This window comes from Mauremys mutica, chromosome 9, assembly GCF_020497125.1.
Source record: "Mauremys mutica isolate MM-2020 ecotype Southern chromosome 9, ASM2049712v1, whole genome shotgun sequence".
Classification (NCBI taxonomy): domain Eukaryota; kingdom Metazoa; phylum Chordata; order Testudines; family Geoemydidae; genus Mauremys; species Mauremys mutica.
The window spans coordinates 40,376,268-40,447,402 of NC_059080.1; the positions used below are offsets into that span (position 1 = coordinate 40,376,268).

General features: G+C 49.1%; 1 protein-coding gene and 1 long non-coding RNA gene across 4 annotated transcripts; one reads left to right on the forward strand and one right to left on the reverse strand.

Moving 5' to 3' along the window:
* The first annotated feature begins 7,366 nt into the window (after window positions 1-7,366).
* On the forward strand, window positions 7,367-31,181 carry LOC123377001 (V-set and immunoglobulin domain-containing protein 1-like). 2 transcript variants are annotated; one of them, XM_045029338.1, is made up of 6 exons: window positions 7,367-7,459; window positions 15,372-15,471; window positions 19,749-20,081; window positions 22,923-23,207; window positions 25,869-25,994; window positions 27,332-31,181. In XM_045029338.1, exons 2-6 carry the CDS (start codon window positions 15,405-15,407, stop codon window positions 27,418-27,420), a joined length of 900 nt encoding a protein of 299 aa, XP_044885273.1. In that variant the 5' UTR covers window positions 7,367-7,459; window positions 15,372-15,404; the 3' UTR covers window positions 27,421-31,181. The 2 variants fall into 2 exon arrangements, with proteins under 2 accessions (XP_044885273.1, XP_044885272.1); XM_045029337.1 differs by lacking the exon at window positions 7,367-7,459 and adding an exon at window positions 7,629-7,699.
* Window positions 16,613-21,821, reverse strand: LOC123377003. Of its 2 annotated transcripts, none has more exons than XR_006582033.1 (3): window positions 21,628-21,821; window positions 19,139-19,309; window positions 16,613-16,802 (listed from the first exon to the last, which is right to left on the reverse strand). It is a non-coding gene; the product is annotated as an uncharacterized LOC123377003 (long non-coding RNA). The 2 variants fall into 2 exon arrangements; XR_006582032.1 differs by lacking the exon at window positions 16,613-16,802 and adding an exon at window positions 17,371-18,079.
* Window positions 31,182-71,135: the final 39,954 nt, after the last annotated feature.

Genomic DNA, 71,135 nt, shown 5'->3' on the forward strand with positions numbered 1-71,135 from the left:
GACCGATGGCCTCGTTGAACGCTTTAACAAGACGTTGAAAAACATGTTGCGGAAGGTGATCAGCTGCGATGGAAAAGACTGGGATACCCTGCTACCATACGTGCTGTTTGCCGTCCGGGAAGTTCCTCAGGCCTCCACGGGATTCTCCCCCTTCGAGCTGTTATATGGTCGGCACCCCAGGGGCATACTGGACCTGGCTAAAGAAGACTGGGAAGAGCAGCCAAACCCGGGGAGAAACATTGTGGAACATGTGCTACAAATGAGAGACCGAATCGCCAGGGTCACCCCCCTAGTACGCGAACACATGGAGTAGGCCCAAGGGGCCCAACGGACCTACTACAACCGTCAAGCAAAGGCCCGGAAGTTCCAGGTGGGGGACCGGGTGATGGTGCTCATACCCACGGCAGAGAGCAAGCTCCTGGCCAGATGGCAGGGACCCTATGAGGTAATTGAGGCAGTAGGGGAAGTTAACTACAAGGTCCGGCAGCCAGGTCGCCGGAAGCTGGAGCAGATCTATCACACAAATCTGCTGAAACCCTGGCAGGATAGAGAAACCCTGGTAACGGGGTTGGGGGCGCCACCCCCTAAAGACGATCAGCCCAACCAGGTGGGAATATCCCTGGAGCTGACCCCAGAACAACGATCCGAGGCGGTCAGCCTGATCGAACGCAACCAAGACGTGTTCTCGGAGAAGCCTGGTAGAACTACGGAAGTTCACCATCACATCTTCACAGAGCCCGGGGTGAAGGTGCACGTCAAGCCATACCGGATCCCGGAGGCCAAAAGAGAGGAAATTCGGAAAGAGGTCAGGAAGATGCTGGCCCTAGGGGTTATTGAAGAGTCTCATAGCCAGTGGTCCAGTCCCGTGGTTCTGGTGCCAAAGCCAGACGGCAGTATGAGGTTCTGCAACGACTTCCGCAAGCTGAACGAGGTATCCCGATTTGACGCCTACCCCTTACCCAGGATCGACGAACTGATCGACAGATTGGGAAAGGCCCAGTTCATGTCTACCCTGGACCTTACCAAGGGCTATTGGCAGATCCCCCTGGCGAAGACCGACAAGGAGAAGACGGCCTTTGCAACCCCGGAAGGACTATATCAATACACCGTTCTTCCCTTTGGATTACATGGGGCCCCCGCTACCTTCCAGCGGCTAATGGATAAGCTGTTACGGACCCATAGGGAGTACCCATAGGGAGTACGCTGCTGCCTATCTTGATGATGTCATCATATATAGCCCCGACTGGGAGACGCATCTCGGCAAGGTAGAGGCAGTCCTAGGTACCCTGAGAAAGGCCGGACTGACCGCGAATCCCTCCAAGTGTTCGATCGGGTTAGCTGAAGCCAAATACCTGGGGTATGTAGTGGGGAGGGGCGTGGGGAGGCCCCAACTCAACAAGCTAGACGCCACACTGAAGTGGCCCCGGCCACTGCGGAAAAAGCAGGTCCGAGCATTCCTGGGACTCGTGGGGTACTATAGGCGGTTCATTCCCCACTTTGCCACCAGGGCATGCCCCTTAACGGACCTGACCAGGGCTCGGGGCCCGGACATAGTGAAATGGTCTGCTGCGGCCGAAGCCGCTTTTGTGGATCTACGAACGGCCCTCTGCACGGACCCTGTCCTAGTAGCCCCAGACTGGGGGCAAGAGTTCGTCCTACAGACGGACGCCTCGGAAGTAGGCCTGGGGGCGGTGCTTTCCCAAATGGTCGGGGATGACGAACACCCCGTCCTCTACCTCAGTAGAAAGCTCCTGCCTAGAGAACGGAAGTACGCCATCGTGGAGAAGGAATGTCTGGCGGTAAAATGGGCCGTAGAAAGCCTCCGCTATTATTTACTGGGACGGAGATTTGCCCTGGTCACGGACCATGCCCCGTTGCAATGGATGCACCAGAACAAGGACAAGAACGCGCGAGTGACGAGATGGTTCCTGTCGCTTCAGCCCTTCCACTTCACGGTTCGGCACCGGTCCGGGACTCAACATGGCAATGCGGATGGCCTGTCAAGGGTACATTGTTTTCCGACCCAAGTGGCCCAACCCCGTAGTGTTGAGCAGGGGGGGGGGATATGTGGCAAATTCAGGCCAATTGGCTACCTGAAGAGGGGTAACAATTAGCCCGGAAGGCTTAGCCAGCAAAATAAGGTTCAGCTGGGGCAGGGGTTAGGAAGAAACTAATCAGGTTCAGCTGGCCCCAGTTGCTAGAGACCTTTTTAAACCCTCCCTGACAAGGAAGAGGGGGGGGAAGGCGGATGAGAGAAGCAGGGCAGCTGCCAGCAAGGAGGGACAGCTGAACTCTGAGACTCGCTGCAGGACGGAGGGCATTCTCCCCAGGGGGGGAAAAGAAACTAGAGCTAGGGGGCTGGCTGAGAAGGAATCAGCCCGGCCTTGTGAGATTGAGAAGGGTTTTTTTTCCCTTGTGCCCTAGCCTGTGCCTCTGAGGCTGGGAAGGACTGAGCTAACAAACAGAGGGGCAGGTATTTTGCCACAGTTATATACTTGCAACAAATATTGTACAAAGTATGACAAGTAAAGTGACTACGGAAAGGTTACGATGTGCTGACTATGATTATGCTATTTGTATGCATGTATCACTTTTATATTTGAAGTTATAAATATTAAATATATGCCTGTATTTCAAATGTTTGGTCATGTGATAACACCAACAAGGCATTTAGTCAGCACATTCTGAAGGAACTATTCAAGTTGAGTGGCCCTTCAAAGAACACTTAACTCCCAACGGACATAGGAGATGCCTATCTACACTTAATGGACTTTCCTGTGATGGCCTCTGCTACGACTAAGCAAAATCATGCATGGACATTTGACTTGCCCATGAGACTTCAAATACCATCTTGTCACCTGTAATTTTCCATAGTGAGAACAATGGGATTCCCTTCACTTGGCAGAAGCTATAAAAGACACTGGAAACACCTTAATTTTGCCACTTTCCTGCTCAAACCTCTGGACAAGAGGTCGGCAACCTTTCAGAAGGGGTGTGCCAAGTCTTCATTTATTCACTCGAATTTATGGTTTTGCGTGCCAGTAATACACTTTAATGATTTTAGAAGGTCTCTCTCTATAATATATAGCTAAACTATTATTGTATGTAAAGTAAAGAAGGTTTTTTAAATGTTTAAGAAGCTTCATTTAAAATTAAATTAAAATGTAGATCGTATCAGTTTAGTGTGATCCTTGCCCTTGGTTTTCCTTGCTGAGTTTTCCAATGTCTGGCATGTATTTGGATACTTTCCAATCTCATCAACACTGACAGTGCAACATGTCGATAGCTCTTTTATGTGTTGGAAGTAGCAGAAAGTAGAAGTTCAAATAGCCTGAGAAAAAATGGCTAGTTTTACAACAAATGCCTTCCAGATTTCATAAAGATCCAGAACCGTTTGCCCTGCACCCTGGAAACAGAGGTTGAGTTTGTTTAGGTGAGCGGTGATGTCAGTTGCAAACAGGAGCTTACACAGCCATTTGTCATCATCCAGTTCGGGGTCGTTTTGTCCTTTTTCCGACAAAAAGGCCTTGATTGCCTCAAAACAGTTTACAAAGCACACCAAAACCTTGCCACAACTTAGCCGCCAAATGTTGCGGTGAAGTGAAATGAATGGACGTCTAACTTTGCTTTCTTAGGAGCTGACATTTTGTCAAAAGTACCCCTGAACTTACAGTGGGGAAAAAAATCGCAACAGACGGCATGCACAATGTCAAACGCAATGCGCTGTTCCACATGATGTGAGTGACGTAGGCAGCAAATCAGGACCATGTACAGTGGTGCTGGAACAATTTTTGAGGTGGGGGTGCTGAGCTGCACTCCCTCTTGCCCCTGTCTGCACCCCTCACTGTCCCACACTGGGGCCAGTGGGCCACACCTTGGAGTGGCTGCAGAGCCCCGGGCCAGTGGCCAGGACCCCAGGATGGCAGCAGAGCGCCTGGGACCGGTGGCTGGAACCCGGGCAGTGTGAGTGCCACTCAAAATCATCTTGTGCCATAGGTTGTTGACCCCTGGCATACACTGTGCTTGTCTTTAATTACAGCCAAATCATTGCCTTGTCTATTGTGAACAATGCTGCCTCTGTTAAAAGTTGTGTTTTGGCTTTACAGATGCAAGCTTGAGATCCCAGCTGTCCTAGTTATCAATGGCCAAAAGACTGCAAAGAATCAGGAAGCGTCCGCGAAGAACCAAAGAGGACCTGCTCCCTTACTGAAAATCAAAAAGTACAGGAGTGTCAGGAGACTGAGAGGAGGCTCCGCCAGCAGAATGCAGATTGCTGGCACCAAAGCACGGAGCGGCTCATCAGGGCCGCCCAGAGGATTCCGGGGGCCTGGGGTCTTCGGCAGCGGGGGGCCCTTCCGTTCTGGGACCCGCCGCCGAAGTGCCCCAAAGACCCGCGGCGGGCCCCCCCCCCCGCCGAATTACCGCCAAAGCGGGACCCACCGCCGAAGTGCAGCCGGGTCTTCGGCGGTAATTCGGCGGCGGAGGGCCCCCACTGCGGGTCTTCGGGGCACTTTGGCGGCGGGTCCCGGAACAGAAGGACACCCCCCTGCTGCCGAATTACCGTCGAAGACCAAGCTGAACTTCAGCCAGGGCCGGCTCCAGACCCCAGCGCGGCAAGCACGCGCGTGGGGCGGCCCTTTCCCGGGGGGGCGGCAGGCTGGGCCGGCGGACCTGCCGCAGGCATGACTGCGGAGGGGGCGCTCGTCCCGCGGCTCCAGTGGACCTCCCGCAGGCATGACTGCGGACGGTTCGCTGGTCCCGCGGCTCGGCTGGACCTCCCGCAGGCATACCTGCGGCAGCTCAAGCGGAGCCGCCGGACCTGCGAACTGTCCGCAGCTGCGGGAGGTCCAGCCGAGCCGCGCGACCAGCGGATCCTCCGCAGTCATGCCCGCGGGAGGTCCGCTGCTCCCGCGGCTCCGGGGCGCCTCCCGCGCATGACTGCTTGGGGCGGCCAAAAAGGTAGAGCCGCCCCTGACTTCAGCGGCGGGTCCCGCTTCGGCAGTAATTCGCCAGTGGGGGGTCCTTCCGCCCCGGAGCAGAAGGACCCCCCGCCAGCGAAGACCGGGAGCAGAAGAAGCTCCTGGGCCTGGCCCCGCAAGAGTTTTCCGGCCCCCCCGGAGCGAGTGAAGAACTCTGCTCCAGAGGCCCCAAAAAACTCTCGTGGGGGCCCCTGTGTGGCCCGGGGCAAATTGCCCCTCTTGCACCCCCCTGGGCAGCCCTGCGGCTCATAAGCATTATGGAGCACCAAGCGGACTCGATACAGGTGCTCATAGCACTGGAGACAGAGTAGATCTGTGCCCGACTCCCGCCTTCAGCCCTCGTCCCAAAGTCTTTCCCTTGTGCACTCATGTCACCGCCAGCCCACTTCCTCCAACATTCGGTTTCTTATCGCCACCAGCTGCCTCCAACACCTGTAGCTTCACCACCCAGCCCTGCAAATTACGACCCTTACCCACTGCACTCAACCCCCATCACCCTGCATTTTAGCCAGCCTGAAGTGCAGCACTCATTGCCTGGCACTCCAGACAGGAAGGCTGAATATGAAAACAGGACAAACACAAATCTGTTATTGTCTCATTCCCCACCCCACCCCCTTCCCTCCTCCCACACGGCACAGATGTGTCATACCCTTTCTGTTTCCCCAGCAGTTGTGTTTCTTTTCAATAAATGATTTTTTTGGCTTTGAAAACATTCTTTATTGCATTAAGTAAAAGATACCGTAGCCCAGGAAAGCAACAGGCACTGCAAGTCAGTGCACCATATATAGCAAACATAGATGCCTACTAGCATTGGAGCCACTGTACTTCACTCCCATGCAGGGCACCAAACATTACTGGTGGCTTTCCCGAGCCCAAAGAAGTGATGTTCCACTATGGTGAGCATGTCTGTGAATGCCACAAACAATCTCATATCGTATGTGTTATGCAAATCGACATCATCGTTGGACTCCTCACTGTCACTTTGTAGCTTAAGGAGTAACTCGACTGCAATTTGTGACGTGCTGGCGAGACCCATCAACATATTCCTCACAAGTTCAGGATCCATTCCCGCAGACCGAAAGGGAAGACAGAGTGTGCAGTACAAAAAACATTGAAAGATAGTGCCAAATGTGGATAGAAGCACAGGGATTGCTGGGATGCGAAGCGATGCATCACAGGGCATTGGGACGGGACCCAGAATGCCCTGCATCCCCCCACCTCCTTCCCACAAGCCACAGTGCAAGAGCATTATGGAATAGCTGCCCATAATCAGGGCCGCCCAGAGGATTCCAGGGGCCTGGGGTCTTCAGCGGTGGGGGGCCCCCGCTTCGGCGGTAATTCGGCGGTAGGGGGCCCTTCCGTTCCGGGACCCGCCGCCGAAGTGCCCCGAAGACCTGCGGCGGGGGCCCCCTGCCGCTGAAGCGGGACCCGCCACCAAAGTGCAGCTGGGTCTTCGGCGGTAATTCAGCGGCAGGGGGGGCCCCCGCCACAGGTCTTTGGGGCACTTCGGCAGCGGGTCCCAGAATGGAAGGGTCCCCCGCTGCCGAATTACCGCCGAAGACCTGGCTGCATTTCGGCGGTGGGTCCCACTTTGGTGGTAATTCGCCGGGGTTGGGGGGGGCGGAATCCCCCACTGGCGAAGACCGGGAGCGGAAGGACCCCCCACTGGCGAAGACCGGGAGCGGAAGAAGCTCTGGGGGCCCGGCCCCGCAAGAGTTTTCCGGGCCTCCCAGAGCGAGTGAAGGACCCCGCTCCAGGGGCCCCAAAAAACTCTCGTGGGGGCCCCGGCGGGACCCGGGGCCTGGGGCAAATTGCCCCTCTTGCCCCCCCCCCGGGCGGTCCTGCCCATAATGCATCGCTCCCAATGCCGCTGCAAGTGCCGCAAATGTGACCATGCCACTGTACTTGCAGCTTACAGTGTGAACACATGGCAGCACTTTCCCTGCTGCAGTCTCCGAAGGCTGGTTTAACTCACAGCGTTCTACATCTGCAAGTGTAGCCATGCCCTCAGTCACAGAGATTTTAGTTGTGTCCAGGTTCTTTTTATATCTTCAGTGTTCTCTGTATATGAGGTGCCCTGATGCCTTTGGTTATGTTCACAGCCGACACTTAGAGAAGTTAGGTAAAACACAATACCCTAGCTGGAAGGCTTCAGTGCAAGACAACTTTATTTCTTATACTCCAGAATGATGCCACACAAGAACCAAAACCAGAGAGAGAGAAAGCAGGCTGCTCCCTAAAAATAGAGAGGCACACCTCACGCCATCCCATTTGAGGCAGGTTGGCTGCAGACTGAAAATCCAGATTTCACACTTCCCTACAGAGCCCTCTGCCTGAAAGCAGAACCAGGAAACCCCATGAGAATTAAAGTGACAGTTTAGAATTCTAAATAATCTACACTGCTATTTTTACCCATGATAGCTTGATTAAAGCCAGCATGGATTTGCCAGCCCAAGCTGCAATCACTCCTCTGATAGCAGGTAAAACATACCTTTTGATTTCACTAATCAGCATTTTCTCTGCATTTTTCCATGGACAATGGTGCTTCTCATATATTGCTGTGGGGGCTTTTGTTTCTATTGCATCATGGCTCATACTGAGAGACACCTTCAGAGGCAGGAAGTAGTCTTGTCATTTCCCCTCTGGCCACATACGCCCCTTATCACTCTCCTCTGTCACCCAGCACAGAGGCCACGCAGACCTGAGTAGGAGGAAGGAAGGTTAGTATTTGTAAACATTTATTTCTTCTTCACTCAGAATATGGACAGAATGAGAAAAGCTATGCTAAGTGATGAGTGTGTCCATCCTCCCAGCACATTGGATCTAAGTCCACTGGAAGGCTCTGCTACTGCACTGTGATTAGAGAATAATCTCTTAGGATGCTTATTTCTTTTCTTTTAGGAGGAGGGATTTGGTAGGTTTGTAAGCTCTAGCAGGGCTCTACTAATTCAAAGCAGACCTCTCGCTGGCTTCAGTAGGAGTTTTGCTTGCAGGCTAATAGGAGGGGAGGGTTCTGCGTTGTACTCCCTATGGTACCCAATTCTGGTTTATCTCAACCTTTTGCCATGTACTCAGGTTCATTTTAGTATTTTTACTCTTACCTATTGTTTCCCTTATTCCCACTCTCTACCTCACATCATATTATCTTCTTCCAGTCCTGCCTGTCTTCAGCACTGCATTATTGTTAAACTGCTTTTGAAATATATCTGCTTATCAGGCTGACATTTCACTTTGCCTCCAAGGCTCAATGATCCTTTTCTTATGCCTCCTGCATGCAGCTCATTTCTAATGAAGGCTCCCATCCTGTATTGAGAAGCATTTGTGTGGACCCTGGCATCTCTACTTCCTAGTGAAGTAAACTGGACTCTGTCCAGTTGCAAGGGTCCATGTTAATCGAGCCCAATGCAGGATCAGGGCCAAAAGTAGGGTTCTATCCTACGACACTTAGTTTATTAATTCCAAAGTGAATTAAGCCAGGGCCGCCCAGAGGATTCAGGGGGCCTGAGGCAAAGCAATTTCGGGAGCCCCTTCCATTAAAAAAAATTGCAATACTATAGAATACTATATTCTCGTGGGGTCCCCTGCAGGGCCCAGGGCAAATTGCTCCACTTGCTTTCCCCTTGCCCCACGGGTGGCCCTGGGAAAAATAAACCTTCTGCATCTCGGCACAAACCCAGTTTTGAGAAAAATTCTTTACAAGGTATCACTGGTTCTCAGCATCAGCTAGTGCTAAAAGGCACTAAAGCTCATTAAAAGGGTTGGACAAATATTTTCCATCAAAACTTTTTTTGGATCAAAAACTAGGAGTTTCTAAAAAGCAGAAAAAAAATCACGGACAATGTCTGCTTCCCTTAAAAATGTGTTGTGGTTTTTTTAATTGAAAAGCTGAAATTCATCTGCCAAAACCTGAATGTGGTTTGGGGTTTCACAAGTGTGTGGCAAAATATTTGCTGCTTGCTGTGTTTGATTGTTTAAAGAAACAATAAAAAAATTCTGCTTAAAAAAAATCCAAAACTTTTGAACCACCTCAGCTTGTGACCAAACGCCTGAGCCCATCCAGTCAGAGATTTTTCCAGGTTTCTGATACTCTGCTGGCTTCCTTGACTCATATCTGTCTCCATAACTTTGGGTTCATTTAGGTTAGAACATAAGAACAGCCATACTGGGTCAAACCAAAGGTCCATCCAGCCCAGTATCCTGTCTACCGACAATGGCCAATGCCAAGTGCCCCAGAGGGAGTGAACCTAACAGGTAATGATCAAGTGATCTCTCTCCTGTCATCCATCTCCACCCTCTGACAAACAGAGGCTAGGGACACCATTCCTTACTCATCCTGGCTAATAGCCATTAATGGACTTAACCTCCATGCATTTATCTGTTTCCTAGAGACTGGCTCCATGGGGTCCCTCACAAACTGGAGACGGTTACTGTGGGTTTGTCTTTAGTGAGCTTATGTACATACGCCACGAACTGGAGCATTTCTTGTTCCAGAATCTGGGATGAGCCTATATTGTGAAAACTGACATGCTCAAAATAGCAGATGCATGTGAATGGACACAGGGTGCTAAAATTAAATTAACCCAGGGGGTCTCAAATTGGGGGTCAGGACCCCTCAGGGGGTCACAAGGTTATTACTGGGGGTCGTGAGCTGTCAGCTTCCACCTCAAACCCTGCTTTGCCTCCAGCATTTATAATAGTGTTAAATATATTAAAAAGTGTTTTCAATTTATAAGGGGGGGTCACACTCAGAGGTTTGCTATGTGAAAGGGGTCACCAGTACAAAAGTTTGAGAACCACTGAATTAACCCCTCTGAAGCCTCAGGGAATGCAGGGGAGAGGGGTCTCCCTTGGTAGGATTGGGAAGGATATTGCTGTTCTCATGTGATCCCTCCCCCAGTGGCTAATTTTAAATGAAGCTACCCTCCCCTGACATGAATCTCCCTATGGCACTGAAATTAAATATAGACTATAATTTGGCATTTGAGAAGTGAAAGGGACAGTAGCCCTAATGGAAAAGCTAACAGCTTGGCTCTTCTGCAAGCCTCAAACTGCTGAATGAGCTTTAGGGTAGGGAAGGCTGTGCCTCCCAAACAGCCTGGCTCTGCCCCCTATCCGACCCCCACCGACTTCATGTCCCCCGACTGCCCGCCCCCCTCAGAATCCCTGACCCATCCCCTCACTGTCCCCCAGAGATTTTCCCCAAGCACCACCCTGGGACCCCACCCCTGCTCCCTGACTGCCCCGCCCCCTATCCACGCCCCCCTGCTGAGTCCTGACAGACCCCTGGAATGCCCACGATCCAACCCCCCCATTTCCTGCCCCCTGACCGCCCTCCCAACCTCTGCCCCCGGGATTCCCTGCCCCTTATCCAACCCCCCTCCCCGGGCCTCTTACAGAATATCAGGGTTGGAAGGGACCTCAGGAGGTGATCTAGTCCAACCCCCTGCTCAAAGCAGGACCAATCCCCAGATAGATTTTTGCCCCAGATCCCTAAGTGGCCCCCTCAAGCATTGAACTCACAACCCTGGGTTTAGCAGACCGGCGGGGCTCCTGAGCTCCTCCCCGCTCCTCCCCGCATGGTAAGGGGGCAGGGCTCTGAGCTCCAGTGGGGTGTGAGCTCCCTCCGCTCGGTGTGGAGCTCGCAGCCCCACCCCCTTATCACACGGCTTTGAGTGGGGAGGAGCTCAGGAGCCCCGCCGGAGCCACGCTGCAGCTGTTCAGGGATGCTCCTGGATGCGCTGAGGCTCCGGAAGAGGGGTGGAGGCGGGGTCAGTCCGGGGCCGGAGCCTCAGCCATTCTCTGGGGGCCCCTGCACGGCCCGGGGCCTGGGGCAAATTGCCCCACTTGCCGCCCCCCCCCCCCCCAGGCAGCCCTGAATTAAGCTAAACAAATTTAAGGTCACTTTAATTCTGAATAAGAGCAATCACACAGTGGTTTCACTAATCCATGCTAAATTCACACCTTTAGCTAATTCAAATTAATTTTCCTGAATGTCCCTATATAGACAAGCCCTTAGAACAGGAATCGGCAACCTTTCAGAAATGGTATGCCAAGTCTTCATTTATTCACTCGAATTTAAGGTTTCGCGTGCCAGATTTTAGAAGGTCTGTCTCAATAATATATAACTAAACTATTGTTGTATGTAAAGTAAAGAAGGTTTTTAAAATGTTTAAGAAGCTTCATTTAAAATTAAACTAAAATGTAGATCTTGTCAGTTTAGTGTGATCCTTGCCCTTGCTTTTCCTTGCTGAGTTTTCCAATGTCTGGCACGTATTTGGATAGTTTAAGCTGCACACCGGCTTCTGGGTGATCAGTTGTTAACCGGCTCCAAGAGGGACAGAGGACATATTTCATGTATGAAAATACCTGTTCACACAGGTATGTGGATCCAAATGCTGATAGCATTGCAAACGCAAGTTTCTTCAAAACAGTTACATTTCACTGGCAGGGACATCCAGCAGATCAGAATAGAGGGCCCATGATCTCTCTCGGTAGCTTTAAGTGAACGCCACAGAACTCCAAACTTTGATGCCCACAATTCTGAGCTTTTTAATGAAATAAGCTGCATTTCAAAATCTTCAACACCCATCTACTGAAATACAGACAAATCCAAGTTGCTTTTGTTGAACTTTTCAGGTTTAATTAGAAAAGAAAGCATTGGGCCAAATCGCTGGAAATCTTGAAATCTGTCAGAAAATTCTGATTCCAGTTCTTGCATGTACATTCCAATCTCATCGACACTGACAGTGCAACGTGTCGATAGCTCTTTTATGTGTTGGAAGTAGCAGAAAGTCGAAGTTAGAATAGCCTGAGAAAAAACTGCTAATTTTACACCAAATGCCTTCCAGATTTCATAAAGATCCAGAACCGTTTGCCCTGCACCCTGGAGACAGAGGTTGAGTTTGTTTAGGTGAGCAGTGATGTCAGTTAGAAACATGAGCTTACACAGCCATTTGTCATCATCCAGTTTGGGGTCGTTTTGTCCTTTTTCCGACAAAAAGGCCTTGATTGCCTCAAAACAGTTTACAAAGCGCACCAAAACCTTGCCACAACTTAGCCGCCAAATGTTGCTGTGAAGTGAAATGAACTGACATCTAACTTTGCTTCCTTAGGAGCTTTTTGTCAAATGTACCCCTCAACTTACAGTGGGGAAAAAATCGCAACAGACAGCATGCACAACGTCAAACGCAATGCGCTGTTCCACATGATGTGAGTGACGTAGGCAGCAAATCAGGACTTAAAAATATCCCAGTACAGTGGTGCTGGAACAATTTTTAAGGTGGGGGTGCTGAACTGCAGTGGGCCACAGTGGGGGATGGCTGCAGAGCCCCAGGCCAGCGGCCAGGACCCCAGGATGGCACCAGAGCGCCCGGGACTGGTGGCCAGGACCCGGGCAGTATGAGTGCCACTCAAAATCATCTCGCATGCCGTCTTTGGCACATGTGCCATAGGTTGCTGACCCCTTCCTTAGACACGACTGCTCGGGTGAGTAAAGATTACTCACATGGGTAACATTTTTAGGCTCAGCCTTTATTGAAGAATTTCTCTGTCTGAATTATTGTGTTCCATGCTACAGTATGTGCCATATGTTATCGTGATCTCTTTCTTCATGGAGACAGGTGTATACTGATTATAAAGAAAGGGGAACACCCATGTCTCTAAAGGTTATCGTTCTGCAAGACTGTTAACCATTCTCTGCACCTCTGTTTCTCCAACCTGCTTCCCACCCTTTTCACAGAAAATGTGACATTAGACTTAGCTGACACTTTGTTACTGATTCTTTTCAAGATGAAATGGATGAGTTCATTGGGGCTTGTTTTTCCTTCTGATTTGTTAACCCTTTCTGGGCCCAGCCCTGTCTGAAGGAGGACTGTAGGATCAGGCCATGAAAGTCTGCAGTGTGCTGCCTTGATCTCTAGTGGCTGTAACGACCAGGAAGCTGAAATCTGGGAAGCTGGTTTCTGGCACTTTTGTTCTAGATCATGTGTGTTCTAAAATGAAGAACTGAAAGGCAGAAGTGGAGCTGCCCCAACCCTTTGCAACCCCAGCTTCCCCTCCACACACTAATTAGAGCTGATACAAACCATCAGGCTGCTCAGGGTGGCTCACAGGCATGAGTACCAACCTCTAGGCAGACTGTCAAGAAGCAGGGCACAAAACCCAAACTGGGTGGGAGTTCTATAATTAGATTTCATTAACCACGTATCAAGTGTGAACTCCTAAAGCACAACAGCAGCCTTGCCAGAGAGTCACAGACAGTGCCCTTGGGCACTCCAATCTATCTGGCCACAAGCCTGCCTGTGTGATAGCTGATATTGTACACCAGCGGTTCTCAAACTGTAGGTCACAACCCCATTTTAATGGGGTCACAAGGGCTGGCTTAGACTTGCTGGGGGCCAGGGCTGAAGTCAAAGCCTGAGCCCCACTGCCTGAGGCTGAAGCCAAAGCCTGAGGGTTTCAGCCCTGTATGTTACAGGCCTCCTGCCTGAGGCTGAAGCCCTGTGGGGCTAAAGCAGGCTTAGGTCCCCTCTCCTGGGGTTGTGTAGTAACTTTTAGTGTCAGAAGGGGGTTGCAGTGCAATGAGCCAGAGGGTGATGCCTGCAGCTTCCTGGGAGTTGCTGCCAACTGGATTTTTAATGGCCCAGTCAACGGTGCTGACCGGAGCCACCAGGATCCCTTTTCAACCAGGCATTCCGGTTGAAAACCAGATTCCTGGCACCCCTAGTCCCCTCTTCATAGGTCTGGGAGAACAAAGGATGAAGTCTTTTGTCCACTAATGTTCCACAATGGCTTCTCTCGTGTCTGTAGTTGTTTTTGCTGCGCAGGAGATAATACTTCTTGTGGTAAACTAGCATTTCACACTTGATAATGTGTCTCTGACTGTGGGGTATTACAGTTTAAGCAAATCCATCTATAGTTACAGAGCAAACACTTATATCTATACTTTAAGGTAATATGTAAGTAAGACTAATACATGCAACATCCTACAAGCATTTCATAAAGTCTAAACATTAAACACAGTCTTATAACAACTCTAATATCTATTTTAACAATGCTAACACAGAGGCGAGGCAGACTGGTTTCCAGCTATGCATATGGCAGTGTTCAGTGAGGCCCAGAGGTCCTGACATGAGCTGACACCTGGTCTGCCAGAGTCCCACATACTACAGGCAAAACCCCTTTTCCTGCATCTGGAGGTGTGTTAGGAGGAGAAAGCCAGCAAGGGATCCAAAGTCAGGGCCCTTTCCTGTTCCCAGCGGAATCCACAACAAACCCCCACTGATTCCAGTGGGAACAGGGTCAGGCTTATATGCAGCATTACAGTAAAGGGAGGCACGGTGGCTTAGTGGACTGGACTGGGATGCTGAAGACTGGATGTGTCTCGCCTGTGCACTCTATGTTCCATTGCTGGTTCCAAGGCAGCATGGAGGAGGAAGAGAAAGCATCCTGACTGGGACGCAGAGGGGTGAGGAATGGAGAAGGGCAGAGGGGGAGAGATGAAGGGCTGGGGGCAGGACGGGATAGAAGATGGGAGGGGGATATGAACAAGAGGGATTGAGAGAGGCAGGAGCTGGGGATGGGGAGGATAGGAGCAGAGGAGGTGGGGGACATGGTCAAGGGCTGGGGACACAGGTGGGAGCAGAGGGAATGCAGCAGGAGTTGGGAGGGGGAGGATGGGAGCAGAAGGGGACAGACAGGCGAAGGCGCAGAAGCTTTGCCACCACTAAAGCACACTCCACTCTCCAGAACCTGGGACTTACCCCATTATACCTGAATCTCAGCATGCCTTTGCTGTCAAACAAATATAGCTACGAGACCCACTGGCAAAGTGCGTGGCTCATCGCCCTGTAGTGGCAGGTGTATATAGAAGATGACAACCTCTTACTGCTAGCAGTTACTCTGTTAGCTGAAGTGGTAAAGTATCATGCTGTGGATCTAAAGAGCCCCGCCTGGCTAATGAATCACATGGGAAGTCAACGTGATTAAATGAAGTTTTTTGTTTTTTCAACTTTTAATGTCTTTAAAAAATGTAAGAAATTCCATCCCAAAGCTATATGAAAAGGATGCTAAGGTTGCAAAGTCACACAGTGGAGAGCTAGGAAATACCAGGGCTGAGGTTGGCAGTGTAACCTGAATTCACACACACCCCCTCCCACTCCTGTGCATATGCATTATGATACAGTTTTTAATTAGACGAGCACCTCACAGATTAAGTCATTTGCCCAAGTGTACACAGGGTATCTTAAGTTAAAACCTGGTTCTACCACAAACACTCAGCTGGGACCCAGGAGGCCAGCCTTCCTATCTGATAGATGCAAAGATAGATTTGTCCAAGAAAACTGCTGTAAAATATGTTTATTAAAGCAACACTTCTCATGCCTTTTATCTCAGGCTCTAGATCTTCTGTAACTTTCCAGCAAGAACATGCACCGGGAAACTCTGCATGAAATGCTGTTTGCTCTTCTGCTCTATCTTGCTTGCCTTCTACCTGGTAAGTGAAGTGACATTTGTGTCTGACGTCAAAGCAACTTGTGACAATAACCATCCAGCAAGAATCCCTTTATCAAATGGGCTTAGTTTTAAAGGTTAGCATGATGAAGGGGGGTGTGTGTGTGTGTGTGTGTGTGTGTGTGTACGTACACGTTTTGAGGACAGAATTAGCCTACTGTTGTGTGATAGAGAAAAGTGTCTTTTGTGCTATTATTGTTCAACAAATTCTTGTTTTTGCATATTGCTCCATGTCTGGAGAACGTATTGATGGGCACTCTTATATACCAAAAATTAAATTAATAGAAGCAAGCGTATTCTGCCTGCCATCGCCACCAGTTACTTCTGGGCTATGAAAATCAAGCTGTATTCACTCTGCATCATATACATCATACTTGTCAATAGAGATTGTGGAACAGAACTGGGTGAATACAGGGTGGGGGGAGCCAACCCAATATTAATATTCTTGCACACAAAACCTGCTGCTCTGTTTTACAATTATTCACAAACCCTTTTATCAACTTTCATCCACTTGCAGGATCAGGGCCTATGTGGGTGGACACTCAAGCATGGCTAGAGTCCCACTGAAGCCAATGGAGTGCAGCTGGGGCACAAAATGACAAACCCCCATCCATGTGGGTCTTGATGAGGAAGGGTTTATTCTCAGAATGTTAACAGAAAGAAAAGTATCCCAAATTCTAGTGTGGATGATTCATAAATTCCAAGGCTTCTCTGAATTAATTCCTGTTTGAACTGAGCAGATCTTTTAGAAAAGCAGTTGCTTGGTTATTTGTTGGCATATGTCTGTGTGATCTGTTACGCCACACTCATCACTGTGGTGTTGTGGGATCACATGCTCATCACATGGCTAATTATTTTAATTGTCACCATCGTCATTTTCATACATATTTCTAAGGAACCCCATTGCAGCAGTGTCTGGGCACCAAAGCCTTATTTATTTTTTAAAAATCACATTGCTCCGGGGTCAACCAGAAGGAACAGGAAATGGTTAAACTGGACACCCAAGGTGCAGAGGCCTGATCCAAAGTCCACTCGAGTCAATGGGAGTCTTTCTACTGACTTCAGTTGTCTTTGATTATGGCCCCAACTGCATTGATCCCAAGGAGCTCAGAATGTATCCACAGGTTTAATTCCCCACTTCCATCCTTATCACACAAAGGCAAATGGGAGGCTGCTTCCCCCTCTCCCATCCCCACAACTCTGGGCAGTTGTATTGGGTGGGGAGATTGGACTCAAGAAGCAAGTGAAAAATGGGGAAGCAAGTGGAAATTGCCCATCAAGCCTTCTCCACGAATCTACTGAGGTGTCCATGTCCTGCAGTAATGGCTGGTTTAGTAAGGCTGATTCTGCCATGATCCAGCATCACAGCAGCCCTATAACAGCTTTGAAGAAAGTTTTTACATTAAAAAGAAAGTGGTTTCCCAAAGAAACTCACCATCTGCTGATGGAGGAGATACCAGGAAACATATCCCACCACACACCAGAAATAACTGAACCGCTTTCAGCCAGTCAGATCACACAGGGCTGGACTGTGACCCTAGATGCAGCCCTGAACAAAGGGTAGTGAGAAAGCAATGCCAAGTTAGGAGAAGCCCCGGGATGCACTGTGACTCAGAGACACCCCTCTGAGTCACAGTTCTACCCCTGCTTCCTCCTGGCTTCTGGGGAAGGGGAAGGAAATACAGTAGTTTGCTGCTTGCCTATACCAGCAACAAATTATGATTTCCCCTATGCCAGTGAGTGGATGAGGGTAGTCATATCTCTGGCCTTTGCTAAAAAAAAAAAAAAATTCCCTACAGGGGGGCAGTGGAGTAGCAGCACCCAACTATTGTTGGCATGTTCTGTACCGGGGTGGCCAAACTTACTGACCCTCCGAGCCACATCTGACAATCTTCCAAAGTTTGAGAGCCAGGGCACACCTGCCGGGGCTCAGGGCTTCAGCCCTGCAGGAGGCGCTTGCCAGGGCTCAGGGCTTCAGCACTGCTCCTGCTGAAGGCTCGAGCCCCGGCTGCCACACCCCATGGGGCTGTAACCCCAAAACACCCCTCCCTGCTGGGCAGAAGCCCCTACCCCACCACTCCGCTGCAAGGCAGAGGTCCCGAGCTTCTCCCCCATACCCCGTCCTCTGCAGTCTGATAGGTGAAGAATGGGGGTGGGGTTCTGAGAGCCACACTTTATCTGTAAAAGATCCGCATGCGGTTTTGACCCACGGTTTGGCCACCCTTGTTCTAGACCTTCTCAGATGCTAAGCCTTAGGAAAACTGTGGGCATGATGTGATGTTTGTCTCCCTTCCCATGTCTTTGCATATTGCTCTGGCCCCAGCACGGTGCCAGCTCCACTCCTTGGTGCATGAGGTGCCAACAGCTGCTCGCTTGCCATTTGCCCTTTGCAGAGTCTGAAAGGCTGGCCCTTGTTGTCAGAGCCAGGAAGTGGGATCAGTTCTGAGAAACATGTGCTGCGAAATGGCTGTTGCTTTGGGCAAGCAGAGGAGGAAAGGCAAAAAGAGGTGTTGATGCCAAAGTAGGAAACGGAGGTGTCAAACCACAGTCACTTGAACAGGAGTAAGGTTATGTGCTTCTTGAAACGGCTTCTAGAGTGATCAAGTTACAGGACTTAGTGCTATGCAGGCAAATCCTATACAGGCAAACAGCAGCAATGGCTAGACTGGGAGTGGCCTCTGCACTAGGGTGACCAGACAGCAAACGTGAAAAATTGGGATGGGGGGTGGAGGGTAATAGGAGCCTATATAGGAAAAAGACCCAAAAATCGGGACTGTCCCTATAAAATCGGGACATCTGGTCACCCTACCCTGCACACAGGATGCTCAAGAAGTTTTTCCTCTTGCATGGCTGCTATGGAGCACAGGGGACGCTCTTTCCTGCTTCTAGTGGGGAGTAGAGTGCTGAAAAAGGGGGCAGCGGGGTGGGGTCTAGGACTGTGGGTCTGCACTGATTTCCATCTGTTTAATTCAGAGAATCTGTACATGGTTCTTTCCTCTGCTCCATATTTATAATTACTGCAGCTGCTTTGATTTGGGATCTGATTTGTGTCCAACATTAGGAATGGCAATATACAAAAAACCTGTAGAACACTTCAATCTCCCTGGACACACAATAGCAGATTTAAAGGTAGCCATCCTGCAGCAAAAAAAAACTTCAGGACCAGACTTCAAAGAGAAACTGATGAGCTTCAGTTCATCTGCAAATTTGACACCATCAGCTCAGGATTAAACAAAGACTGTGAATGGCTAGCCAACTACAAAAGCAGTTTCTCCTCCCTTGGTGTTCATGCCTCAACTGCTAGAAGAGGGCCTCATCCTCCCTGATTGAACTAACCGCGTTATCTCTAGACTGATTCTTGCTTGCATATATATACCTGCCTCTGGAAATTTCCACTACTTGCATCCGACGAAGTGGGTATTCACCCACGAAAGCTCATGCTCCAATACGTTTGTTAGTCTATAAGGTGCCACAGAACTCTAAAACATACCTAAATATCTTTATTAGGTGCTTTTAGGAAAGGAGAGGCTCATTCCATGCTCTGCCCCATCTGTCTTATCTATTTCTAAGGAATCTCTCATCATGGTATCTGTCTTTCTGAGCTGGTCGCATGTCTGGTCCTAGATTTGCTACAGCAAAAGAAAACACACCTGAATCAGTATGAGATCTGGACACATTGTGCCTTCAGTATCTTGTCTGAGATCTTGCTGTCAATGGTTAGAATAGCTCAGCAGGTGGATGAAGTGATTTCAGTTCCCCTTCTCTGATACAGTCTTCAGCCCGATGGTGCATCCGTCATTGGATCATAATGATGAGCAAACCTGCTGGGCAAAGAAAGCACGATGGTGGGCTTGGAAGAGCTTCCTCTTAAATCCCCCCAATTTTTTCACTGGAGCAAACATTTCACTGTCATGCTTCACATTTTTTGACTCCCTGCTTTTCTTCTTATGCAACTCAGAATAAACGCCTGGCTGGCTGCTCTTCTAACTTCAGAGTCCCACCCTTCCCATGGTAGTTGTGCACACTCAGCTGGAGTTGTATGCACACAAATAATGAGGTGACTGGGCTCCGGGTTAATGATGGAGTTCCCCACTTCTAAAGGAGGCCCCGGCGAGGATAGTCCTTGCCGATGCACCCCAGAGCACCAATAATATTCCTTCTTCCAGCACAGCTTCTGACTTCTCTGAGCAAAATGTAAGTTAACTTCTGGCCACCTTCCCAGCACTGCTAACGCTGTTCTGCTTAACTTCTTCTCCTCAGAGGTCACGATGGACCAAAAGACTAAGGAAGTCTATCATCGCTTCAACACCACAGTACTGCTGATGGGGACCAGTCTGAATGCTTCTTTGGTCTTTAATGTGGAGTGGCGTGCACAGCTAAATGGGAGAGAAAAGGTCTCCATCCTAACATTCTCACCCCGCTCCAACAACATCTATATTAATGAAAGTTACAAGAAGAGAGTTGTCTTTTCTCATACCAACTTTTCCTTGACTATTCATTATGTGACTTTAAGCGACGAAGGAGTCTATATGCTGACCATCCAGCTGCTTAACAAGCAGCAACAGATCGACAGGACAAGAGTCACAGTGATCAGTAAGTGGCCTTTTGTAAAATCCTTGGCAGCCCAAGTTGCATGAGCCACCTCTTCTGATTAGACAGTGACAAATTTCCAGTGCATACACCTGCGCTCATTTGATTAGAAAAGGCTGAAGTGGGCAAAGGGAGGTATTCAAGAGAACGTACAGAGAGTTGATAAACTAGCTTTAAACAGAACCAGTTTATTGAACATGGAGACTAACAACAGACCAAAGGGTGGCCCTGTGGTTAAGGCAGGGGCTCAGGACAATTCCTGCCTCTCCTACATATAAAATGGGGCTAATATTAATATTTGCTCTTTCCCACCCTTTGTTTATTGTGTCTATTTGGAGTGTAATTCATCAAAGCAAGGAGCATCTTTACTATGTGTTTGCATAATGGCCAGCACAATGAGGCCCTGATCATGGCTAGACCATCTAGCTGCTGCTACTAATACTGTACAAAAATAAAGACCTGAACCCAGCCTGTTACTGAGGTCTACAAGACTATGGTGATTGACAATGCAGTATAAATGGGGTAGGGAGGAGGGAGGATATGGTTTAAAGAAAACACATCCAAATGTAAAAAGATTAGAAGGTTTTCTTCAGGAAGCAAGGAGAAGCCAAATCCTGTTTGGAGAGAATGTGTGTGTGGAGAATGTTCTAAAAGAGTGAATTCTAAAGAAACCCTATGGACCCTTCATGAACAGTGAATTCTGAATTTGTGGTCATAAATATTTGTACCAGAAATCTTAATCTAAGAGTTACGCTCATCCAATCTGGGAACAGGTGCATATCATATAATATATCAGTCCAATCAAAAATGGCTCAAATTTTGAGTGTCAAGTAGTGAGTGCTCACAATGAACTACTTATAGGGAGCTACAGACCAAGAATTATCACTGAAAAAATACAGAAATTCAGTGTTAAGGTAGCCAAAACCCCTGAACCCTGCTCCCACAGCAATACGATGAGACAATCAGAAACCTATACTATCGTATCCATCCATGACAAACGTTATCATTTGATCAGTGACCACAAAAAAACTAGAATGACTTAATCATAGAGTGGTTGGATCACTTTTCAGCCTTCTTCACAGTCAAACCCAGTGCACTCCAAATAATTGTATGATTTCTTGATAGGTAAATGGCAAAATAAAAGCAGTCATACACCACTTCTCATAAAGACCTTTATCCTACAAAGCACCAAGAGCACACAGCACCTTGCAGAAGGTGCTCAGCACCACACAACATTGGGCTCCAATTCCACATGGCAGATAATCACCCATCAGACACAGACACAACATGCCTCCATACACACACCTCACATGCCCAGATCCTGAAACTGCAGCACTTAGTTGAAAAGGGCAAAGATTGATATGTGACAAATCATCATGCTTAATATCAGAGGCATGAGTGTATGTAACAGATTAATTAAGCCAAAGTTGTGTGGTGCACTGTCATAGGGCAGGGCTTCTCCCCAGCTTCCAAGCATGCCCAGTCTCCTTTAAGGTTTATTGTCCAAACACAAGCAAGTAAAACAAACAGAAATAGTCCCTTAGCTCACCTTTTGTCTTTGGGTTTCACAGACACCTGTCCCAGGCGTCTCTGGTGATCCTGCTCTTTGCAGTTCCCCAGTTTCAGCCAGCTCTTTCTAGAGCACCTGGCCTCTTGCTTCAGAGACCCACCACAGGAGTTAGCTCTACTCCACTGTGGCTTCTCTCCCAGGCACTGTCTGTCCCAAGCACTTCTCCCCTTCCTTCCCTCTGGTAGGTCTGTATAGCCCCAGGTGTTGCCCCACCCCCTTTTAATTTGCTCAGCTGGACCCACCTGTTCTGACATAGGGACACTGGGTCTGCTCTACTTAAAGGGACCAACTACCCTGCGATGTGTACATTTTTGATACTTTGCATGCAAAGGGAATATATAGACAGCTGGTATCTCTATATTGGCAGAGTTAATGTAGCTTGGGTGCCTTAACTGGGGATTTCCAGATAGTCAAAGATTTGAGTTTCTTGTACATTTAAATTTAATGGATAATAGACATTCAAACCATTAATATGTACCTACAACCAGAGCTGGTTAGAAACCTTTTTCCCATCCTGTGGATATTTTCAAAAGTTCACTTTTTTTCCCCCATCTCGAATTGGGATGAAAAGTTGAAATTTCAAAAATATTAATGAACCCATTTGGGGCCGTTTGAAACATTTTGAAATAGACTTTATAAAAAAGCTTATTTTCCAGTCTAATTTGCTTCAATTTCTAAATAAAAAATATTTTGATCCAAAAAACTGGAAATTCTTGTTTTGAAAACGTCCGAGAAAGCATTTCTGATAAACAACTTTTAATGAAACATATTCTGCCCAGCTCTAAGGTAGAGACTAGAATTCAGATGTGTAAAGCAAAGCAGTGGGGCTTTGTGGGAATGTACATACTGTTACCCACAATCCCTTGCTTTCCCCATAACTCTATGTTTGGAGGTCACCATAACCAGGAGCGGCTCTAGGAATTTGGCCGCCCCAAGCGGTCATGCCTGCAGGAGGTGCACCGGAGCCGCGGGACCACGGACCTCCTGCAGGCATGACTGCGGAGGGTCCGCTGGTCCCGTGGCTCCAGTGGACCTCCCGCAGCTGCGGAGGATTCGCTGGTCCCACTGCTCCCGTGGAGCATCCGCAGTCATGCCTGCAGGAGGTCCACCCGAGCCGCGGGACCAGCGAACCGTCCGCAGTCATGGCTGCGGGAGGTCCGCCGGACCCGCCTGCCGCCCTGCCGGAAAAATGCCGCCCCAAGCACGCGCTTGGCACGCTGGAGTCTGGAGCCGGCCCTGACCATAACTTGACAGCTTCTCTTGTGGTTTTTCAGTACCTGTATCGAACGTGTGCATCACCAGTGAGACATCTGCTCCTCATCAGGGGAAAAACATCACTTTGAATTGCCTGGGGACAGCAGGAAATGCCATGTCCTACTCCTGGCAGAAATGCAACCAGCCTTTACCAATTGGAAACCGCACCATCCTGTCTAAGGACAACGCATCTCTGACCCTCATTAACATACAGCAATCCGACATTGGGAATTACAGATGTGTGGCCCAGAATGTACTCAGCTCCGGGCATAAAGACTTCATCCTGCAGCTCTGTGCTGAGACTGGTAAGACGGAAACTCATTATAAATTGTTATCATAATTCTAGCCTATGCTATGACATAGAGATTGAAAGCAGTGAACAAAGACCTACACTATCACGTCTTGAAACCTATCTGTGCTTCAGACACTGTATGGGCACAGACACAGCCGCTGGCTTTTATTTTTCCCAGTGGCTGCTCCATAGGGTGACCAGGTGTCCGGTTTTTGACTGGGTGCCTGGCGGCTCCGGTCAGCACCACCGACCGGGCCATTAGAAGTCCGGACAGCAGTGCTGCGGAGCTAAGGCAGGCTAGTCACTACCTGTCCTTGCTCCACCCTGTGCCCCAGAAGTAGCCATCAGATCCAGCTCCTAGGCGAGGGGGCCACGGGGCTCTGTGTGCTGCCCCCACACCAAGCACTGGCTCTGCACTCCCACTGGCTGGGAACCATGGCCAACGGGAGCTGCAGGGGCGGTGCCTGTGGGCAAGAGCAGTGCGCAGAACCATCTACCACGCCTTCGCCTGGAGCTCGACCTGCTGGCCTCTTCCGGGGCGCACGCGCAGTGCCACACCGAAGGGGAACCTGCCTTAGCTCCACAGCACTGCTGATTGGGAGCCAATCAAGCTAAGTCTGCACCCCAACCCCAAGCCTCAAGCCCGACCCTGAGTCCCCCAAACCCAGAGCCCCCTCCTGCACTCCAAACCTCTCATCCCCCACCCCACCCCAGAGCCCACACCCCCAGCCAGAGCCCTCACCCCCTCCTGCACCCTGAACCCCTCTGCCCCACCCCCAGCCAGGAGCCCCTCCTGCTCCCCAAACCTCTCATCCCTGGCCCCACCCCAGAGCCCTCACCCCCTCCTGCACCCCAACCCCTCTGCCCCACCCCCAGCCTGGAGTCCCCTCCTGCACCCTAAACCCCTGCCCCAGCCCAGAGCCCACACCCAAAACAGAGCCCTCACCCCCTCCTGCACCCCAACCCCTCTGCCCCACCCCCAGCCCAGAGCCCCCTCCCACACTCTGAACCCCTCTGCCCCACCTCCCAGCCTGGAGCCCCCTCCTGCTCCCCAAACCTCTCATCCCCCACCCCACCCCAGAGCCCGCACCCCCAGCCAGAGCCCTCACCCCCTCCTGCAGCCCAAACCCCTCATCCCCGGCTCCACCCCAGAGCCCGCATTGCCAGCCAGAGCTCTCACCCCCTCCCACACCCTAACCCCCAGCCCAGAGCCCCCTCCTGCACCCTGAACCCCTCATTTCTGACCCCATCCCAGAGCCTGCACCCCCAGTTAGAGCTCTCACTCCCTCCCACACCCCAATCTCCTGCCCCAGCCCAGTGAAAGTGAGTGAGGGTGGGGGCAGGGCCACCCAGAGGGGGGGCAAGTGGGGCAATTTACCCCAGGCCCCGGGCCCAGCAGGGGCCCCCACGAGAGTTTTTCGGGGGCCCTGGAGCGGGGTCCTTTACTCGCTCCAGGGGCCCTGGAAAACCCTCGCGGGGCCCAGGCCCCCGGAGCTTCTTCGCTCCCGGTCTTTGCTGGCGGGGGGTCCTTCCCCTCCGGGATAGAAGGACCCCCCCGCCGCCAAATTACAGCCGAAGCGGAACCCGCCGCCGGAGTGCAGCCGGGTCTTCGGTGGTAATTCGGCGGCGGGGTCCTTCCGTTCCGGGACCCGCCGCCGAAGTGCCCCGAAGACCCGCGGTGGGGGCTGCACTTTGGCGGCGGGTCCCGCTTTGGCGGTAATTCGGCGGAGGGGGTCCCCGCCGTGGGTCTTTGGGGCACTTTGGCGGCGGGTCCCGGAACAGAAGGACACCCCGCCACCGACTTACTGCCGAAGCGGGGCCCCCCACCACCAAAGACCCCGGGCCCCCGGAATCCTCTGGGCAGCCCTGGGTGGGGGAGAGAAAGTCACTGAGGGAAGGGGAATGTAGTGAGCGGGGGGGCAGGGTCTTGGGGAAGGGGCGGGGATAGGTTGTTTGGTTTTGTGAGATTAGAAAGTTGGCAACCCTAGTGCTCCACCCCCGCTGGGGCCCAAGGTCCACCCTGCGCCACTCCTTCCCCGAGGCCTCGCCTTTGCCCCCCCTTTTCTGACCCCCACTTTGCCCCCTCCTCCCAAGGCCCTGCCCTCGCTCTGCCTCTTACACACTTGAGCATTCACACTGCACTGTAAACCTGGGCATACAATTTCTGGACCATGCTAATGTGTGCATACTGCACGACGCAGATCTTCTGACTCAGGTCTACAGCTTGAACGGCGTCCGCATCCACACTGCAAAATGACAGGGCTTGGACCAAGTCACAGTGGGACTTAGGCTCTGACCCACTCCTCTTAGCAGGGTTGCAGGACCCAGGTCCTGAGTGCTTGCTGACCCGAGACAAACTGATTTGTGTGTGCTTGGAAGCACAGCTTGTGCTCAAACCTGAGTCAGAGCCCAGGCTTAGTGTGCAGTGTAGACATACCCTCTGGGGCCCTGAAGAGGGAAAACAGAGGGGGCCTTCTGCAAAGGGAACTCTGGCCATGAGGGACCGCTCATGAAGCAGCAGCCCTGTTACAGTTTCTCTCTCACATACCCCCAAAAAAACCCAGGTGTAAATGCAAACACAAGGTTCAAACCTGAAGACAGTTTTGTGAAGCACTTTGGATCATTTACCCTGAAGATGTTTTGTTTGTATTCTGTTTCCGTCAACCCTAACCAGGTGTCTCTCCCTGGCGGAGCTATGGCATTTACGGGTACCCTGGCTATCTGGGCTACGCTATTGTCATCTTCTACATCTTCAGCTGGGTGAAAAGGACCAGGAAAAGCAGCTCCAAAGGCCAGTCAGGTACCAGTACCTCCACCTTGCCCCTCAACTGCTGAGCTTCCCTCCCCTTTGCCTTCTACCAGCCATTACAAGGCTTGCATAGAAGCATCCGTGTGCAAAGAAAAGTGTAATTAAATATTCCTGATGCAGTCATATTTTTTTTCTTTTCTAAGGTGCCAATGCAGGGACTGGTTACACTTTAGCTTGCCAAATAAATGCATATTTTTGAAGTTTCAGCAATGCCTTTCACCATGCAAGCTGGGGGTGAGGCACAAGCTGATACAAAAGAGATGAAAAACGCTGTTCCCACGGGGAATCGGGGAAGCATTCTGATTTGGAGGTGTTTTTACCCTGCTCTGCACAAGGTGCAAGGCTGCGGAGATGAGGCCCATAGCCAGCAGAGTTGAAACACAGAGGCCATTACAAGGATAATGTTGATAACGAGAGAACAGTTAACACAAGAAAAAATGCAGGAAGAGGAAACCCACAGCCCAAGTCTTAGTCCCATGCCTGTGGGCGTGTACAGCCTCACTTCCCACAGCCATTTGCCCCTTCTGCCTCCCAAGCAGTCCTTCATAGTTCACCCCCTGAGCACCTGTGTTTAGCTGAGGGTTAACTTCTTGTTCCCTGAGCAGAGTCCCTACCATCCCATCTTTCACAGCCATTCAGGAAGAGATGGGCTCCATCCCAGTACCTCAAGAGAGCTAATGCTAGGAAGCAGGTTTTATCTAAAATGTGCAAAACATCTGCTACAAAATTACAAAACTGCCCAAATCAGGAGTCTCTTTGCCTTCTGTTACACACACAGGGATGGAGCAGAGCACTGAGAAATGCCCACTTTACACTCCTGAGCAAAAAGTGGTTTTGAAATGCGCAGTTTCAAAATTGAAATCTCTGCATGTTTCAAATGCACAAACAGCCATGTTTCAAATGTTGTAGATTTTTTTCTGGAGAGAGAGACTTGGTAGATTTAAAATCCCCCAGGTTGCTGCGGATTACCATCCTGGCTAGCTTTATTCCCCATGCTGCTGCTAGCAAGCCTTTGATATGACAGGAGGTGCTGGGGAGGGGCAGAGCAGCAATGGCACAACAATACACTTTTACACTCTGCTCCATATCAGCTGCAGATATTCCAGCACATTCCTTACCCCACTGGTCCTGCTACCACCTCTGGAGCAAACAAGAAGTTGATGGCAGGGTTCACTCTGGTATTTAATAAGCCCCTTTCTTCAGGTTTTGGCCATATCTGGTTATCAAATGTGATGGTAGCGCTATCACTTGGCATCACACACGGAAGCTGCTTGATCCATGAAGAGTCATGTTGGAGACTCATGTTTTATTTTCTGTTTTTTAAACAGATACCATTTATGAAAACACAGCTTTTGAAAACACCTCCACAACCAGCAAAAGAGTTCACCCTGTCTACATAAAACGCATCAAGAAGTAATCTTAAAGGGAGAGAGAAAGATTGGTTTCTATTCAGAGTGGCTTTATTATGTGTATAAAATATTCAGCCTGTCCTGCTAGTGTGCACATCCCAGTGCTGATGGTGAGAAATGGCGAAAGAAAGAAAGAAAGAAAGAAAGAAAGAGCTCTACAGATGGAGCAAAACTGCCTTTGTGCACACTAGCTGCATGCACCTGTCTACCTACCTGTGGTACTTACATGAACTTCTCCTTCCAAAGTATCTGAGCACATGACAACTTTTCATTATTTACTTAGCACTCACAACACTCAATTGTTTCCGCATTTTACAGATGGTGAACTGAGATGCTAAGTGACATGCCCCAGATCACATAGAGAGTCTGTGGGCTTGTTTACACCACGCAGCTTTTAGCGACAAGGCTGTGTCGACACAGCCTTGTCGCTAAACGTCAGCGTGTGTAAACGCTCTTTTTCAGTACTTTGTCGGCACTTTTGCCGACAAAATACTTCCAGCCCCGCAAGCGGCATTAGCTTTGTTAGCAGAAGAGCCCTCCGGCCGACAAAGCCGCGTTCACACTGCCACTTGCGTTGGCAAAACTTTTGGCTTGTTTAAGTACCCGTAAAAGACAAAATTTTGTCGACAACTTCACAGTGTAGACCAGCCTTCAGGCAGAGGGAAATTGAATCCCAGTTTCCCAAGTCCTAGGCTAGTCCTCCAACCATTGGACCACCCAGCACCAACCTGTGTTGGTGAACATATGCATTGTCCTTCTGGGAGGGAGACCTCTCCAATGTTTCCATTTTTATGCATATGCATTACTTCATTTACATAAGTGATACCAAGCTACAGCATTGCAAAATAAAGGCACTGTGCTCAGTGTCACCCCAAGTTGCCTCATCCCCCACTATCTTGTAGGTCATTTACCTTCAACTCCACTGCCATGTCCACAACATTCTCAGGAACAATCTGAGTCCTGGCCTCTTGAATGGGCGGGATCTTCTCCATGAAGTGGGATGACAGTTCTTCACAGCGCGTGGTGCTGGGTTCTGCCTAGGCTTGTAGAAAGTCTTTGCTTCCTTCTGTCTGTTTCAACTTTGGTTTTCCCATCATCAACACTCCCGTTTCTACACCTCTGTCTTTGTCTGGCATAGGATGTCAGAAAACCATGGAGTTCTATGGGTGAGAGGAAGGAAGGGACAGTCTGGGGCCAATGCATTGAGGACAGTGCACAAGGGTAATAATTCGGCAGATCCTCGACTCCTTGTCTTGTGCATGGATTGCTCCTGTCCTATTGGCAGGCTTTGGAATTTGGTGGGGTCTTAGGTGGTCAGATCAGACTTGTGGGTCTTTCACAGAAAGTGGGAGAGCTCTGACCCCTATCTTCATGAGGTGATGGTCTAAGAAAGAGGTTGGGCTGTGATGTCCTCCGTATTGACATCTAACCCAAGGACCAGGTCCAAAGTGCGACTGGCTGTGTGGATTCGACCAAAGAGGTGAGAATCATAGAGAGGCAAGTGAGAGGAGTCAACATGCATGTTGAAATCTTCCAGGGCAAGTCTGAAATATTTCACCATCACCATGAGCAAGGTATCTATAAGCTCCTTTATGGGGAGAGGGATAGCTCAGTGGTTTGAATGTTAGCCTGCTAAACCCTGAGTTGTGAGGTCAATCCTTGAGAGGGGCTATTGTGGGAACTGGGGTAAAAATCTGTCTGGGGATTGGTCCAGCTTTGAGCAGGGGGTTGGACTAGATGACCTCCTGAGGTCCCTTCCAACCCTGACATTCTATGATTCTAGAACTCTTACAGACTATCAAAGGCTAAAATCAGCATGACATTTCTAAGCTTGGTTTCTCTTTACCTCTGACCTTGCTAAATCCAAGTTATGAGCAGGCAATCTTAAAACTATTGGTGGCTCCTTCTCAGACTTTAAAATTAATATGGAAAAATCTCCTGCTTTCTCTTCAGCACTCCAGCCCACACAGGAGTTAGTAGAAAAGACACCTTTATGGACCCCCAGTTTAAATATCTTAGGCCTGATTTTGCCCTGCAATAGAGCAGCTTTGCACCTATCTACTAGCAGAAAGCAGCCCTAAAGTTTGCTTCCCTGGACCACGGAGGATCACCCTGTATAATAGCAGACTGTTGGCATTCTGAAGTATTTGGAGGGAAACTGGAGGCTGTCATTCTCCTCAGGCTCTGGAGAATCCAGGGGTGACCCAAGAAACACAAGAGCAACTGGCAAGGAGGTAAAGAGGGGTACAGGCCTCTCATGGGTCTGTTTTTACATTCTAGTTCACCAAAGATTGTCATGTGAGGTCTTGAATAAAAGCCTGAGCCACTCTGGTCATCAAGATCATTGTGACATATATGTATATACTGTGTATATACACTGAAATTATGGCCTTAGTCTGTAGCTACTGGCCACCAGCACAGGTGCAAACAGGTTTTCTGTCAGACAATATAGGGAGTGTGTGTGTTATTTATCCATCTGTTCACATGTAAACTGAGTATTGTCTCATTCTCAATGGGCTTCCTATCAAGTCTGAACTGTGTGCAAATGAAGGATGCTGAAGGAAGGGGGACTTCAGACATATCTAACAGGAAGAGAAGACCAGAAAGGGGAAGGGAACCTTATCTGGGGGGAGCACTTTGAAGGTTTGCTTGACTGTATTTGGGGAGCAAGAAGTTGCCCGAGTACCTTTCACTGGGGAAGTAACAAGCGTGATTAAAAAATGCTGAAGAGAACGTTGAGTGAGATCAAACTTCTATAGACAGGAAGTTAACCTCTTAGTTAAGTTTAGTCTCTAGAAAGCATGTTATGATTTTGCTTTACATGTAACCACCTGTTCCCAGTATTCTCACTCACTGTTACCTGGATCTCTAAACTTTGATAATATATTTATAGTGAAAACAAGAATAAGTTTGTCTAAGTGCTGTGCAAAGTGCTGGCGCTGAGCTGAATCTTACAAGTGGGTGGGTACTGTCCCTTTGGGAATAACAGGCCTAGTAGCTCGGGAGTGTTCAGTGGTTCAGGGGCTGGAAGCTGCAGGGAATGATCTGAGGAGTTGGGGGTTGGTGTGTGCCTAGCGCTACCTGTACAGACAGAGCCAGGCCTCCGGAGACCTGGAAGGCAGGGCTTGTGTTGGCAGGGGCTAGTGGATTCAGGGAGCTGATCCACAGCAGGCAGACAAGACTGTCTCCTGTGAAGGTACCATTGCCAACCGTCCAAATTGTCCTGAAGTTTTCAGGAATTACAGATTAATCTTTAATTAAAGATTATGTCCTGTGATGAAACCTCCAGGAATATGTCCAACCAAAATTGGCAACCCTATGTGAAGGGCAGGTGGTTGTGAGGGGCCTGATAACGGGTCAGTCGTACAAGCACACACTGCGAGACTACACTATAGAGACTGAGAAGATCAGAGAGGAACCTGCCTGCATGTGCTGGGAGGTCAGACTAGATCAGTGGTTCTCAACCTATTTACAGTTGTGGGCCACATCCAATACTACCTATATGACCCTGAGGATGTCACAGGGGCTGCAGCTGTGTGCTGATTGGGCTGCGAGCAGCCCATGGGTTCAGAACCACTGGACTACATGATCACAATGGTCCCTTCTGGTCTTGGAATCTATGAAACCACATATTGAAACGCATGACAACAACAAAGTGGGGCAGTCCATATAAAGAACACCAGTAGGTTTACTGGCTAACTGCTTGGGTTAAGAAGTTACTCAAAAGTCTTCTGAAATCTGTTTGCAAATGTTTGTGTATGTATTAAATATTTGCTCCCTAAGAAATTGTGTGGTAGTCTCTCTCTCTCTCTCTCCACAATGCTGACCGGCAGCTATTAACACCTGCATTCAGGGTTTTGCATACCATAGCTCTGAAGTTTAACGCTGGCTAACACTTTGCTGACAAGTCATGAACAAACCAAACTCTAACCTGTGTTTCGGCAGAGACATAAGCTGAGGTGAAGGAAAAAGGGGAGAGTAAATTAGTCCTACATAGTATAACCTCAGTCAGCACCCCTCTTGCTCATTACATTTACAGCCTAACCAGACACAACAGAGCAAGGGCTGGGGAATGGGGCATAACCTACAAGCAAAGCGAGCAGCGGGATGGTTGGCAAACGACATTGTAATGCTACAATTGGTTTTTGGAGGGTGGGAGGTTGTTTTTAATCCTTGGGGAGGGTTTAGTTAGGAGACTAGCTAAAACAGAAACACAAAGGAAGGACGAGGGGCCATGGAGGGGAAAGGACTAAAGGAAGGGTAGGAAGAAGGGGAGCCCTGGGGGAAGCCAGAGTAAGGCTGAGGTGAAGTGTGAGGGATGCGCAGAAGGGTGCCAGAGCAAAGGGCCAATCAGTACAGGGAAAGGATGTCCAGAGTGAATGCTGCAGTGAGCAGCCTGATGACATCATCAGCATCCAAGGGTCCCACCTGAGGCTGGGCCTTGCATTTGCTCCTGCTGTCTGGAATTTCTCTGGCCCCTGGAATGTCTTTCTTACCAGGCACACACGACTCAGGGACTCACCACATGGGTGCTAGTACCCGCAGAGGGCAGAAGGGACAGCCCTGCACAGGGGGCCCAGGGGAGGGATGCCAGGAAGAGGCCTGGTTCAGGCTGGGCCCCACCTCCATCACTCTGCTCCAGCAATCTCTGTCTTACCTGTGTAAGGTGGGTCTGGGGAAGAGCTGCACTGAGCCATGCACCTGCCTTTATGACTCTGTACTCCTCCATCCTTTCAACCCCTCAGGGGCTTGTGGGCATGAATCACTCTGCCAGCTTGGCAGCCTCTTCCCTGGCTATTCCCTCCACCCAGATCCTCCCATCGTGGGTGTTATGCAGCACTGAATAATCTGAGTTTCAAAGATGACCAGATTCCTGTGGTGGAATGCACAGGCCCAGTACATGTGCTGATTCCCCCTGCTTCTAGTCTGGATAATATGGGGAAAGATCACACCCAGCTACATGCTGGGGACAAGGCCTCTCCCTCCAACAGCACAGATTTCACTGTGTGGAAATCACACAACGCTGGCATGCACCAGGAACTATTTAAACAGTAATTTCAAAGCTTCAGCTGCTGCAGTCAGGGGTCCGATACTGACTAGTGAGCACAGAAACCTCTTCAGTTAACCTGTTCCTGGCAATATTCGCACCCCAGAGCCATAACCGACGTACTACAAGCTAGTAACAGAGCACTGGCTTTCTTACAAGGTCCTGGCAGACTTTGGGACAGTTGCACCAGCTGTCCCATCTGCACTTGCACTGAGGCAGTCACTAACCCAAGAATTTACCACATCTCTAGCTGGTCTCTTTAGATGCCTAGAAGTCAAGGTGAGATGGGGAAGGGTTGCACAATGGATAATCGGAAACAGTGAATATTGTTCAGCTAATAAATGGCAATGAAAAACTAAGTGTCTAAGGTGGAAGTTTGAGGGACCATCTGGTGCTTCTCCAGACTTTTCCAGTCCTTCAGGGTCCCCACTGGTGCCGTTTGTGGACATTTGGACCTCCTTCATACTAGCTGCATTGGAAGTGACTGATGGAAGCCAGGAAATACCCACTCCTCTGTATTGTCCATCCATATAGGAGAATGTGGGTGGAGTAAGGGATGTTGCTATGAAAAGTACATCTGGAGATCAAGCTAGCGGGAGAAGTTGTGGAGTGAGGGTCTGTCATGCTGGGGAGATAACGACAGTGGGACTTACCTTCACCAGCTCAGGATCCTGGTCCTGCAGGAGCAGAAGCCGGGGGACCAGGCTGCAGGTGATGCCCTCATTCACAAAGTGCTTCTCCTGCACTTTAACTGCTCCTGCAGCAGAGTGCACCTCTGGTCTCACCTGGGAGGGACACCCACAAGGAGAGGGTGAAAGGGCTGAGTCACCCTGTAACAGCAGGGATCGCTCTGATGGGGATTTACACTCCACTTGCAGAATGATCTCAGCGTAATGCAATCTAAAGACCAGGACTGAATTGACGAGTAACTCTCCTGGATGCAAGTACTGATAAAGGGCCAAACCTTGCCACCCTCACTCACCTAGTGCAATGCTTCACTCTGAGTCGTCTCATTGGAACGATTGCGACTAGCCCTAGAGCAAGGTACTATGCAGCTTTACTAAGAGTGGCAGAATCTGGCCTATAGTGTTTCCTTTGACAAAACGACTGGCACAGAACTGTCCAGCATGTGCAGCCATCCGACTGTCCAGTTGTGTAGCTTCCCTGTGCTGGAGCTTCCTGCCTCATGCAGATGTTGGCCTGTTGATGTGTAAAACCACAACCACACACATCCTGTGATATTATTGCACCTGAAATACACAGTGTGACAAAGTTCCTCCTCTACCTTGGTGGGTCCTGCGCTTATTGGCAGACTTGCACACCTCAGTGATCTTCCCCACAGTCTGGATCAACTCCTCCTGTGTCTGATCAGGAGTTGGGAGGTTTGGGAGGAACCCGGGCCCACCCTCTACTCCAGGTTCCAGCCCAGGGCCCTGTGGATTGCAGCTGTCTATAGTGCCTCTTATAACAGCTGCATGACAGCTACAACTCCCTGGGCTACTTCCCCATGGCCTCCTCCAAACACCTTCTTTATCCTCACCACAGGATATTCCTCCTGGTGTCTGATAACACTTGTACTCCTTAGTCCTCCAGCAGCACACCCTCTCACTCTCAGCTCCTTGTGCCTCTTGCTCCCAGCTCCTCACACACACTTCTTCTCCTCTGGCTCCCCCTCGCCTGACTGGAGTGAGCTCCTTTTTAAACCCAGGTGCCCTGATTAGCCTGCCTTGATTGGCTGCAGGTGTTCTAATCAACTTGTCTGCCTGAATTGGTTCTAACAGGTTCCTGATTACTCTAGTGCAGCCCCTGCTCTGGTCACTCAGGGAACAGAAAACTACTCAGCCAGTGACCAGTACATTTGCCCTCTACCAGACTCCTGTGCCCCACTGGCCTGGGTCTGTCACAACAGGTACAGTGCAGTAACAGCAAGCCCAGGACCATAGGCAACAACTTTCTCCAGCATCAGTGGGTGCCCGCACCCCCCCGCCCCTTTCCCCGCCCCTGGCACCGCTCCCATTCCAACCCCATCCCCAAAGTCCCCGCCCTAACTCTGCCCAGCTATACCAGGGTCTGTACGTCCGCTACAGAGGACACAAATCATTGTTTAATGACACAGCTAGAGGTGCAAGCAGAGGAAAGCAGTTAGTTTCCTGCTCTCTCACACATCCTGTTTCCTTATATCACTGAAGAACAGCAGCAGCTTGCCAGCAGGAAGTTTGATGCTGTTCTCCCACCCAGGCTCTGAAGGAGGATTCTGGGAAATCTGGGGGGGCCTCCGTGACAGCTCTCCAAGCTGCGTCAGTCAGGCAGCTGGGTTACGGCATCTTCCACATGTAAAAAGAATTTTAAAAGCCATTGATTCAATAAATGATTACAACACACTGTTGAATCCCAGTTATGCTTATTATAAACAAGTGCAGAGAGACTCACATTTCGCTTATTTAGGGCCTGGTGTCTTACCTCCAACCCATTCCTGTCTGAGACATCTATTGGCTTGATAGCTCTGGAGATTAAACTTCTTTAAGTACAAGCCAGGTACAGTACAAGTAGCAATGACACAAGCTTTCCACATTGCCTTGTGGTCCACTGTGCGAAGAGGAATTCCATTCTAGACGTGAGAGGAGAGTTGGATCCCCATGGGCAAGTCAGTTCTCAGCCTCTCTGCGGAAACGGCCTGCACAGTACCTGTTAGTGCTAGCTGTGGGGGTGGGCTTCGGGATGAGATCATAGAGGAAGCCCCATGGAACAGGGTCCTTGCTGGCTATTGCCTATGAAGATGAATAATTGCTTGTATTACAACAGCCCCTACAGGCCTCAGTTGAGATCAGAGCCCCATTGTGCTCTGTGCTGTATGTACACAGAGGTGGAGATAGTCCCAGCCCCAAGGAGCTTTCAGTGCTGGAAGCCCTATACCAAATCTGGGAGGCAGAACAGAAGTACTCACTCTCTCTCTCTCTCTCATAACAACACTGTGGTTTTGCAATATTTGCAGTACTTCACAGGGCTAACTGAGGAGGCCCCAGCCTACAGTTCAGCCATACCGCTGGCGCCCTTGCTGTCCTGCAAGTTCTGTCCAGTGTTGTGATGAACCTGCACATGCAACAGTGGGGCAAATAGGCCCTTCTCTCCAGCCAGGGCTCTGTGCTTCTCAAGGATGTCAGCAAGGGCATAGGTTGCTTGGGAAAGGTTAGAAAAAGACATAAGTCAAATTCTTGCTTTGCCACCACACTTCACAACTTCTCCAGGGAGGGGAGAAATATGATTTGCTGCTCCCCTCCATCCACAGGCAACAGAAACAGGATAAGGAGGTTTTGCTAGAGAAAAAGTTTAGCAGTATGTCAACTTGATGCCTAGTGCTAATGTCAGCACTGTTATATGGGAGACCAGAATTGGATTTCCAGTCCCACGCTCCAGCTTCTTCCTGAGACTGCAGGGCTGGCAAGAGTGCTGAGCCCAAGGGGAATGAGTGCCTCCCACCGCTCAACAGTGCCCCGACAGAGCATACATTCAATTATCCCAGCACATCACAAGATTCCTAAGCTCTTTAATATTTTATTTTATATTCATGTTTTAGCTGGAAGGTGAAATTCTATTGGCTGATGAGAATTCCACACTGGGTGATAATAATGTATTTTCCAATTACATACCCAGCAAAATAGACAGAGGACGAATAGATTCTTAGATATTTGGTTACCATTTATTCAAGACTCAGACAAAGTACACTTACCTGCATACCTGTCCAATGTTTTTGAGTATTCCCTTGGACAGACATGCCTGGTTTGTTAAATAAAATCAGAGATCTCACTCAGTTTAATAACATCAGCAGACACAACATGTTGTGGGTAATAAAAAGATGCTGCCTTGGTAATTCAGTAACACCCTGTTAAAAAGAAAGATCGAATTACTATCCGATGTTTCTCTAACAAAAGCTCAGCATTGTAATGATTATTGTGCTGTCTGATACTCACATGGCTAGGATTTGTAAACTTGTTAAAACTTCCTAAATAAATAGGTAAATAGTAAAATATAATAAATAATAACAAATCTTCTGTTTAAAACAGGGCTCCAGCTGCTCAGAGTGGACTTAAACCATGTGTATCTAGCCAGATAAGGATTCCCTTTGGGTCAGGGAATGCTACAATGGTCTAGTCCAGCCCAGTGGCTCCTATGCCAGCCTCCTTCCTCCCCACCCTCAACCCTAGTGGGAAGCTGTGATTGGGTATACAAACCCTACACTGGGCAACAAGGGGTAAAGGAATTGCTCTGGGTCCAGCCAGCCCTGCTCCACCACATCTGCAGAAAAAACACCAACTGGAGGAGGAGTTAAAAGGCAGGGGAGCAGCTCCCTTGGTGGCAGACCAGGGAAGAGAACAGACCTGCCACCTGCAGCTCCAGGACAGAATTGCTGAGGGAAGACCGAATCTCTCCCTAGGACAACTGCCCCAAGGTAAGGGAAGGCCTGCCCCAGAGACAGCTGGAAAGAGAAACATTCCCCTTCTCCCCCTTGTATGGACTGTGGACTTTGGTAATCCCCTTTATTTTTTGTTTGGAGTACCCCAGCAGCAGAAATCCCTAGGACTGTGCTGGCCCAGGAGGGTGGGCCATACCTCAGGAGGAGGCAGTTGGCACCAGAGAGAGAGATTGAGATACCACACTACATGGAGCCTTGTGGTGAGCAGACACCCTTTGCACTGCCTTAACCCGACTTTGGGACAATTGCAGGGGAGGTGGGGGTGACAGGAAGTGGCCAGGAGAGCAGCCATAAGCAGCCTTGGCTGTCAGATCACTGATGGCCCCTCACAGGGCCCTGGGTTGGAGCCCAGCAGGGGTGCTGGAACAATTTGTATAGTGGGGGTGCTGAGAGCCATTGCACCAAATTGTAAACTGTGTATATAATGGAAACCACTTCAAGCCAGGGGGTGCTGCAGCACCCCCTGCCTCCCTTGTTCCAGCACCTATGGAGCCTGAGGGAGTGGGAGGGCCCCGGATCCCCTGTCAACAACCCCCTGCAAATCACAGGCCTTAGCCCTGACACTACCTGGCCAACCAACCCCTGAGCGAGAACTGCCACAGTAGCTTGTCAGGGCAGCAGAGGGAATATGGGTAGGGTACGTCAAAGGAATCAGTCAACAACCACAATAACAACTAGTCTTTTTATTTATTTTTACCCAGCATACAAAACAACTGTAGCGCCCCTCTCCACCTGGTTACCTCCTTTAATGCCAATCCACTTACAGGTTTTGATGGACAGGTCTGGGTTCTTTTGGATCCCGCCACCCACTCAGCAGGGTGTATCTTCTTTCTTTTTTTCCTATGAAATTATTTGGTGGTGCCTCCACCCCCCTCGCTCCTTCCTGGAAGGGTCACCAGGGCAGTTTGGGCGGAAAATTCTAACTACAGAGTAATCCCCACTTACTTGCCAGATAGCTGGAGACTTCCAAGAAATAACACAAACACATAAAAATATATTCAACACAATAATTATATAAAACATAACAGGGTGAAACACTATTTTTAGGGTCACCGGTGCCCACACTGAAAATACCCGTGACTTGATGTAGCAAATGTAAAATTAGTGTCCCATTGGTACACATACTTGCTGGGGCCCTTAATGACCTATAACAGGGGTCGGCAGCCTTTCAGCAGTGCTGGGCCGAGTCTTCACTTATTCACTCTGATTTAAGGTTTCGCGCGGCAGTCATACATTTTAGCGTTTTTAGAAGGTCTCTTTCTATAAGTCTATAATATATAACTAAACTATTGTTGTATGTAAAGTAAATAAGGTTTTTAAAATGTTTAAGAAGCTTCATTTAAAATTAAATTAAAATGCAGAGCCCCCCGGACCGGCGGCCAGGACCTGGGCAGTGTGAGTGCCACTGAAAATCAGCTCGCGTGCCACCTTTGGCACACGTGCCATCGGTTGCCTGCCCCTGACCTATACCACAAAATTCTTCAGCCCAAAGGACTCACAAGTGGGAGGAGGTGGTAAATCCCTCCACAGGTGTAATATGCAATAGGTTATAAAATCCTCAAATCCTTACTCACTGGCTTGAGGACACAGTTCAGGGAGTAGGGGATCCCCAAAACAAATTCCCTAACTAACTAAAAGATGGTGCACTCACAAACTCCATGAATGATCCTCAGGTTCGAAGATGACGCTGGACTCCTCAGTCACTGCAGGTTGGCTGCTGTCCGCTGGCAGGGATCCTCCTCAGGCAGGAATCGGACTGTGTCAGTCCCAGGATTTCCCTTTACCACAAAGGGGTGCAGGGCTCAAGGTGTAGCTTATACAACTGCACTAACATCCAAACTGTAGCCTCCTAGCCCAGCCTCCAGTCACACACTCAGCAGGCATCTTCCTTGGACTAGCAGAGAGAGCAGAGCTGACCATGTGGTGACTGGTCTCACCTAGGGAGCTGGAGGACGAACCAGTAGCGTAGCTAGGGGGGAGCAGGGGGAGCAGCCACTCCCCCGCTGAGCACATTCCCCAAAAGTGGCGCCTTTTTAATTTTTACACTCGCGCGGGGACAACGTTGCGGGGTGAGACCTTGGAAGCGCCTCTTTTCTCACGGCTGTCAGCTCGCGGCGCAATGAGCACGCCTGTCCCTTTAAACCGGGCGGGAGGGGGCATTCCCATGGTGCCTAGCAGCGGGCGGCTTGGATTTTAAATTCTAGCAGCCAGCGGCAAGAGCGGGACGAGGTCAGCGCAGGGCCAGAGCCACGCGGGGAGCAGGGCAAGCCCCTGCGCTGTTGAGGAGGAGGAGGATGAAAGGCCCAGGGAAGCAGAGCAGTCAACGGGAGCAAAGGGAAACTTTCGCATAGTTGGGACCCTCCTTCCAGAGGGTGCTGGGGTTGCCTCTTGCACTGAGGTTACCTCTCCGGGGGAGGGAACTCCAGTCACTAGGAAAAGGCAGGTGTTAGTAATGGGAGATTCGATCATTAGAAACGTAGATAGCTGTGTTTGTGATGACCGTGAGAACCGTATGGTGACTTGCCTGCCTGGTGCGAAGGTTTCGGATCTCTCGAGGCATCTGGATAGACTTATGTGTAGTGCTGGGGAGGAGCTGGTGGTCGTGGTACATGTAGGTACCAATGACATAGGGAAGGGTAGGAAAGACGTCTTGGAGGCCAAATTTAGGTTGCTAGGGAAGAGACTGAAATCCAGGACCTCTATGGTGGCATTCTCAGAAATGCTCCCAACTCCACGCACAGGGCCAGGTAGGCAGGCAGAGCTTCAGAGTCTCAATGCATGGATGAGACGATGGTGTAGAGAGGAGGGGTTTAGATTCATTAGGAATTGGGGAAACTTTTGGAATGGGCAGGAGCGGCGCCAGGGTTTCTGGTGCCCTAGGCAGAATTTGGGGGGCGGCATTTTGTGCGCTCACCACAGGGCGCGTGGGAGCTTCCGGTTCCATTCCCATCGTGCCGCCGAAGAAGGACCCTCCGCCGAAATGCCGCAGGCGACAGCGGCAGTCATTGAGCTGCTCAATTGCCTGCTGCTGTTTTCCGTGGCACGTCGGCAGAAGGTCCTTCTTCGGCGGCGCAACAGGAGTGGAACCGGAAGCTCCTGTGCGCCCCGTGGGGAGCGCACAAAATGCTGCCCCCTGAATTCTGGTGCCCTAGGCAACTGCCTAGGGTCGCCTAATGGAAGCGCCGGCCCTGGGGATGGGGGGAGCCTATACAGGAAGGATGGGCTCCACCTAAATCAAAGTGGAACCAGACTGCTGGCACTTAACATTAAAAAGGTTGCAGAGCAGTTTTTAAACTAGGAGATGGGGGAAAGCCGACTGCTGCAGAGGAGCATGTTGACTGGACAGAGACTTCTCTAACAGGAGAGTCTATTGATAGAGATTCTCTAGGTTATAGTCAGGAGCAGAGGATGGAAGAGGATAATGTAAGGGCCAGATCAGACAAGAAACATTCACATAAAGAATCGGACACATCAGAAAAGGGCAGACAAATAAACAGTGACATGTTTTTAAAGTGCTTGTACATAAATGCTAGAAGTCTAATTAATATGATGGATGAACTATAGTGCCTTGTGATAAAGGAGGATATTGATATAATAGGCATCACAGAAACCTGGTAGACTGAGGACAATCAATGGGACACAATCATTCCGGAGTACAAAATATATCGGAAGGACAGAACAGGTCATGCAGTGGGGGGAAGTGGCACTATATGTGAAAGAAAATGTAGAAGCAAATGAAGCAAAAATCTTAAGTGAATCCATATGTTCCAAATGTCTATGGATAGTAATTTCATGCTCTAATAAGAATATAACATTAAGGATCTATTATCGACCACCTGTTGAGGACAGTGATAGTGATGACAAAATGTTACGGGAAATTAGAGAGGCTATCAAAATTAAGAACTCAATAATAGTGGGGGATTTCAACTATCCCCATATTGACTGGGAACATGTCACCTCAGGATGAAATGCAGACACAAAATTTCTTCATACTTTAAATGATTGCTTCTTGGAGCAGCCGGTACAGGAACCCACAAGGGGAGAGGCAACTCTAGATTTAGTCCTGAGTGGAGCACAGAAGCTGGTCCAAGAGGTAACTATAACAGGACCATTTGGAAATAGTGACCATAATATAATAACATTTAACATCCCTGTGGTGGGAAGAACATCTCAACAGCCCAACACTGTGGCATTTAATTTCAAAAAGGGAAACTATGCAAAAATGAGGAGGTTAGTTAAACACAAATTAAAAGGTACAGTGACTAAAGTGAAATCCCTGCAAGCTGCATGGGTGCTTTTTAAAGACACCATAATAGAGGCCCAATTTAAATGTATACCCCAAATTAAGAAACACAGTAAAAGAACTAAAAAAGAGCCACTGTGGCTTAACAAGCATGTAAAAGAAGCAGTGAAAGATAAAAAGACTTCCTTTAAAAAGTGGAAGTCAAATCCTCGTGAGGTAAATAGAAAGGAGCATAAACACTGCCAAATTAAGTGTAAAAATGTAAGAAAAGCCAAAGAGGAGTTTGAAGAATGGCTAGCCAAAAACTCAAAAGGTAATAACAAAATGTTTTTTAAGTACATCAGAATCAGGAAGCCTGTTAAACAACCAGTGGGGTCCCTGGATGATCGAGATAGAAAAGGAGTGCTTAAAGACGATAAAGCTATTGAGGCGAAACTAAATGGATTCTTTGCTTCAGTCTTCATGGCTGAGGATGTTAGGGAGATTCCCAAACCTGAGCCAGCTTTTGTAGGTGACAAATCTGAGGAACTGCCACAGATTGAAGTGTCGCTAGAGGAGGTTTTGGAATTAATTGATAAACTTAACATTAACAAGTCACCGGGACCGGATGGCATTCACCCAAGAGTTCTGAAAGAACTCAAACGTGAAGTTGCAGAACTATTAACTAGGGTTTGTAACCTGTCCTTTAAATCGGCATCTGTACACAGTGACTGGAAGATAGCTAATGTAACACCAATATTTAAAAAGGGCTCTAGAGGTGATCCCGGCAATTACAGACCGGTAAGTCTAACGTCGGTACCAGGCAAATTAGTCGAAACAATAGTAAAGAATAAAATTGTCAGACACATAGAAGAACATAAATTGTTGGGCAAAAGTCAACATGGTTTCTGTAAAGGGAAATCGTGTCTTACTAATCTATTGGAGTTCTTTGAAGGGGTCAACAAACATGTGGACAAGGGGGATCCAGTGGACATAGTGTACTTAGATTTCCAGAAAGCCTTTGACAAAGTCCCTCACCAAAGGCTCTTATGTAAATTAAGTTGTCATGGGATAAAAGGGAAGGTCCTTTCATGGACTGAAAAATGGTTAAAAGACAGGGAACAAAGGGTAGGAATTAATGGTAAATTCTCAGAATGGAGAGGGGTAACTAGTGGTGTTCCCCAAGGGTCAGTCCTAGGACCAACCCTATTCAACTTATTCATAAATGATCTGGAGAAAGGGGTAAAAAGTGAGGTGGCAAAGTTTGCAGATGACACTAAACTGCTCAAGATAGTTAAGACCAAAGCAGACTGTGAAGAACTTCAAAAAGATCTCACAAAGCTAAGTGATTGGGCAACAAAATGGCAAATGAAATTTAATCTGGATAAATGTAAAGTAATGCACATTGGAAAAAATAACCCCAACTATACATACAATATGATGGGGGCTAATTTAGCTACAACAAATCAGGAAAAAGATCTTGGAGTCATCGTGGATAGTTCTCTGAAGATGTTCAAGCAGTGTGCAGAGGCGGTCAAAACAGGATGTTAGGAATCATTAAAAAGGGGATAGAGAATAAGAAGGAAAATATATTATTGCCCTTATATAAATCGATGGTACGCCCACATCTTGAATAGTGCATACAGATGTGGTCTCCTCATCTCAAAAAAGATATACTGGCACTAGAAAAGGTTCAGAGAAGTGCAACTAAAATGGTTAGGGGTTTGGAAGGGGTCTCATATGAGGAGAGATTAAAGAGGCTAGGACTTTTCAGCTTGGAAAAGAGACTAAGGGGGGATGTGATAGAGGTATATAAAATCATGAGTGATGTGGAGAAAGTAGATAAGGAAAAGTTATTTACTTATTCCCATAATAGAAGAACTAGGAGTCACCAAATGAAATTAATAGGCAGCCGGTTTAAAACAAATAAAAGGAAGTTCTTCTTCACACAGCGCACAGTCAACTTGTGGAACTCCTTACCTGAGGAGGTTGTGAAGCCTAGGACTATAACAGCGTTTAAAAGAGAACTGGATAAATTTATGGAGGTTAAGTCCATTAATGGCTATTAGCCAGGATGGGGTAAGGAATTGTGTCCCTAGCCTCTGTTTGTCAGAGGGTGGAGATGGATGGCAGAAGAGTGATCACTTGATCATTACCTGTTAGGTTCACTCCCTCTGGGGCACCGTCAGTAGACAGGATACTCGGCTAGATGGACCTTTGGTCTGACCCAGTATGGCCATTCTTCTGTTCTTATATGTTCATATGTAAGGCCTGCAGGAGGGGGCGGGGGCGGATCTGCTCCGTCTGCAGTGCTATAAGTACCTGTATTGAGTCCGCTTGGCACTCCATAATGCTTATGAGCCGCTCCGTGCTTTGGCGCTGGCAATCTGCATTCTGCTGGCAGAGCCTCCTTTCAGTCTCTCGCCACTCCTGTACTTTTTGATTTTCAGTAAGGTCCTCTCTGGTTCTTTGCAGACGCTTCCTGATTCTTTGCAGTCTTTCGGCCGTTGATAACAAGGACAGCTGGGATCTCAGGGTTGCATCTGTAAAGCCAAAATGCAACACTTAACAGAGGCAGCATTGTTCACACTCAACAGAGCAATTATTCAGCCGTACTTAAAGATAAGTACAGTGTACACAATAGCAGAAAGTACCAGTTCCAAAACGAGCACACATAACCCACCGAAATGGTGAATAAGCACAGGGCCAAGGGGAACTGATTGTTTCAGGGCCATAGTGTCCTCTGGGGTTGGTTCTGTGCCTTGGGGAGAGCCAACAGTGGCAGGGGGCCCCTATACTGAACACTGTCCCCACATTTTCCACAGGATGAGTTCGTCCTGGAAGATATCTCACTGCTGAGGGTGACCTGGGAAGCAAGGGAGGGTCTTCTACTACAATGCAGCTTCCGCCCTGGCCCTTATGCCACTTGCCTCTGTTCAGCAATGGTTCCCCCGCTCCTCATGGCACAGTGGCATGGACATGTTAGCCTTACTGAGACAAGGAGTACAGTAGCTCTGCCAAGGAGCCTGTGCAAGTGGATTGCCCAGCTTCTGCATGAGACCTTCGATGAGATCACTGAGGCTGATTACCATGATGTGAGAGAGCACATCAGTGCCCTATTTCGCATCTAGGCATGCACACAGCCCTAACCCTTCTGGCCCCAAGAGCCCACATCAGACAACTACCTTCCCAAAATAAAAGCCACTTTCCAGGCACCTCCTCTGCAGTTTGTTCTTCTCCAAGCACTGTCTGCTGCGACTGGCTCCCTTCCTCCTGGCTTGAACACAGTTCCTGGCTGCATGCATCTAGGGATGCCCAGCCGTCGTCTGGCTCTGGGCCCCCCTCCTCCTCAGCACCCTCGCTCCCGCTTTCCTCCTCCTGCCTTGTTGAACTCTGTGCTGCTATGACCTCTGAAGTATCCATGGTGCTCTTTGGAGTGGAGGTGAGGTCATCCCCAAGTATCGTGTCCAGCTCTTTGTAGAAACGGCAGGTCGCAGGGGCAGCACCGGAGCGGCAGTTTGCCTCACAGGGTTTGTGGTAGGCATTCCGCAGCTCCTTCACTTTAACCCTGTACTGCAGTGCATCCCAGTCATGGCCCCTTTCCATCATGGCCATTGATATCTGCCCATAGGTATTGTAATTCCTATGGCTGGAGCACAGCTGGGACTGGACAACTTCCTCCCCGCAAACACTGATGAGGTCCAGCACCTCACCATTGCTCCATACTGGGGATCGCCTGGTGCGTGGAGGCATGGTCACCTGGAAAGATTTGCTGAGAGCACTCCACGCCTTGCTGAGCAAACAGGAAGGGGAATTTCAAAATTCCCAGAGAATTTAAAGGGTGGGTCTGGCAGTTGGTCACTTGAGGGCAAGGCAGCAGAGTTCAAAGTGATGACCAGAGTGGCTAGAACTGGCATTGTGGGACACTTCTGGAGGCCGATCAGAGTGCATTAATAAACCAGGGCATCCACACTGGCACTGCAGCACGCCAGCCAGGGCACAGCTAGCTTTATGCTTCTCGTGGAGCTGGATTACCAGGCGCGCTCCAGCCGTGGAGTCTGGGTGCTCTCCATGCCTTGCCAGTGTGGACATCTCAGGAGTTAGGGTGCCTGGGGCTGATTTAACGCACTCTAACTTGCAAGTGTAGACAAGGCCTCAAACTGGGATGTGTGCCCCCCTGCAAGGATGTAGACCAATTGCCTGGGTTGCTTATATAAACTGATGATTACTCAATTAGCCTCGGGTGTTAAAATACTTAACACCTAGTTTACTTTCTGGGTGCTCAGCAAGAAGAGAGGTTGTAGATTTTTCCTGAGTAACCATGATTTCCAATTTACAAATAAAGTTGAAAACTTTAGACCAGACTGAGGGAAAGAGGGGCTCAGAAGCCACAAGCCACCACAAAAGGAAGTTGACTTGATTGCTGAGCTTCCTGGACAGCCGGGCTGTCCAGGAATCTGGGAAGGAGATTCAGGCTCTGGTTAGTTGAAGTTTAAAGTGTAAATGAGCCTCTTCAAAAGCGGTGGAGGGAGGGATGGTCGGACAAGCTTCTCAGGCTAGGATCTGAAAGGCTACATCTACACTACACACCGGTGTCGGCAGCGTGTGGCGTACACATAGCTACACAGTGAAAAGCAAGCTGCATGTGTAGCGACACAAGTCAGTGAAAGATTCTGGCAGGGGGAGGCAGCTGGGAAAACGCCTTGTTGGAGACTTTCCCACTACCTCCCCTCTGCTGGAGTCTTTCCCTTTAGCGAAGAGATAGTAGACTACTAAAATGGCAGTATTGATGGGGAGGCACAGCCTGGGCTAGTAGAGAGCAAGGTAGGGTATATACTCACGTACATACCTACACTCTTCCTGCAAGTCTCTACTCAACTCACCTATGCTTCACCTTGCCAGCTGTACTGGGCTGACAGTGGGACTACGGGAATCTTTTTAGGAGTTTATGGGGTCAGAAACACTGGGTGTTGGTGTTTCCATCGGGTTCTCCTGGAGGGGAAGCCATGGTCTGTATATTAAAATGACACATTTATAATGCTCCACTAGAGGGAGTGAGAAGGTCACTTGTGGCCAGACGGCTAAAAGGACTGAGTCTAGTAAAGGACCTTCAGGGTGTAGAAATAATTAGGGGAAGGATGTGGTGGGCAGGGAGAGTCATGAGGCCATAAATTCCCATCTCATACCCAGTGGAGCTCACCAATGGCGCATTCTCTATATCAGGGGTCTCAAACACGCGGCCTGCGGGGTTATTTTCTGCGGCCCCTCCCCCAGCTGCTAACGCCCTCCCCCAGCATTTACCTAGAGCGGCTCCAGCCCGACGTGCACTGGGGGAAGGGCAGGCTCCCTGCCTGCCTGCCTGCCCCTGCGCCGCTCCGGGAAGCGGATGGAACGTGGGGAAGGGGGGGACACAGGGGTCTGTGTGTTGCTCTTGCTTCAGGCAGCACTCCCAGCAGCTCCCATTGGCCACAGTTCCCCATTCCCAGCCAATGGGAGCTGCTGGGGGCGGTGCCTGAAGCAACAGCAACACACAGACCCCTGTGTCCCTCCTTCCCCAGGTTCCGGACGCTTCCCGGAGCGGAGTGGCGTGGCGCGGCGTGGTGGGCGGGGGCAAGGCAGGCAGGCAGGGAGCCTGCTCTGCCCCCAGTGTACGCCAGGCCAGAGCCCATTCCCCAAACCCCTCCTGCAGCCGAACCCCCTGCCCTGAGCCCCCGCCACACCCCGCACCCCTCTTGCAGCCCCACCCCCTGCCCTAACCCCCCGATGCTCCCCAACCCCCTGACGCACCCTGACCCCCTGCTGCCAGGGGCGGCTCTAGGGATTTTGCCACCCCAAGCACGGCAGGCAGGCTGCCTCCGGCGGTTTGCCTGCGGGAGGTCCACCGAAGCTGCGGGAACAGCGGACCCTCCGCAGGCAAGCTGTCAAAGGCAGCCTGCCTGCTGCCCTCGTGGCGCCGGTAAAGCGCCCCCCGCGGCCTGCTGCCCCCAAGCACGCGCTTGGCGTGCTGGGGCCTGGAGCCACCCCTGCCTGCTGCATCCCTCACTCCTCCTGCACCCCACACCCCAACTCCCTGCCCTGAGCCCCCGCCACACCCCACACCCCTCCTGCACCTCCTGGGGGCAGGGAGGGGGCGGAGTTGGGGTGGGAATTTCGGGGAAGGGGTTGGAATGGGGGCAGGGAAGGGGTGGGAAGAGGCGGGGCAGGGGCAGGGGCAGGGCCTCATGGAAGGAGTGGAGTGGGGGCTGGGCTGAGGGCAGCAGCTGGGGGAGGTGTCAGTAATGCTGCCATTGGGCCAATGTACTAGTCCTCATGTGGCCTTCGTGGTCATTTGAATTTGAGACCTCCACGCTAGATAAACTTCAAACTGATATAAACTCCCCCATTTGACCTGAAATAACACTTTGACCAGACTTCATTGGGTGTCCCTTAGCTTAATATTGTCCTTTAGCTTAAAGAGCCCTTTGGGGTTACATCATCCCTATGCTGCCTTGGTGGAAACTTACAGCAGCAGCACATCAAGAACAGAGGAGTTAGATAAAGTTGTTATGAGAAAGTTGAGAGCTAGCCAGAGGGAGGCAGACGCCAGGTGGCCTAGCTGGGATTAGTTTCAAGGTGATAAACAAGTCCATAATCAGATGAGTTGCATGGGAAATGGGAAATCAGTAAGCAAAGGGCCATGCGTGTGAAAAGCGTGTGTATCGGACAAAGAACCAATCAGCAGCAATGTGATGTTGGTGTGTCTGACGTTTGCTAATATGGAGAAGCCTATATAATATGATGCATTGTACATAATAAACGATTCTGCTTGCAATCATATTGGTTGTTGTGCTTTATCCGGCCCGCTTGTAATGCAACAAATGGTGACCCCGACGTGATGCGATTCGAATAAGTCGGATCGTTCGTCGAGAGTGGAAAAGCGGGGATTGCAGCCGGCAGGAGGTACCATGGAATAGCGGCTCCTGGGCGTCCGAGAGAGGCGCGTTTGAGCTCACAGGTGTTTGAGCTCACAGGAAAACGGCTGGCTAAGTTATGAGTACCGCTGTATCAGCTGAAGAAAAGATAACACAGAAGCTTTTATTGCACATCATGAACCGACAGGGGGAAAAGATTTCCCCTGCTGCACTGACTCACTTATTAAGGAAAGAGGGGGAGCTGGGGAGGCTCCTCCTAACCGCCCTTCGGGCACAGGACGAGGAGGTGCTCCGCTGGAAGCGAGCCCTGGACGGGAAGACGTTGGAGTGCACGGCGCAGGCAGAGGCTCGTGCCGTGGCCCCGGAGGTCGTTCGGACCTACAAGCAAGTAAGTTGTTTTGGCAGGAGCCTGGAGAAGGCGTCCTACGCTGGCTGGTCTGAGCCTGGGACAGTGCCGGGAAAACCGTTATGCTTCTCCGGTATGAGCAGCAACAGCTGGGTGTTCTGACACAGGATTCACAGATTAAAAGAAGCCAAGCAGGGAAGGAAAAAGAACAGAATGAGTTAACCGAAGAAATCTTTCTGGCCCCGGTCAAGGACACACGGCTCACAGCTAAGACTTGGCGGACAGCCAAGACAAAGGGGGGCTTGACTGGGCCCAAAAAGCTGTGAGAGCTGAAAAACCCTACCAGGCACTAACGGAATGTGTTAGCTGTTTCTTCTCACAGGTATGGAAGAGCTGCCCAAAGATCCTAGCAGCCCTGCCACTTTTTGGAACCAGAAGACTGACTGCTTGGACCCATGATTTTTACTGCAAAAAGACCCCTTCACATCAGGAGAATTCTGCTACTGATGATTGGCCTATTTTTTTTTAGCTCCATTGTGCTTCTAAACAGCAGGAAAAAAGGACAAGGTGACGTGCTGGTTAACCTCTCCCTTGTCCACTGGCAGCCCCCATTGTGTCATTGGATTTTTTTGAAAGAAGCAAAACCACTACAGGATGATGTGCTGGTGACCTTTCCCCCGTAGGAGCTGAACCACGACTGCTTCGGGAAAGAAGAAAAAACACTCACATCACTGACATTGCCAAAGTCCAGAAATTCCTGACTAAAAGGACATTGAGAACTGACCCTGGTGAAGAAGAATTGTACACTGGCAGGAAGAAATTTGGGACTCCTGCTGAGAAATGTGGTATTAATTGGATTTTGGGGTTTATTTTACAGGCTGCGCCCTGTGTTCTGGAGAATTTTTTTTTTTTAGCATGTATTGCCCTCCCTAATTGGATTGTAAATGATATTGCCCTTATTTAGTTTCCTATTGTTGGAGCTTCGCTAATTTAAGTACAGGCTGGAGTTGGTGAGTTACATATCATTTTTGCCATTAGTTTTAGGATCCAAAGGTTACTGGCAGAGATGGTATGGGCTATTACTTAGGCTGAGAAAGCATTGCAGTGGGAGCTAATATGTTTGAAATCCTGAATGACCAGCGGATGGCCATTCGGAGTGATTTTAAGCACCAGGATGGCCCACTGCCCTTACAGATATATTAGGAGTACCATCTGATCTGGGGTTGTAGAGACATACCTGGACACTGTCTGGGTGGAAGTGTGTACATTCGCAGTGCTCCTCCCCAGCATTTGGACCGGTTAGGGTGGGTGTGGGCTTTCACATACCGAATCCTTCTGGGTCCATGGGGAGGATGAATGTGGAACTAATTACCCCCTCATTACTAACCCCAGCTTCCTAGAGTTTGATTGTTTTTTGTTTTTAAAGTTTGAGAAAACTCAGCCAAAAGTTTGTTGAGTATTCTCAAAGGGGGGAGGAGTTGGTGTTACTAGGCATAAATTTAGGTAACTTGGGAGGATGGCTTTGGGCCTGTGTGACCCAAAGTACCTTTATGTAAAGTGCTTTTGTTAGCCTTACCTGATTTTTGTAATTTCTTGTGTTATGTGCTGATTATTGGCAGTTGCAAGGCTGTTTGATATTAGATGTAGCCAATATTAAATGAGATAGGCGGAAAGTAGATGTTGTAATTAAAGTTGCATGCATGAGTATGTAGCCCCCATAGTGGGAAAGTACAGATAATTGTTCACAGAAGAATATTAGAAGGTTTGGGGCTAGTTAAAAAGCCCATTCTTCTAGCTAAATTGGTAGTAAAATAAGTCGGTACCCATGGAAGCAACGGTTTAGCAAGAGGAAAAAAGGATCGGGCCCAGGCGGGCAGGCAACAGACAGAGAGCTTGGAAATCAGGTTGGAAACCTTTGAGGGTGTAGTGGAAAGAAAAGGTAATTAAGCACAAGCTTGGGAATTTCAAATATTCAGGAGGATACTTGGAATGGTGATTTAAGTTGAGAAAGGTGGTTGTTGGAGTACAAGCGAGTAATTTAAGGCAGAGTAAAAATTTAACTTTGTAGTTGCTAGAGGGAACAGCAGTTGAATTTTGTAAAGATGCTAAAGAGAAAGGTTTTTGGTGTCTTTGAAATGTTTGTAAATAAATTCAGGCGAAGAAATTAGTTTGCAATTGTTTGGCTATGAATAATTTGTTAAATTAATTAAAGAATGTATATAGTGCTATGTAATTAAAATTGTATTAGGCTCTAAGGGTATTGTAAGTGATGATTTTTTTTTTTAGTGTTTATAAGCAGAAGTTAAAAGTAAAGAGCAAGTCAAAAGCATTTGTATTAATGTTTCCTTGTTTTGCCTAAAATTAACAAGAGTATTTGTATATTTTAAGTAATGATTAATTGCCCAAAAGGGGTAGATTTGTTTTTGTTTTTTAGATATTAAAGAAAACTAATGCCAGCTGCACAGCATTTTATATACCATGCATTTACTAACAGAGTAAAAATTATGTTTTGTGTTTTATGTTTTGTTTTGTGGTGTTTGTTTTGTAGCCAGAATTGTTGTGTTTAATATTTTTATGAGATGGTTTGATTTGAAATTAAGCTGAAGGGTTAGATTGAAATGCAGATACTGGTTTTATTTAATTTAGAATACAAAGTGTTTGGATATATCAGAAGAAAAATGTGATATGCTAAAGTTTAATATATTTTTTTAAGTAAGAGAGAAATTTTATTGGCCAACTTTTTTATTTTAGAATGGTTGTTAAAATTCTATCTAGTCTCCTGCGGGCTGTCATACTTTGGTCTCATTTCAGTTGTTGGGTTCAGTGTGTGGGTGCTGTTGGTAGCTTGTGCTGTAGAGGAGGCTGATATGGCTGTCCCTTGCGGCCTTGAATTCTATCACCTCCTTGAGGCTCCCTTGTCATCCCCAGCCTGCATGACTTGCCCAAAGTCACATGTGACAGCAGTAGCAGAGCTGAGAACTCAACTGAGGCCCCTTGAGTTCCAGGCTAGTGCTGTAACTGCATGACCATCCTTTCTCCCTGCACACCATGCATGATGGAGGTATATAATAAAAAGGCATGGTCAGCGCCTCAAATGTATTTAGGCTCCTACCTTCCATTGAAATCAATGGAACATAAGTGCCTAAATACCTTTGAGGATTTGGGCCTGTGCATCTTATGCACTGGTGTCCATATACTGTAGTGCTATCTGGCACAGAAACCAGGTCACCTCTCCCACACCATAATGATCTATCCATTTCTCTCATTACCAGCAATGACTACACCAGTCTTCAAGTCTCCCACATGCCAAATTCCTGTTGACTTCACTGCAATTCAGTAGGTGAAAGGGTCTCCAGGACTGGCCCTAAGCAGAGCCATGCAGCGCTCCTTGAGACTAGCAGGAGGGCATCACATCCCTCAGTCAGAATCAGCCATGGGGGGAACCTGGTGGCACGTGAGGGTTGGTGAAACTCAATATAGTTTTGTGATTTTCAAAAATAGTGACGTCCACTAAACCAATGTTACCATCCCTTAAATTCTGGTGTAGTGTGATCTGATCCACTTTAAAATCATAATTTCTGTTGTCCCATTTATAACTGCTTGTTTTAAATGGGAAACGTGTTTTAATGTCTATTATTGGGAGTGCGGAATTCCCATCAAGTTTCCCCTTCAATTTAGACTAGGCTATAAAATATTACATTGAAGAGTAAGAAATCTTGCCCTGTGCTAACCCAGACTGGACTCTCGCTCCTTTCACTAACTTTCACCCATGATAGCAGAAGCCACATTTATAACAGCTTTACGCCTGTTTGACTCAGACGTGAGGGGATTTTTTTTCAGCCAGTGGCCTTCAAGAGTCCATCCTGATGAGGACACTTGCAGTAATACTGGTGCACGCAGTGATCAAGAAGTTTGTTACCAAACAGCAGGTGAGTGGAGTGCATAAAGAGAGATGTAGAAACAGGCCCCAAGATCTGTCTTCTCTACTGGATAAAAGCCTGACCCTGGTTGATGTTGCATTGAGAGGCCTTGTAGCTTCAGAAGGCCACATAAACTGTCAGGGCACTGCCTCCTCCAGCCCTGGGGATAAAATCACAGCATCTTAGGAAAGTCCCTTTCAGCTTTCCCTCTATTCCCACCTCTTCAGACAGGTCTCTGGTTAGCCACTAGGAAGGTGCTTCCTTTAGCAATGGGACTTAGTCACTCTTACATCCAGATGTAAACTCACACTCTTATATGCTAGAGGAGAAAAGAACAAACAAACCTGAAACCAGCTCCCAACAATCTCCTTTTCGTCTAGGTGGCTAACCTCACTAGTGGGATTTTCCTCCCAGGCATCTGTTGATAAATACTCTGTACCGGCTGGCTGACAGAGCTCAGTGCACAAAGACTTATTCCTTTTAGGATACCCAGTCCCACCCCACGGCGAAGGTGCTGAGCTCTACTGCGTGATCTCAGTGATAGTTTAGTGTCATCCAGGTGCACAGGCTATTAACTACTAGCTCTCCTACTCAGTCCAGGTTGGGAGGAGGAATCTCCGGGTCTGAAATAACTAATGAGTGTCCTATCTTATGGCAAATGGTTTGTCCTCACTGAATGAAGATACACACACAGCCTCTTGTCTGAGTGACATTCAGAGCCCAGCTCCACCACAGATCTCCCTAGTGCTGTAGGGACAATGCAAAGATCAGAGTCACTTAGTTTCTTAGTTAAGTGAGTTTACAACTATTAACAGCTCTAGTCAGTGACACTCTGATTGTATTGCAGACAAGTTCAGCATGGAGAGTGACCATGGAGATTTGCCCCACGCTCTTCCTGTGTTCCCCCACTCCAGCCTGATCTGGTGCAGCTACTTCTAGAAGTGGAAATTCCAATTCCCACAGCTCACCCAGCAGCCATCCAGTGGTAATCACTGTCTGCCAGCAGGCAGAATTTGACCTGCCCACTTCAAAATCCAATTACTAATGAATCTCCTGAGTTCTCCAGTCTCACTGTTTTTCTGCATTTGCAGCCATTTAGCTGAGCTAATGCAGGAATTGCACTCATCTGCAAACGGCTCCTACCAGACTGGCTCCCACAGCTTGAGAAAAGCCAGAGCAGCTCTGAGGAGGTTTCTCAGGAGTTTCCTCCTGCTGTGAGTCACCATTCATATGCTACTTCCTCTCTAAGCAGTGAGGTGTTCCCCACAGTATCATTGTCTCTGTTCTGACCATGGGCACTGTGCAGGCCTTCCATCTGGAGTGCCGGAATTCAGCCTTTAGTCTGCCCATGGAGCACCGCAAAGCAGCAGGCAGCATGACTTTCCTCAGTGGGCTGCTCACCCATCCTCTGCAGCATGCATGATCTCTTACCTAACAGTGTGGATCATGGCCCAGGCACTGCGCTGGCCTGATGCTGAGCCTTCAAACTGCCTCAGAGTCTGTGTCTCTCCATTGTACATTTTAACCCAACTAGACAGTAAGACAGGGGAGCATGAGCATATTTTTTGCATCATTAGAGAAAACATGAAGGGTGCAGAGCAGAGGATGTTAACATCTCACTATTACCTTCTTCAGGTAACTGATGTCCTTTTTGTGATCCTCCAAACACACATGAGCCTAGAGAAAGAAACCCTTCAGAAGGGAATGGACTGCGGCTGTGGCTGACTGGTGGGGAATTCCACTTGCAGTGGGGAGCTCTCCATTGGTGTAAGGTGGCTGGAGATGGCAGAGCTCCTGGACAGGCCAGCCCCCCATTTCCAGAGCAGAAGAAGGAGGGAGCGTGAGGGTGTGCCAGAGGAGCAGAGAGGACCTGCCAAGCACAGTCCTGCTACGTTGATCCTCAGTTTGCCGTTTTCGGCCAATGGGAGCTGCAGGAAGCGGCGCAGGCTGACGGATATGCTGGCTGCCACTTCCCACAACCCCCATTGGCCTGGAGCGGTGAACTGTGGGGAGCTGCGATTGGCCGAACCTGCAGATGCGACAGGTAAACAAACCGGCCTCGCCCACCAGGGGCTTACCCTGAACAAGCTGCGCCCCTAGTTTGGGAACCACTGGGCTAGATGGACCTTAGTAAGGCATTTGATACAGTCTTGCATTATATTCTTATCAATAAACTAGGCAAATACAATTTAGATGGGGCTACTATAAGGTGGGTGCATAACTGGCTGGATACCCATACTCAGAGAGTAGTTATTAATGGTTCCCAATCCTGCTGGAAAGTTATAACAAGTGGGGTTCCTCAGGGGTCTGTTTTGGGACTGGCTCTGTTCAATATCTTCATCAACGACTTAGATATTGGCATAGAAAGTATGCTTATTAAGTTTGCAGACGATACCAAACTGGGAGGGATTGCAACTGCTTTGGAGGATAGGGCCATAATTCAAAATGATCTGGACAAATTGGAGAAATGGTCTGAGGTAAACAGGATGAAGTTTAATAAAGACAAATGCAAAGTGCTCCACTTAGGAAGGGACAATCAGTTTCACACATACAGAATGGGAAGAGACTGTCTAGGAAGGAGTACGGCAGAAAGGGATCTAGGGGTTATAGTGGACTACAAGCTTAATGTGAGTCAACAGTGTGATGCTGTTGCAAAAAAAGCAAACATGATTCTGGGATGCATTAACAAGTGTGTTGTGAGCAAGACACGAGAAGTCATTCTTCCACTCTACTCTACGCTGGTTAAGCCTCAACTGGAGTATTGTGTCCAGTTCTGGGCACCGCATTTCAAGAAAGATGTGGAGAAACTGGAGAGGGTCCAGAGAAGAGCAACAAGAATGACTAAAGGTCTTGAGAACATGACCTATGAAGGAAGGCTGAAAGAACTGGGTTTGCTTAGTTTGGAAAAGAGAAGACCGAGAGGGGACATGATAGCAGTTTTCAGGCATCTAAAAGGGTGTCATAAGGAGGAGGGAGAAAACTTGTTCATCTTAGCCCCTAAGGATAGACCAAGAAGCAATGGACTTAAACTACAGCAAGGGAGGTTTAGGTTGGACACTAGGAAAAAGTTCCTAACTGTCAGGGTGGTTAAACACTGGAATAAATTGCCTACAGAGGTTGTGGAATCTCCATCTCTGGAGATATTTAAGAGTAGATTAGATAAATGTCTATCCGGGATGGTCTAGACAGTATTTGGTCCTGCCATGAGGGCAGGGGACTGGACTTGATGACCTCTCGAGGTCCCTTCCAGCCCTAGAATCTATGAATTGGTCTGACTCAGTATGGCTGTTCTTACATATAAAGCACCATGCACACGCCTGTGACACCATCTATATGATTATTATTTCTTTATTTGAATACAATTGTCTGGGTTAATTGTGATCCTAAGAGACAGTTCTGTAAGGGAAGCAGATCACCTGGGATGAGTCTCGCTCAATCACCAGAACCATGTTCCTTTCTTTATCTCGCCTTTTTCTAGGACTCTATTTTTGAGGTCCCATTCTGCAGCTCCATTGTTTCTCACACCTCAGTTAAAGGTGGGTCCCTCTTCATCCAGCATTTCACATATTAACACTGTCTTCAGGACCATCTCAGAGCATCTATCTGTGCACTCTGCTGAGAATGAATCATTTGAAGCTCACCGAGGAAATTGGTGTCATGCTGTCTATAAGCAAAAGGGGCTTTGGATAGGAATTCTGTACAACAGACCCTGCGGGAAAGTCCTTTTGTTGTTTAGCCTGTTACTCTCTTGCTGTCTGTTGTTTTAGTTCTTCTTTCACGAGGTGACCAATCAGATCTCACATCTACACACTAAGGAGCCACCCACAGGAATGGATGAAACACACAAATCCAGCATTCTGAGCGCTCACTCTAAGGGTATGTCTACACAGCTAAAAACGACCCCTGGCTCCGCCTGGGCGGAGACTCATGGTCATCAAAACCTGGCAGGAGGGGTGGATTTCAGAGCCCTGGCTCCAGTCTGAACCTGAACATCTACACCACTATTTTTAGCCCTGCAGCCTGAGCCCAAATCAGCTCATCTGGGCTGTTAGATATCTGCTGAGGGTGGATTCCCCCGCTTCATAGATGTAGCCCAAGAGGCCCCTGCAGCCTCATGTCCCACCCAGATAAGGGAACTGACAAAGATTAATTACAAAGCCAACTATCCCCTTACAGTAAATACACTAGAACCCAGACACTGACCTGGGGAGACGAAACTTTATTAGCACACTGATTAAGTGAAAGCAGAGACACCAGCTTGGATCAGAACTCAGGGCTTGTCTACACTGGCAATTTACAGCGCTGCAGCTTTCTTGTTCAGGGGTGTGAAAAAACACACCTCTCCCCCAAGCGCAGCAAGTTTCAGCCCTGTAAAGTGCCAGTGTAGACAGTGCACCAGTGCTGGGAGCCGCGCTCTCAGCGCTGGTACCTACGTCTCTCATGGAGGTGGGTTTTTTAGAGCGACCACACAAGGCATGTTAAAGCACTGCCGTGGCAGCGCTTTAGCGTTGCCAGTGTAGACTAGCCCTCAGTGACAGCACCTTGCAAGAATGACTGAAGCCACAGGAAATAAAATCTGATGATAAGAGATCTACCGCTCCACTGCTGGGTGATTAGATGGGTCGGGGAATTCTAAGGGCGCTACAGACCTGTTCACGTCTAGGGCACCGGTTGAATTCCCAGCCCAGGCCTTTAGGGACTGACAGTTATTGCCATCTGATGACTGTTGCTATCCTTTGTGTAGGGAGTTTTGTGGTCTCAGCCCAGTTCCCAAAGGCTGCATCATCAAACCACTAACTGGACCCTCGTAAGTAGATACAGCAGAGATCAAGGACTGAATTCGCCATGGGGGTTCACTTCCTCTCCCCCCTCAGAAGTGGTTCTTCCTGGTCAGGGGGGCTACAGGGCAGTATGGGGGAGCTTGCACCATCACTGTCTATGCTGTACTTGTTTTGTGGCTCTCTCTCTGGCCTACCAAGAAGGACAAACCCTATAAGATCAGAGAACACTCCCTGTCTGAGTCCTGAGAGATTAATTTCTCTCACCCTCTCCGTGCCAAGTAACCCACACAGGACCCACTCCCAGCCTCCCCACAGCTGCCTGTCTCAGCCCAGCTCAACTTTTCAGGCACTGCTCATCAACACACCACGCCAAAGGCCAACCCACTTCTTCCTTGCTGGTTCCCTGCCTGATGGAGTAAGTGAGAAATGGCGGCAGTGTGCTTCAGTTTTCCCCTTCTGTAAAATGGGGATGATAATAATAATTGCCTACTGCACGGGGGAGGGGAGGTGCAAGGCTTAAATAACATCTGCCAAGTGTATTGGGAGCTCCTGCTGAAAAGGTGCACAGATACTCTGGTGATGAGAGTGCTAGGAGAACCTGAATCAAACTGAGTGAGACAGTTCTCTATAGCCAAGCTACTACTATCAGTGCTGGTGCTGCCATCTCACACTGTGCCAGGATAGAGCCATATCTCGTCATACATTTCCCAAAACAGTACATAGGAGCATTTGAGCTGGGCATCTCCCTGGAGGAACATTGGTGCCCTCCACCACCAAACCTCCATTCAGCTCCCACCTGCCCACCTGAGGCAGGAAGGCCCTCGCACTATATAACTCCCTTCTGTCTGCAAAGTCCCGGCAGTGGGGCTGGCCCCAATCCTTCTCTAGGTCTGTGAGAAGGTGTAACGGTTCTCACATTCAGCAGAGGGTCATTGTTACAAAGGTAACGGGGGCATCAGGACAGTCACTTCCCCTGAAGGATGTAGCTTTCATCTGCCCCACTCCATTATGAAGATCAAGAAATAAAACCCTATTTTCCCACAGCTACCCCTCTCAGCTTCTCTCCAGCTGGGGTGTACACAACTCACCATGCTAGAGCACCCCCGAGGGCAAAAGCTGGCATTGCAGCGTTTCCACCTCACCCTCTTCTGCAGGGTTCCCATGGACGGGGGAGGGGAGTTGGCTCTCCATCCAGGTCACATTTATGTTTTTACTCCTTGCAGGGTAACCGAGCTCCTTAGTCCAAGTACAAACCAGCACCAAAACTAGAAAATCTGTAGCTCCTCTGGGCTCAGCCTTCAGCCCCCTTCCTTGCAGGCAAGCCCCAGCAGCATCCTGTTTTACTGCCTAGCCACCAGCTCCTAGCCACCAATCAACCCAACAACTCAGGCCAAGCCCTCCCTCCTACCTCTGGCAGGTTAGAGCCTTCCCACATTCTCTAGGCCAGGGATCGGCAAACTTTGGCACATGGCCCATCAGGGAAATCTGCCGGGGGGTCAGGATGGTTTGTTTACCTGCAACGTCTGCAGGTTCAGCTGTTTGCAGCTCCCAATGGCCGCGGTTCGCCGTTCCAGGCCAATGGGAACTGCGGGAAGCAGTGCTGGCTGAGGAATATGCTGGCTGGCACTTCCCGCAGCCCCCATTGGCCTAGAACGGCGAACCGCGGCCAGTGGAGCTGCGATCGGTTGAACCTGTGGACGCTGCAGGTAAACAAACCGTCTCGGCCTGCCAGTGGATTTCCCTGATAGGCCACGTGCCAAAGGTTGCCGATCCCTGCTCTAGGCCAAGCCAGGCTTCTTACCCCATCTCTGAGCAGCTTGCCAGCTCTCTTCACCAACCAGCCCCCACCTGCTGCTGGGATTTCTTCCTCTGAAGTCCAATACGCCGTACAGGTGCAGCAGGGTGGTGCTAACCAAACAGGGCTGGCTAGCCCCACTCCAATCCCAGCCTTTCCCAGCAGAAGTCACTGTAGGAAATGGGGAAGGAGCACTGCTGGGGGCAGAGAGCACTCAGCTACTCCAGCCACTGTAAGAAGTGGTGTAGCTGTAGTGGCAGCTGGGTGGGACATACTCATGATTGGCTGATGTGCCTTCCCCACAAGCTGTCATGCACTCATCAAAAGCATTAGAACTACAGGTGCACAAGAAGGGTTCAGAATGGAAGTGGGCCAGTATATTTTCACCAGTTGTCTCTCTGCCTCCCACTTGGAGTGGCATCCTTTCACCCTGACCTCTGCACCAGAAGACGACGACTTCTCCATCCATAGCTGGGCAGCAGGGGGTTGGGAAGAGAAGCTAATTGATGCTTTTCAGCAGCAGGAACCAAGGACACCCAGGTAGGTCAGGAAGTCAATGATGACGTTCTCTACCCAGAGCGTTGAGTTCTGCAGTACAAGAAAATATTAATCCGAGTGCACAGAAAGTAGCAGAGACCAGCTGCTGGAGCAGGGTCGGAGATTCAAGGAGGTAGCATCCTCCTCTTCTCCAGGTCTTGCCTTATCTTGCTAGCATTGAGAAGGACAGTCCTGTGTTCCAGTATGAGGCTACCATGCTGGTGGGAGCAGGGATTGGGACAGGGTTTGGAGCAGTTCCAAGGCCCATGAGAGTTTAGGATGTGCATAATCCGATGGGAGATAGCAGGCACTGGCTGGAATAGCTGAGGTCCAATAAACAAGCTGAGTTGCCTGAAAAGATTGGGAAGCACCATTTGAGAAGATCTGATCTCATTCTTCAGATGAGTGGGTCACATGCTATATTAGTGAACCAAAACTGGTGGAGGGATACCGGTTATAGACCCTTGTTTCTCTGGACTTTGACCACCAAAGGGCAATGTTGGCATGTACACGAAGGCATGTACAGTACAGGAATTACAGGGAGGCTGGACAGCTTCCCATCCCTCTGTTAGAAGGGTGGCAGGGCTTGTTTAAACTAGACAAATTGATGGAGGATAGGTCAATCAATGGCTATGAGCCAGGATGGGCAGGGATGGTGTCCCTAGCCTCTGTTTGCCAGAAGCTGGGAATGGGTGACAGGGGATGGATCACTTGATGATTATCTGTTCTGTTCATTCTCTCTGGGGCACCTGGGATTGGCCACTGTCAGAAGACAGGACACTGAGCTAGATGGACCTTTGATCTGACCCAGTATGGCCGTTCTTATGTTCTTAATGATTTTTAGTGCCGCTGGTTCCCTATTTGTTTTGGTGAAAATATTGGTGCATGTTTCGTATTCTGTCTGTGAGCCAGGGTAGGCGCTTCCTTAACTCCATTTCCACTCCCTGGGTGACTGGGAAGGACCCAGGCTGAGGGAAGCGAGGGGGGCACTGATTTTCTGTCCCCACAGCACACCTGTGATCCTGTTACACTGGGGAGCATGTGCTGGGACTGTCGGCAGCTTTCTGACTGAGCTCAGCAATAACAGGGCTGCCTGAAATCAGTGAGTTCTGCTCCTCCCTAGCAGCCTCTGACTATTGAGGGGTTCCAGGGCAGGGGTCCCAGGGGCACTGATGGAGCAAAGCATTTCACTCGGGTTCAGTGGAAGATGGGATTGCAAGGAACAGTAAGATTCCATTTGATCTGCACAGGGCTTGCTAGTTGCTTCCCCAGCAGCTGGCTGGAAAAAACACCGAGCTAAAAGGGCTAAATTCCAACAGCATTAAAAAAGCAAATAAAACCCCCTGCTCCAAAAGGGGGAAATGATGCCCTCCTTGTAGAGTCCCCAAGCCCATCCCTGTCTCCCTCTTCAGAGCTTTGGGAATAAAACTCGGACCTGTCTGTTGTGATGAGTTTGCCGGGTCTCTGGGAGCACAGCATGTGAGTCACAATCATTTCCCCTTGGGAAACGGTGACTGTTTATCCCTCAGGAGAGTTCCTTCATCCTCATGCCACCAGAAGAGGGGCAGGAAGCTCAGAACTACAGGAAACCTCTGTGGTAATTTAATCAGCTATGTGATTTACATAGATTGGGAACAACTGCCCCAGATAGGCCCCTTCTCTGACCCAAAGCATTGCTGCTTCCCAGTCTTTTGGGCCATGCAATGCTACTGTCTTGCCCCCACTCCTCCTGGCCAACCTAGATCCTGCCTTGAATCCCCCTCCAGCAGCCCCAATTCACTGCTACTCCCTGCAGGTCCTTACCTGGATCAGCCTGGCCCCAGACAGCCACACTCTGCCCTCTGCTGCTGTTAGAATCAGTCACAAAGAGTCCAGCTCATTCTCAGTGTTCATACGTTGGTCCTCACTCTCCATCCGGTAATGCCACCCACTGGCAGCATCTTTCCAGTAGGGGCCCCTGTGCAGCTGATATCAACATGTCTCAGTGGAACTTCCCCCTTTATTCCAGGGTGGGGCCTTCATGCTGACCATGACATGGCTTATAGGTCTCCAGTCAGCTCATTTAATCAAGGAGAGCTTTGATCCCATACTGAGGGCTGCAGGAAACAGCCAGCCAGGGCTGCCGTGGGACTGAGCCAATCCCTTAGGACAGAGGATGATGGCAATTTCACATTGCCATACCTGGTTCATGGCTGTGCTGCCTTTGTCCATGCCTCTGAGTGGAACCCCCATGCCGTAGAGGCCCTGAGAAGGAACCGGGAGTTGGACGGTGTGTGGGGTCAGTGTCAGATTCACCAAGGGGATATCAGGCAGGTGAGCAGGGAGCAACCCTGCTGCAGATGAGGGGCCACAATGGAGTCTTCGGGAGGAGGATTCCCTGGGTATAGCCCATGCTGCTGAGAGTGGATGTGACTCTGAACTCTAACTCCTGGCTTTAGATGTCACAGGAATTCCTTCCCTGGGAAGCTGCACCTATTCCTTCCTTTCCAGCCCCCTTTCTCATGTGGCAGGGCTTCCCCCAGGATATAAGGGGTAGGAGCAAAGGGCCAGAGTGTCTATGTGGGAAAGGCACCATAATGTTTGCAAACTGTAGAAAACAGGGACATGGTGTATTGAGGTCTGGGTTATCTCAGACCACCTCCATTGAGGGCATAGAGAGAAGGACCTAACAGGGCCTTGTTCCAAGGCATTGTCCATTCTACCTCCAAATGCCCCAAGCAATGAGGTTTCTCACCTTCCCTTGGGAGATTATTTCACAGCCTCATCAGAGATCTGCCTCCCTATCAGGACTGCTCACTGGCTCCAGATGAAATGTTGTTTTGTTGCTGTTGTAGAAAAATGGTCTTATACAAAAATGGAAATTTTCACTAACAAGTTTTGCTTTTCCCACAAAAAAATTCCTATTTTTTTCTAATTAAACAGGAAAATGCAAAAAATGTCATTTTTTAATTCATTTCATCACATTCTCTGCCTTTTTTCCTCCCTCTGTCCTCTATTCTGGGGGGAAAGGAGAAAAACAGAGAGGGAAAATAAAAAATGAAAATATTCAAAATCAAAATGGTCAAAAAACAATTTAAAAAAATAACAATATGGAAGAAATGAAAAATCACCCCTTTCAAGCCCAATGGTACAAAAAGTACTTTGAACATGAGCCAACTCCATTTTTTATTTTTATTTTTTTTTACCAAGGCTGGGTCAGGCAGTCAGAGTGCATTTGCTACAAGCTGCCTGTCAGCAGCATGCAGGGCATGATTGCTTGGGTACACACTGAGAATTGCCAAGTCATGATTTTATTGTGTGCCTCACAATATTTGGTGCTTTTCTTAACACTCCAGCGGCTGGAGTCATGTGACTGTATGAGACTCTCAGATCAGGTCTAGGCTCAAAAGTTAGCTTGAATTCTTCTGTCAACGTAGATTAACTATGCCAATGGGAGAACCCCTCCTGTCATTGTAGTGAGTGTCTGCACCGAAGCACAGCTGTGCTGCTGTAGCATTTCAAGTGTAGATAAGCCCTCTACTCTTATTTTTTTTAAGGAAGTTTCTGACCCTTATGATCACTTGAAAATATGACCCAAGTGTACCCAAAAAGCTCAGAAACAAGAACACAGGTTAAAAGAACCCATAGCTGACTTTTTTTTTTTAAAACAACTTATGATTTTGAAGCTGATCTCATGACTTTTGAGGCCTGACTCATGGTTTTGAATGTTTGGGATTGGTGGTACTGCCTGGGGTTTAGAAACAAGCAATCCACCACAGGAGGTATGGTGCCAGGGTGCAGTCTGGCATCAGCACTGGGAGCCCTGTGACTTGAGTCACCCGTGCTAAGGGGACATTAGTTAGGGTTAGAGCTGGTCAGAAAATCCCCTCACAGAAAATGTTGAGGAAAACTCTATGGACAGCTTGGTCTGTCAACAACAAGAAAAAAATCAGCTGCAAACTCGAAGTCAGAAATCCAATTTTCTATCCAAAAAGAGTTTCAGTGGAAAATCTTTACCACAGCAATAAACTTGGGCTGGTCATCCAGGATCCTTAAAAGAACCCAGTCCCTGCCACTAAACTCCAATGATGGAGTTATTCAGACAGCATAGTTGCCATTTTCCTATATACCAGCTCCCCCTAGCAGTTATAATGCACTATGCTCAATTGCTACGTTTTCTCAAGATCGCTTCTGTTCTATTTGGGGATATCTGAACACCACCCCTTTGGCCTTCCCTCTTTCATCCTTTACTGATCTCAAAGATAGCACATCTGTGACGGTCTCCCCAGCCATGAAAGGCTGCGTGGCCTCCAGAACCTATCAGAGCAAGCAGTGCTGGGTTCAGTGAGAGCAGTGCCAGATGCCCCCTCCCTACAGTCAGGGGGGTTGAGTAGAGGGTCTCTCTCTAAAGCTCTCCTGTTGGGGAAAATATTTCATGCGGGAGGAGGAAGAGGTGGATGCTGCAGCCACTGTTTTCTTCCTTATCTTTCCCTTTGTTATTCAAAGTTTTTGTAACATAAACAGGAAAATCAATCCAACCACATGAATCAGATTCTACTGGGCATCAATTCCAATGTGAGAGAGTGAAGTGAGGTGGATTTTCCCTCCAGCTGATACCTGGTACTTAGCTGCAATCTTACATCACAAGCTCTGAGGGCATTTTCCATTAGCTCAGTGTGGTCATCATCTCTACTTTGCAGACAGGGAAACTGAGGCACTGAGTGGTGCCACGACTTGCACAAGGTCACAGAATGAGTCAGCAGCTGAGCAGAACCCCAATTGCCTGACTCCCAGCTTCATGCTCTAGCCCCATGACCCTCCTTCCCCCACTTTCACCTTGTAGAGTCTGGGCTTGTGACAGAGCTGGCTGCAGATCAGGATCTCAAAGGAGAAGCCCAGGGCAGGAGGCGAGGCAGGGAAGCACAGCTGGCCTGTCTGGGTGCCTGCAATGCACGCATGGTACCCGAGCCAGGGCTGTCTCAGGTCTGGCAGGGCGCTGGGCCTCTGCTTTTTTTAGCATCTGTTTCGACACAAGGTTTCAAAACCAAAAATGTGATTCAGTATGAAAATAGAGTTCCCTTTTCTTCTTTCCTACTGCAGGAGGGGCCGAGGTGAAGCCTGCCAGCCAGACAACCCTGAGAGCTCTGCATGCAGCCTGCAGCCACCCTCCCATTTGGAATATGAGTTGTGGACGTTACAGGGGGCCAGATTTCCAGAAAAGCTCAGCACAATGGGTGCGTGCTTGGTGCTGAGCTTGCACATCTGGTACCAGAGTGCAGGTTACTGGACTTCCACCAGCTGAGGTTCAGGCCTTGTAACCTGATGCTCTGATCCATTTGGGTGGAGCCTCACTCCTACACAGAGTAGACAGTCAATGGGCTACAAGGGGTCAAGGATCAGATTGCAGGAGCAGGGCCTATTATTCAGTTACCTTTGGTGTTAAAAAAAATAAATCACTGCAGCTTCCCTGTGACAAGAGCAAAAGTGTGATGATGCAGGAAGAAGCATGATGCGATGCTGGGAGCACTTTGGTGACATGTATAATGTTTACTAGAACCCCCTAAGAAAGATCCAAATCTTGAAAGTTAATAACCAGCATAATAAATCAATACGATAAAAGCCGGAGTTGAGGATGGAGTTAAAGGAGTGAGTGATGCCTCAGACAGGGGAACCTGAGATGATCAGTTCATTATTTGCTGTGTCCTCTGCCTAAGGACCAGCCTGCCCAGACCATAATGGATTCAACTGACCAAAGTCTCATCCTTCCTTAACAAATATGGTGGACCCCTCTCTCTTTGGGCTGAGCGGCTGCAAACTGTCACACAGCGCCATGTCAGTCCACACGCGAGGTTTGCTTCAGCCCCATTAGGACTGGAAACGTGGGTGCTTTTGTGTTTGTTCATTTTTAGTAAAAGCTTAAATTCTGCACAGCCCATAGCAGCTATGAGAAAAGTGCTGCTATAACATACAAGCCTGGACTGGCTCAACCTGACCCCTGCTTGGTGAGCAATTCCTCCAATCCATCTCTCTGTGAAAGCCAGGGCCTGAGACAGCTGCCTCTGTCTCACAAATGTCTTGGGGTATCAGGGCAGGGAGGAAGCCAGTGAGGGAGAAGGAGGTGGCAGCCAATTCCCTCTGCGACTGCAGCCAAGGAACAGCACTGGCTGGCACTTGCAGAAGCAGTTGCTAGATACCCAGGCTACAAGAACAATAAATCTCAGAGCTCCGAGCTGTTTGCAGACATAGAGGAACAGATTCTCTGACTTGCTTCATTCAGGTGGTGGAAAGGGATTGGGGACTGCCCCTTAGCTGGGAATAAACTTGGCATGGGGAGTGTCCCCAGCCGATATAGATCCAGCAGAATTAGCTCATACTTCTCCCTTCCCCACAGCCTCTGGCACAGGGGCCTGTCAGTCCAGGCTGGAGAAAGGCAGTGACTACTGCCCGCTGGCACACCTTACAGCAGCCCAAAGGATGCTCTAACTTGCACCTGCGGCTGGACAGAGAGCGAGGGAGCTGTAAGTAGCTGCCAGGTGACTTTGCCCCTTTGCTGCATGCAGCAGAAGCTGGACACAGAGAAGAATCTGGTTCAGAGAGTGAGTTTGCCTGGCACTTTGCAGAGGGAGCTTCTACTGAGGAGCACATGCTGAACAGGCTCCGTTCTCAGGTGTCAGCCACGGTGTGTGGCTCAGATCACTGCTCTGGGAGGGGCCTGAGCTATTGGAACAGCTGGCTTTTCTCATCCTGCTTAACAGGGAACAGCTCAACTCCAGTGAAAAGGATGGGGAGGGGGAGAGCGATGCAGGACAAAACGCCTGAGCCAGCAGAAAGCCTGCGGTGAAGGTTTCTGAGGAGTCAGCTCCCTGGCTACAGCTGCTGCTCTGCTGCAGTCTGCTTCCTCCACTCCTGTGGTTTGCACATTTCTCCCAGCTGCTATAAAGAGAAAGCTTGCTGGGCCATTTAGGAATAAAGCAGAGATTCTCTTTTCTCCCTCGGGAGGGGGAATGCTCTTAGTGCTGCTTTGTTAGGAAATCCGCATGGTGCCCTTTGCCCGGGTCTGAGTGGATTAGGAATTCCAGAGACAGGGCATCATGCACGTCCATTTTACAATGCAGGATGTTTTGGCGCAGATCCCGGCCTGGCTCATGGATCACACAATCATGGTGCCTGGAGGTCAAGTAGCTCATTGTTGCAGGGTAACTGCTACAACCTTTGGTCCTCTTTGAGGAAACCTAATGAGTCTCTGGAGAGAGACAAATCATAGAATCATAGAATTCAAGATCAGAAAGGAACATTATGATCATCTAGTCTGACCTCCTGCAAGATGCAGGCCACATAAGCCGATCCACCCACTCCTTAAGCAAGCGACCCCTGCCCCATGCTTCGGAGGAAGGCGAAAAACCTCCAGGACCACTGCCAATCTACCCTGGAGGAAAATTCCTTCCCGACCCCAAATATGGCGGTCAGCTGAACCCCGAGCATGCGGGCAAGACTCTCCAGCCATACCCTCTGGAAAAAGGCTAACAATATCCTATCATTGACCCATTGTACTAATTACCAGTGTGGCACTTAATTGACCTATTGACTAAGCCCATTATCCTATCATACCATCTCCTCCATAAACTTATGTAGCTTAATCTTAAAGTCATGGAGGTCCTTCGCCCCCACTGTTTCCTTCGGTAGGCTGTTCCAGAATTGCACTCCTCTGATGGTTAGAAACCTTCGTCTAATTTCAAGCCTAAATTTCCTGACTGACAATTTATATCCGTTTGTCCTTGTGTCCACATTAGCACTGAACTGAAATAATTCCTCTCCTTCCCTGGTATTTATCCCTCTGATATATTTAAAGAGTGCAATCATATCTCCTCTTATCCTTCTTTTGGTTAAGGAAAACAAACCGAGCTCCTCAAGTCTCCTTTCATACGACAGGCTTTCCATTCCTCAGATCATTCTAGTGGCCCTTCTTTGTACCCGTTCCAGTTTGAATTCATCCTTCTTAAACATGGGAGACCAAAACTGCACACAATACTCCAAATGAGGTCTTACCAACGCCTTATATAACGGGACTAGCACCTCCTTATCCCTACTAGAAATACCTCGCCTAATGCATCCCAAGACCGCATTAGCTTTTTTAACGGCCACATCACATTGCCTACTCATAGTCATCCTACGATCAACCAGGACTCCTAGGTCCTTCTCCTCTTCCGTTACTTCCAACTGGTGCGTCCCCAGCTTATAACTAAAGTTCTTGTTAGTCATCCCTAAATGCATAACCTTACACTTCTCACTATTGAAATTCATCCTGTTACTAATACTCCAGTTTACAAGGTCATCCAAATCTCCCTGGAGGATATCCCGATCCTTTTCCGAATTTGCAATACCTCCCAACTTGGTGTCATCCGCAAACTTTATCAGCCCACTCCTACTCTTGGTTCCCAGGTCAGCGATAAATAGATTGAATAAAATCGGACCCAAAACCGAACCTTGAGGAACTCCACTGGTAACCCCCCTCCAACCCGACAGATCACCCTTCAATACGACCCTCTGCAGTCTCCCCTTTAACCAGCTCCTTATCCACCTCTGGATTTTCATTTCGATCCCCATCTTTTCCAGTTTAACCAGTAATTCCTCATGCGGTACCGTATCAAACGCCTTATTGAAATCAAGATATATTAGATCCACCGCATTTCCCTTGTCTAAAAAATCTGTTACTTTCTCAAAGAAGGAGATCAGGTTGGTTTGGCACGATCTACCTTTCGTAAATCCATGCTGTAAAAGATCCACTTGCTAGAAATGGTTCAGGTTCAACAACTGGATGCAGCTGCCTTTACTGTAACATTTTTTAAGGGCCAAATCCTAGTTCCAGTGAAGTCAGTGGCAAAGTTCCCATTGACCAGGGCCAAGACCTTGGCTTGGAGTATTAAAGCAACATCCCCAGCAAATAAGAGCATCCCAGCCATTGAGGGCAGCTTACAGTTCCTGGGCTGTGGCTTTTGTCAAAGCAGGACATTGGACAAGGAGGAAGGAAAAAGGAAGAGGACGAAAGAGGACAAATCATAACTGAAAGTGGTGCCCTCATTTCAAACAAGCCTTCACATGATCTACAGCACATTCCAGCCCAAAGGAAACTCAAGCACTACCCGTCACAGTGTGGGGTAGACAGAAAGGGGCTCCTGCATCCATCACCAAAATGTAGCCACTCCGAGATGGAACATGGCAGCTGTTTGACAGTTTAGGACAGGAAGTGAAGAATACCATAGCCAGCTGAAAGCATCGGGGGGGATTTCAAGAAGCAAAATGTAATAATCAGTGTTGGAATGAGGCCAGGACACTGGGGTTAACACCCTGCCTCTTGAGGAAAGTGCCATGGGACAGCTGATGTGTACAAGTGAGCAGGGCCTCAGTATTATACTAAAGGCAAACTTGGGCAGGCTTTTGTTCTCCCAGACTTCTCTTGGGGGGCAGGGCAGGTAGGTTGGAGCAGGGGTGGTATGAGGCAGTGCAGCTGGCACCATTTCCAACAGGGTTTTACTGTTCAGCTCTGCTCTGGGAGCTCCTTAGAGGGCTTGGACTCCATAGAGAGGCCTGACACTATCACAGACTTTACTGGGCACTTCTGTGCTGCACAGAATAACTCCCCAACATCCTGCCCCAGCATGCACCAGGCTCGGGGTAGCACCTGGGATGCAGTCTCTGGGGACTGTCTCCACTGTAGAAAAACAAAGTCCTGGTGAGGAACCTGGAGGGGATGTCCCAGATGTGACATTGCAGGGTGCAATCCAGACCAGTGAGGGCCTGGGTCACCCCTGCCTGCAACTTGAGGTGCCTCACAGTGCTTTGCTGCTGTAGCGCGCAACCTGGGCTTCTCACAAACAGCCTGACAGCATGCAGGGCACCGCGTGTCTGTGTACAGCAGTGGTTCACCTATTTACTATTTTGGGCCGCATAAGCAGCCCTCTATGTGTTCTGTGGGCTGCATCCACACAACATATATACTACCTGTATGGCGCTGAGGATGTCACATGGGCCACACTGTGTGCTGATTGAGCCACAAGTGACCTGCAGGCTGTGCGTTGTATAGCCACAGCCCGGGTCCAGAACTCTGACCCCAGTAGCCTATCGGCACACACCAGCCACACTCCAACTTCCACTATGCTTGGTTACCACTTGCAGGGTAACCCAAACACACACCCAGTCCTGGGATTTCCCCCAAAAACATGTGTTCTGCACTGTCCAGCCCTCTCTTTGGGCTAGGTCCGTAGCCCCTCTAAGGTGAGCAACATACCACAGTTTGCTACCATCAATGGAGTTACCCGCATAGTTCACAGCATTGGTTTAGTTTTGATTAAAGAATAAAACAAGTTAGTTTAACTACACCGAGATAGGCTTTAAGTGAGTACAAGCATACGGCACTGACATCAGAACTGGTTACAAGAGAAATAAAGATAAAATGCTTTCTAAACTTAACCAACCAGACTTGGTTCAAGGGGAAGTTCTTACCACAGGTTCTCAGTAACAATGCTGACCAAGTGTCAGGTCAGGATCTGCTCCCAAAGCCCAATGGCTGTTTCTTTTGTCTTCTTAGATGAAAAGGAGAGAGATGGATAGGGAGAGAGAACTTGGGGGCTGGGGGTTGCCCCTATCAAGGCTGATTCCCCACTCTGGCACTTTGAGTGCAGAAAGTGGGGCCCAAAAGGATTCAAAAAATTAATACTGGCCACTCCAGGCTTGTATTAAACTCCCAAGGTTACAGCTTCTCTCTGACCTTGGCTTGGTAAATGCTGCCACCACCCAAATGCAAAACCCCTTTTTGGGAACCCAGGAAGGTGCACTTAGGAATTTCTTCCTGTGGGGTACCCTCAAGCCCTTTAACCCCCTCTCCAGGGAAGAACAGAGAAAGAAAACAAAGGAAATTAGCTTTTGCCACCAGCTAATTAAACAGCATGTGCATAAACCTCTTAGGACACCAAAAATCCAATCCTGTTCTTAAAAAAGGTAAATTTTATTAAAAACAACAAAGAAAAAAATACACCTGGAACTTAAGACTCTTACTAGATTTTAAAAGAGCAATTCCAAAAATTAAGCACCCAAAATAGCTTTCTTGGGGGGTTCAGCTTAAAGGTTACAAGCAAACAAAAGCATCTGGGGTTAGCACAGAGGAGTCCACTAGCCATAAGAAATAAACAGAAATAAACCTAATCGCATCTTTCTAAACATTCCTGATCTACTTACACATCTGGGGGTTCCAAATAAGTCGTTCTAGGTATGATCTGATGATCTATGATCATACCTGGCTTAAAGCTTCTCATAGCATAACTACTCCATGTTCCCCTCTTTCCCGGAGAACAACAACAGACACAAAAGGGAAGTTTTTTCCCCCATTTTAAAAAGTTCTAGCCTTCTCATTGGCTCCTTTGGTCAGGTGTCCACTCCCTTTCCTTTACCTGGGGGACTTTTTTAACCCTTTACAGGCAGGGGCTGCTCCAGGCACCAGCACGCCAAGCGCGTGCCTGGGGCGACAAGCCACGGGGGGCGCTCTGCCGATCATCGCGAGGGCAGCAGGCAGGTTGCCTTCGGCGGCATGCCTGTGGAGGGTCCGCTGGTCCCGTGGCTTCAGCGGACCTCCCGCAGGCGTGCCGCCGAATCCGCGGGACCGGGGACCTCCCGCAGGCAAGCCGCCAAAGGCAGCCTGCCTGCTGTGCTTGGGGCGGCAA

Bases quoted from the DNA above. Each gene is read 5' to 3' on its own strand.
- LOC123377001 (XM_045029338.1), top strand. From the start codon at position 15,405: ATGCACCGGGAAACTCTGCATGAAATGCTGTTTGCTCTTCTGCTCTAT. The intron at 23,208-25,868 runs GTAAGACGGAAA...AACCCTAACCAG, and splicing joins GCAGCTCTGTGCTGAGACTG to GTGTCTCTCCCTGGCGGAGC. The intron at 25,995-27,331 runs GTACCAGTACCT...TTTTTTAAACAG, and splicing joins CAGCTCCAAAGGCCAGTCAG to ATACCATTTATGAAAACACA.